The 64,783-nt window shown below is 44.3% G+C and overlaps 4 protein-coding genes across 7 annotated transcripts in view; all 4 read left to right on the forward strand.

Annotated features, from left to right (window-relative positions):
- The first annotated feature begins 7,719 nt into the window (after window positions 1-7,719).
- LOC146340581 (interleukin-1 family member 10-like) lies at window positions 7,720-22,175 on the forward strand. Of its 3 annotated transcripts, none has more exons than XM_084803883.1 (5): window positions 7,720-7,769; window positions 13,947-14,130; window positions 17,428-17,556; window positions 19,331-19,464; window positions 20,246-22,175. In XM_084803883.1, the coding sequence occupies exons 2-5, from the start codon at window positions 14,046-14,048 to the stop codon at window positions 20,459-20,461; spliced, it is 564 nt and encodes a 187-aa protein (XP_084660009.1). In that variant the 5' UTR covers window positions 7,720-7,769; window positions 13,947-14,045; the 3' UTR covers window positions 20,462-22,175. The 3 variants fall into 3 exon arrangements, with proteins under 3 accessions (XP_084660009.1, XP_084660011.1, XP_084660012.1); XM_084803885.1 differs by having other exon boundaries at window positions 13,934-14,130; window positions 20,246-21,613; XM_084803886.1 differs by lacking the exon at window positions 17,428-17,556 and having other exon boundaries at window positions 7,720-14,130; window positions 20,246-21,613.
- A 5,789-nt stretch (window positions 22,176-27,964) lies between these two features.
- On the forward strand, window positions 27,965-34,778 carry LOC146340582 (interleukin-1 family member 10-like). The gene is made up of 4 exons (XM_084807243.1): window positions 27,965-28,098; window positions 30,597-30,736; window positions 31,147-31,280; window positions 34,563-34,778. The coding sequence occupies exons 1-4, from the start codon at window positions 27,965-27,967 to the stop codon at window positions 34,776-34,778; spliced, it is 624 nt and encodes a 207-aa protein (XP_084663369.1).
- Window positions 34,779-37,346: 2,568 nt separating this feature from the next.
- Window positions 37,347-47,069, forward strand: LOC146340583 (interleukin-1 family member 10-like). Its single transcript, XM_084807244.1, has 4 exons — window positions 37,347-37,518; window positions 44,794-44,928; window positions 45,255-45,388; window positions 46,851-47,069. Exons 1-4 carry the CDS (start codon window positions 37,347-37,349, stop codon window positions 47,067-47,069), a joined length of 660 nt encoding a protein of 219 aa, XP_084663370.1.
- Window positions 47,070-59,289: 12,220 nt separating this feature from the next.
- The window catches only part of LOC146340584 (interleukin-36 alpha-like), an 8,547-nt gene continuing 3,053 nt past the window's right edge, over window positions 59,290-64,783 (forward strand). Inside the window, exons 1-3 of one of the 2 annotated variants that reach the window (XM_084803889.1) lie at window positions 59,290-59,473; window positions 59,767-59,917; window positions 63,274-63,405. In XM_084803889.1, the coding sequence (XP_084660015.1) occupies window positions 59,824-59,917; window positions 63,274-63,405 (226 nt within the window). In that variant the 5' untranslated portion in view covers window positions 59,290-59,473; window positions 59,767-59,823. Of the gene's footprint in view, window positions 59,474-59,624; window positions 59,918-63,273; window positions 63,406-64,783 lie in introns of those variants that run through there. The other variant, XM_084803888.1, reaches the window with a different exon arrangement.

The following is a 64,783-nucleotide window of genomic DNA, read 5'->3' on the forward strand; positions in this document are numbered from 1 at the left end:
GGACTGAAAGACCAAGGAAATGTGTGGGTGCATGGAGGGTAAGTTGAAAGCCAGCTCAGCTTGTGACATTGCACAACATTATCACTAATCACAGGGCGCATTGCTTAAGGCATCAGCCTTAGCTTCCAATTTCCTGGCTTTGTGGGGCTTGAGCCAACATGAGATAGCCTGAACTGTGGTCTTTTAAACTAGCAGGCGGTTTGATCATTGAGTATAATCAATTAAACAAGACAAGACAGTCTCTGCCCATAGACTTATGATAGAATCATAGTATCATATGGTTGGAAGGGACCTACAAGACCATCAAGCCCAACCCCCTGCTCAGTGCAGGAAGCCTGATTGCCAGGCGGTCTCCCATCCAAGTACTAACCAGGGCTGACCCTGCTTAGCTTCCGAGATCAGACGAGATCAGGCACATCTAGCCCTTTGCTCGTTCTTAAGAGACACGACATAGAAGGAAAAAGGAATGGGGAGGGAAGAGGGAAGTCGAGTCTGGAGCCAGCTTCACCAACCTCTTGTCATTTCTGATTGGGGCAGGTGATGCCCACTCTTTGTGTGACTCTGTGTGTGTGACAGAGAGAGAAAAAGAGAGAATGTGTATGGGAGTGAATGGGAGCGGGGGGCAAACCCATCATGGGCTGCATGTCAGTATTGGCTGTAGCCCCACCAACTTTGGGCTGTGGCCCCCTCCATGTCCAGCATGCAGCCCCTGATGCGCTTGTCCTGAGCCTATTCAACCCTCAGGCTGAAAAAACGCTCCCCACCCCTGGCATAATGGCTCAGAGGGGCAGATGTACATTAGAATTAAAGAAGGGTAAAGGGTAGCTCTAAGCATATGCTCACCCCTGGAATTTGTTTTCCTTACCAGAACTGTGCTCTCAGAACTGCGCTTGGGGCCAAAGTCCAGCCTCCCCTCCCCCACCAATTACCACCCAGGGAGCAACAGGTAATAAGGGCATCAGAAGCAAACTTTTATTCCCTGTAGTCATAACGGTGCTATGATTTAAGTAAGTTTAGAATGCCAAACTGCACATGCTCAGAGTATTTGTTTTTTTAAAATTAGGCTTGGCAAATCATTGTACTGTTGTTCTAACATATCAGGAATGTAGAAGTGGTTGTAAAGCATAGAATGAGGGTTGGTGTGTGTGGGGGAAGAGAAATGTTATTTGCGTTCCTCCAATTGAAGTAATACATGTGGCCATTTAAAGCCTGCCCCCTGCATAAGATAATTAAGTCCAAGGTGTAAAATTACCTGCCTGCACCACTATGAGCTTTTAGCTTTTTCACACAAAATTCTGCTCCTGATTCCCCTCAACTTTTCTTTGTTGAGACAGAAAGAGAGAGAGAGAGAGACAAAGAGTGAGAGTGAGGGCATCTCTACACCTGCAATTTATCGCACATGCATGATTGGCCAGTCACTGAAGTTTGTGGGTCCATTACACGATGTTGTAATCCTCCAGCGATTTCCCCACCATTGCCCCCTGCCTATCCTGTGTTATCCCCAGATGCAAAAAAATGCAGTATCTTTTCAGCGCATGCAATAGGAGCACCATGGCCGGCCCATGCGCTTCTCCCATCGCGCAAACCCCCCGCTTTGTTTGGGGTTGTTGGGGGCTTGGTCATGATGACAATGACAGTGACATCGGCGTACTGGGCGTGTCAGTATACTGATCTGCCAGCTTGCCATCATGCTGCCTAGCTGCCATGCAATTACTAAATGCAATGCGCTGCCTTTTGCTCCCGACTTCGGATGCTTACTCCACAACACAGAGTGGCCAGCATGCTGGCACGCCAGCATTCCAGCAGTTTGCTGGGAAACTGGTGCCTGCAGGAGCGGGGTTTGGGCAGCTTGGTGGAGGTTGCTGTCCACCTGCATTGCGTGTCACTCACAACCAGCCACCAGTAATCTGCGAGGGGAGGGAAAGGGGCAGGAACCGGGGAGGAGATTTTGTGATGCCCCCAGTATGTGTAATGGCTTTTCACAGAAAAGTAGCCACCCTGTGAAAAAGTGAGGAATATAATGAGATACAAACAATTGTGTAAAGGAGCCCAATCTAATCCCGTGATGAAACTGGGTGGAGAAAGCCTCGGTACTGATAAGGGTTTCTGCCCCTGTGTGATGAACCTCTGAGTGTCTTAGGGTGAAATCTTATGCATGTTTAGACAGAAAAATTCCCAGCATGCCCCAGCCAGCATGGCTGACTGGAAGGATGCTGAGAGTTTTTCTATTTAAAACATGCATAGGATTGCGCCCTTAATTGTAGCCATTGGTAAACACCTGGAAATCAGATATCTTCACTGATCTATTGCAAGTCACCCAGAGAGTCACTGGTAATTCTTGATCTACATTTTTGCCCACCTCTGCTATAGACACCAGGGCAGTGGTACCACAATAGCGAGGGTGTCACCCTGATATGCCATTTATGTTTTGGCAAACTTACCTCTTTCCATAACCCTATTTAGGTGAATCGCTGTGTGATGGGTCACTTGCCTATTTTAATTCATAATTAAAATAATGACATGCTATAATGTCATGTAGGAACTTCCAGGAATGTTTGCCAATGGGAGGCAGGACTTCCCCAAGTGGCATCATAGTGTGGAAAGACTCTAATTAAGTTGCAGGTGTAACTAGTCATTTCTGTACCTGGGGTAGGTCCCCAGTGTTTCACCCAGGCTCATTCGTATCTGGTGCCCCAGGATCCTGCTAATGTTCATGCCTGTCTCTTCCTGTGCTAGGTGTCTGGGTCCAGAAGCTACCATTTCAGTTTCCCACCACTGGAGGCTGGTGGCTCTGATGTCAGTGGGGCGGTAAATCCGCTCCGAGTTTCAGTCAGAACTCTTAAGGAGACATGAAAGAGGAAGACGGAGCTAATGCCAAGCCATGTATCCAATACATTTCAAGCATGCTCAGTCAAGATACTGGGGGTGTTCTGTGTACGTGTGAAGGATGGATCAGGAATGCCCCATTCGCAATGTCCCCCCACATTGCTGCAGGTGCTGTCCATGTCTCCTGGCATCAATGTGAATGGGATCAGGTGTGTACAGATGTACACAGGTAGATGAGTGTGAACAGGGATCAGGTGTGTACAGATGTACACAGGTAGATGAATGTGAATGGGGATCATGGGTGTACAGATGTACACAGGTAGATGAATGTGAATGGGGATCAGGGGTGTACAGATGTACACAGGTAGATGAATGTGAATGGGGATCAGGTGTGTACAGATGTACACAGGTAGATGAATGTGAACGGGGATCAGGTGTGTACAGATGTACACAGGTCGATGAATGTGAACGGGGATCAGGTGTGTACAGATGTACACAGGTCGATGAATGTGAACGGGGATCAGGTGTGTACAGAGGTACACAGGTCGATGAATGTGAACGGGGATCAGGTGTGTACAGATGTACACAAGTAGATGTCTTGTTCTGGTTTGAAGCAGGAGCCCCCAGGGCGCAGGGCAGCAAGGCAGGCTGGATGTTGCAGCACCTAAGCAAGCTCCTAGTGAGCAACTTGCTCCAACAAGGTCTGAGACTAGACTGAAGCCTTTCATGCTTCAGCCCAGTTTCTCAGACTCTGTCCCTCCCCACAAAATCTTTAAAATGGGAACTGGTGTATAAATATTCTAGATAAATCAATCAATCAGATGCAGGACGACATTCAACATGCAGAGGGGACTCGAGTGAAACCCTTAGTTGAAAAGAGATGGTAACCTTGATGTCTGAGCCTGGATGAAGCTTGGCACAACCTTGCATCCTTTCCTCCTCCAGCAAGATCTGAATGGACACAGAAAGCACTGCCCAAAGAGACACTGAGTGAAGTCTTCCGTTTAACCAGATGAAGCCATGGATAGCTAAGAAAGAAGAGCAGCAAAACTACCCAGTAAAGTGTTAGGAGAGCACTGTCCTCTAGACGCAAAATGTATCTGCACCGGATCTCAGAGTTCAGATGACCTAGACTTTGGTTCAGTTGCAGTTTGGTTGTCCAATTCAGGTCTGGATCTGGGAGCTTTAACAGGGAAATCCCATGCGTGCAGCGTACCTACTCAGAAGAAGTATGCTCCAATGAGTTCAAAGAGACTTACTTCCAAGTGTGTAAATGTACAGGATTGAAGTCTATGCATTACAGCTCTCAAACCAGGATTTTGGTTTCAACAATATTGGAACTCTCTGCATTTTCCCTGGCTCGCTGAAGAATATTCCAGAACCTTGTAATGTTCAGAATTAAAAGTAGACTGAGAGACCTGCAGTGGTTGGATATGCCTGATCTCATCTGATCTCGTAAGCTAAGTAGGGTCAGCCCTGGTTAGTACTTGGATGGGAGACCTCCTGGGAATCAGGCTTCCTGCACTGAGCAGGGGGTTGGACTCAATGGTCCTGTAGGCCCCTTCCAACCCTATGATTCAATGATTCACCACTGCCCTCTGTGGTATTCTTACCTGCCTGCATGATGTGAGTTACTTGAAGCCATGGAGGGAATTTTGAATGGGAGATCCACCAGTTTATGGACAATAAAGAGAAAATAGTGCTGTGAGATTGTGGGTTTGGACAGGAAAGTGTTTTTTTTTTTTTTTAGTGCTGGAGAGCCCTTTCAATTGCCCTGGCAAATAGCTAGGATGAAACTCAGGCCCTGGGGGAAAACAGAAGTGAGGAAGCCCAGGAGGAAAGCTTCTGAGGAGACCTTCAGCCTGCCTGAGAGAACTCTGTTCTACTTTTTGTGGGGTAACATTTGTTTTAGTATATTAAAATTGTAAACTGCCTGGGGGGCCTTGGCAGAAAAGTGGTATATAAATGCATTAAATACACACACACACGTACACACACACACACCTGTCTCAACAAAGGTATGCCTTTTTCTCTCTCCCCTTCCTCCCCACTAAGGATGAGGTATCTGTGTGTGAAAAGAACAATAGACTGAAATTTGTGCCAGAAACTAAGCAAGTCTCAGGGTACTTAGAGATGAGGCTTTTATTGGGCAACTGGGTGGTTATCCACAAACAGAGTTCATGGAGAAAAATCAAATCTAATGAAAGGTTTAACTTAACTGACTGAGTTGATTGAAACATTCAAAGTGTTTTATCTTTATCTTTACAAAACTTCCTTAAATACAATGCTTTTGGTGTAAACTCCAGGGCGGCCACTGTAACATCCTTGTTGTGGTCGATTGACAATTGGATCAGCTTTTGCTTCCAGATTTGCCAATGAGCGCACACAATTCATGGAAATGTAGATCCCTTCATGATTTGTTTACAGGCTGTACGTTACTGGCATATCATTGTACTTTGGTCTGCATGTCTGTTTATTAAGGTGTACAGAGACTTTTTGGTGTTCATATTTCATTTTTCTCCATTTATTTATTTAGCATATGGCACACATTGCAGGGAGTCTTCAATGTTTTTTTACACAGTAGATGTTCTGGCACTGGTAGTTGCTAGTCTTTGTTGCACTGATGCACCACAAGGGGGCGAACGAGCTTTGCATCAGCTGGCCAGCAGCGTTCTTTAGAGAAGTCGGTTCATCTGGGCTTTTTCTCCACCGCTCCTCCGCCGATCGCATCCAGGCAGATCCAGCGCCGGTTCCTGCATAGAGTGCTGCCAGCGTTTCCCCCCACCGAAATGGTGGTACGTATTTATCTACTCGCAGGTGTTATGCTTTTGAACTGCTAGGTGGGCAGGAGCTAGGGATGAAATGATGGGAGCTCAGTTCTGTCACACGGAGCTGGGCTCGAACCATTGGAGTGTCAACCATTTCTGGCCGGCAAACTCCAATGTCATTAAGCCACTGCGTCCCTATTTTTCTCCAATTTGCAATTAATTATGTTTGTTTAATTATACATTACATGTTTTTAATATTAAAAATAAAACTTTATAGTACATTGTTATAGAAGATAGCCTAATTCTTAAAAAAAAAGAAGAAGCTTTATGGACATAAATAAACTCCTGACTTTGAATTATAGTGAAAACTGTTGTTATTCTTGGAATCTACATGTCAAGAGCTTTCCAATGAAGCATGATTCATGAGAATCGGTCCATGGGAAGGCAGTCAAAAAGGGATGAGATTGTCCTGTCACATGCAAAGGATGTTACAGGGGGCCCAGATAATGTTGTCTTCCATTTGCGCTTTCTCTCACTGCTTCTTCCTTTTTTTTTTTTTCTTTCCACAAAAAAACCCACTAAGGCGGAAAAGATGGAATAGCTAGCTGAACAATGTCTTTTAATTGGTAGTACTAGGAGCTGTCTACCTGGAAGCACCCACAGAGAGCTGAGTTCTCTAAGCCGGGGGGGGGGGGGGGACAGCATGCGACCCATGGCCTTCTTTGTGGTCCTCACTGTTGAATTTGCTGCAGCTGCAAAAAAGCAACAATTTCACTTCTAAACAAGGTGCTTCTGGGTGAAGTGAGGTGAACACAAAATATGCTCTTTCATATTCAAGAGGCATTAAAGGATAGAAACATGTCTAAGTAAGAGCCTATTTACAGAACCAATTATTTCTTAACAACAAACAACATGTTGACTCCTGGGTGAGGAGGAGAGGATTTTGGTATGGTCAGCAACATGTGCTAAGTGCAGCTTCTCAGGTTCAGAAAAGTCTTCAAGGAGTTACCCAAACCCCCCTGAATGAAAGTCCATGGGGATGTTTCCATGGCAACAGAAGGAGAAGTGAATGGAGGAGTACCAGATTTTTTTAAAGGAATCAGCTTTGTTGCGCTTTGGTCCATGAAGGGCTCCATGAGCTAGTGCTCCGCAACAGTAAAAATAGCTTCACAGGACATACTTCTGGGTGGGGGTGAGGGTTGGAGTGAACATCATCTTATCACCAATAAGTTGAGCAGCCCCTACCAGTTGCATTTCAGGAGGAAGCCTCATTGAGCACAATGGGAGTTACTTCTGAGTAGGCACACATATGCTTGTGCTGGGAAAGACCTGGGGGGGGGACACAGGGATGGGAAACCAGCCCCCTTTCTAACCCGATGCTGTGCAGGATCTCACACCAAGGTGTGAGGTAGTTACTTCCTAAGGCAATAAACCAAACATGGAAAATCGGAGCCTTGAGATGGCGCTTTACAGCCTTTAGGGAATTTGTGCTTTAAACTGTGCCATTTCAATTGAGGGGGATCACTGTAAATTCTCATGTGGGCATCGAGGGGACAAGCCTTATTGCGCACAATGGGAGTTATTTCCGAGTAGACACTAATTGGTTTGTGTAGGGACAGGAAACACACAGGAAACACCCCTTGACTGGGGTCACGGTGAAAGGCACACCCCTGGGCAGGGCTAGCATACCCGAGGTAAATGCGGGGGTTGGGGCACACAGCAACTATACTGGGGAGAACCCAACTTAAGGAAAGGAATCGGACTTTAAGCAGTCTCAGGAAATCCAGTTTTCCTCCAATAAGCTCCGGGGTGGTTGCTGGATGGCCACGACGTCATATATCCCTAACAACCTCCAAATGCAGCCAGCTTGAAGTAAATCGCTCATGGAGATACGGGGGGTTGGCTTCCCCTCCGTAAGAAATGGCTGTATGAATTGGTCCAAAGCCCTAGTGACTTCAAAGGGTTAAGATGTGTATAAAAATACATGGAGCATTTTGTTTCAGGAAACAGTAACTCCCCACAAAGCTTACCATGTGGCTGAGCCAGGAAACTGAGCAAGCAGTAAGACCCATCAATGTCACTGGGTAGCTAGCTATAAAATGTTGTGTAAACACCAGACAAGAGCACAGACAGGGAACTTTAGCCCAAGAGACAGGACTCACCATGTCAGCGCAGGTAATGTTACTTCAGCTACCTACCACCTTTCTAGATTTTTTCCTTTCTTCTATTAGGCTGCTTTTGTTATTAGATCTCCCCACATCATCTTCTCCTTCATTTTCTATTGTGGGTTGCTTTGGTCTTGTCTGGGGTCATGGGAAACATTTCCTGGGTCCAGTCCCCTTTAAGAATGACCTTTGGGTAGCTGATGTTGTTTTGGGAATGCATTTATTTATCATGTTTATATCCTATCTTTTCTTGAAAGGAACTCAAGGTGGCATACATGGTTCTCCACCCTATCTTCATTTTATCCTCACAACAACCTTGTGAGGTAGATTAGGCTGAGAGATAGTGGCTGGCCCATGGTCACCCAGTGAGCTTCATGGACAGGTGGGGACTTGAACCTGGCATTCCACAGTCCTAACCTGACACTCTAGGACACTGGCTGTCATGCAGATGCACATACAAGGCTCTGACATATGCACGTGTTATTAAGGCACATGATTGAAAGTAGATATCAAGGCACATATCAAGGCACATATAAAGGCTCTGACATATGCATATGCATGTGTTATTAAGGCCAAATGGATGTGCTATGGTGAGTTCTATTTTCAAGTGCCAAAGATTGTTTTCTTCAGTAAAAAATGTAAATATCTGCAATGTCAGTTGTCTGTGCAATCAGAGTACTGAAGACTATTGCCAAATCCTTGGCTGATAAATACTCCTGTGCCTCTGAAGCAGGGGTGGCCAACTTGTGGCCCTCCAGACAGTGGAGGCTGGTGGCTCTGATTCCGGTAGGGCTGTAATTCCATTCTGGGTTTTGGTTGAAACCAGCCAGAACTCTAAAGGAGCTATCCAAGGTGTTCAGCCCTATCCCCAAAATAGGTTCAGCACATTGCGTAGCTCCTCTAGAGTCATCTGACTGGTAGGGGCTGCTCAACCAATAAGTGAGGCTTCCTTCCCCCTCTCCCCCCCTTTCCCCTGAAGCTCCAGATGCACCTGCATTTCAGGAGGAAGCCTCATTGAGCACAATGGGAGTTGTGAACTCTAGAGTTCTGGCTGGCTCTGACTGCAACCTAGAATGGAATCACAGCCCCACCGAAATCGGATCCATCAGCCTCCACTGCCTTCAGATGGTTTGGCCTACACCTGCCAGCATACCTCATCATTGGCTATGTTGCTTAGGGCTAATGGGAGTTGTAGGCTAAAACAGCTGTAGGGCCAAGTTGCCCATGCCTGTAAAATGGGATGGCCCATAGTGTAGTAAAAAAAGCCCTTCAAGTTTTATGAATTGTGTAAGGAATGATTGCATGCAGTTACACAATGAACACTGTGTGTGTGTAGAGGGACTGTCCATCACCTTGGTTGTTGCCAGTGTCTGTAGCAAGACCCTCCAGGATCAGCATGGTCAGGGATGATGGGATTTGTAGGCTAAAACATCTGGATGACCACAAGTTGCCCACTCCTGGTCAAAAGGCTGCACAAGAAGGAGAAATTCAACAGGAGGTGCACTCATGGGGAAAACTAACAGGCACCGTGGTTTCCATTTATTTCCTAAGCCATTCAAACTTTTGGTCGAATTCCATCCAAGTACTGTTGCCTATGTTTTTTTTCTGACCAATACACAGTGGCAGCTCCAGGTTTTGGGGGTCCTTGGGAAAGGCATCCTCAGTGGGACCCCTCCATCAATGACTCTGCCTTTTCTGCTCCTCATCCTCTTTCTCATCACTGCTACCACGCATTTGCTTGACAGGCAGAGAGCCAGTGAGCAAGTAGGCAGGGGCATCTGCTGCTCCTTCTCACCACCACAGTTGTCTAGGCCAGAGAGAAAGGAAGGTGAACAAGAAGGCTGCAATGGTGAAGAAGAGGAGCAACTCCAGGGGGCTCTTGCCAGTGGGGCCCTGCTGGGGTGTGGGCCCTTAGCAGGGGCCCAACCATGCCTACCCTTGATACTAGCCCTGTAACATACACACACACACACCACTTATACATGCTGCATAACTTGTATTTTCATTCTTTCATTACATAGTGAGCTTCTACTTAGGCTGTTTTCCTGTAGCTGTTCCATAAGCTTATCTTTGATAGACTAGGAATTATAATTAGAAAGTTTCTTTATTTCTTTAGTGATCTTCTTATATTTTATTTATTTTCCTTTTTATTGTTGCTGCCTTTATTTCTTTTTAAACTTTATTTCTAAATAAAATAATGTATCATGGAAATTAAATATTCAGAAACCTGCCAAAAGGGGAAAAAAAGAAAGAAAAGAAATTACACCGGTTACATTTCTTTAAAGCCGCGTGGTCAGGATAAGAGCCTGAAAAGAAATAGAAAGCAATGATTCAGGACAGAGAAAAAGGAAGTTCTTCACAATGCATAATGTGTCTATAGAATTTCCAGGTACAAGATGGAGTTGGTGACGTCTCCTGATTTGGGAGTTTTAAAAGGGGCTAAGGGCATAGCAATCCTATGCAAGTTTAGACAGAAAAAAGCCCTACAACTCCCCGCATACCTCAGCCAGCATAGCCCTGGTATTGATGCGGATTTCTGCCCCCATGTGATGAACCCCTGAGTGTCTTAGGGTGAAATCTTATGCATGTTTAGACAGAAAAAGCTGGCTGGGGCATGTTGGGAGTTGTAGGACTTTTTTCTGTCTAAACCTGCATAGGATTGCACCCTAAAACAAATTCATGGACAAAAGGTCTATCAGCAGCTACTGGCTAAATGGGACCCCCATTTTCAGAAGCAGCAGGGCACTGAATATCAGTTGCTGGGGGAGGGGGCAAGCAAGAGGGAGGGCAATTCTTCCTTGGCTTGTTTGTGGGCTTCCCAGAGGCGACTGGTTGGCTGCAGTGGGTAGACAAGCAGCTGATCTAATCTTCCGTAGAATGCATTGTTCAGGTGCATTCTACGGAAGATGCTAACAATAGAGGGGAGGGTCCATAGATCAAAGGTGGAGTACATGCTTTCTCAGGGCTGGCCCAGGACATTTTGCTGCCTGGGGCGGAAGAGCAAATGGCATCCCCTACAATCCCCAAAGTTAAGGCGCATAGTACCCAAGGCTATGGCGCCAAGGATAATGGTTAGCTGCACAAGGAGGGGCAGTTTTGGTTTTGATTGCACTGGGGAGGGAAGAGATAGGTCTCCCCTCCTCTCCCCTCCCCTTGCACTGAGTTCCCAGTAAGGGTTGCATCCTCCGTATGCACCTGTAATTTAGTAAGGAAAAACAAGATACGTTGCTGCATGCTATGTACTTAGAGAAGGCCTAGTTTGACCCTCTGTTATGGCTATAAGCCAACCTTTCCCAATCTGGTGCTCTCCACATGTCTTGGACTACAACACCCAGGCTTCCTGACTATTGGCCACGTGGCCTGTGACTGATGGGAGTTGAAATCCTAGTTTGGTCCTCCATTATGACTATAAACCAACCTTTCCCAATCTGGTGCTCTACACATGTCTTGGACTCCAACAACCAGGCTTCCTGACCATTGGCTGTATGGCCTGTGGCTGATGGGAGGTGAAGTCCCAAACATCTGGAGGGCACCAGGGTGGGGAAAGCTGCTGTAAACAGTTATGAGCTAGCTGTATCAATAGTCCATCTTGGGTGGAGGCTGCTTCCTATGAGCAGATACGTTCTGGGAGGGGTTCTAGAAGAGGAACCTTGTTAGTTTGTTGCAGCAAGGAAGACAAAGAGTCCCATGACACATTAAAGGTGAATTTATGTCAGCAGAATGGTTAGCATCTTCATCTGATGAACCAGAGTCAAAGGCCCACTGGAAAATGCCGAGGAGTTGGTTTTTCCGGTTCTGCAATGATCACCACACCACTCAAGGTTGCCCCCCACCCCCCGGACACTTTTCCCTGTTACTTTCTTGCCCTGCAGCTTTCCTTAATTTTCCTGAATCCTACTTCTTCATTTTATTGTAATCATTTATTTAAAACACTTTACGTCCCCCCCTGCTCCCCCTGCAAAAGCTCAAAGAGGCTTAGAAAAGATTAAAGCAAACATTACCAAATAACGACAAAACAGCGTCCAGGGTCTCACAAAAATGGCTGAGCAATTCTTAATATCTAGCTGAAATGACCCAAAGACAGCCTGAAAACAGTGCGCTTGATTGCCCTTTCTGAAGACAAGGAAGGATGTGAAGCACCTCTAGGAGCATACTGTAGGGGAGGGACCATTGCTGAGGGGGAGAGCATATACTTTCCATGCAGAAGGTCCCAGCGTAATCCCTGGAATCTCCAGTAAAAAGGATGAGATAGGAGTTGATGGGAAAGACCTTTGCCTCAGTCCCTGGAGAGCCAATGTTAGTCAGAAAAGGTAATGCTGGACTAAATGGACAAAGAGCATGAGCGGGTATAAGGCATCTTTGAAGACGATTTGCAAGCACCAGTCATTATGGGATGCAACTGCCTGGTTGCTTGTGGGGTGCCAAGCGACCTGAGTCCATAACATTGATTCTATACCGGCTGCGCTGTCTTCCAGTGCAGACTTTGTGCAAAATTCAAAGTGCTGGGAGAGTGGTCACTTCAAGCTTTTCTACACAAGGCTGTTAATCGCTGTATCTACTTGCGGTTTCATTACAGAATTGAGATCTGCACTCTACACAAAGAGCTTTTCCTTTCTTGGTTTTCCACTACATAACCTCTAGGTCGAGCTGTGCTATAGCGGAATAACACAAATACACAAGGAGATATAGCACCATTTCCCCCATTCTAAAAAAATGCCCCATTTACCCTGTTCTGAAAACCCCTAGGAAAGTGCCCTGAAAAAACAGAAGCTAAACTGGAGGATGACGTTGTCTAAAGAGCCCATAAACAACTGTGAGTAAGGAATCACAAACATACCATAAATGCCTTGTGTAGAAAAGCTCTTAGCAAAACCAAAAAAGAGGAAATGCATAACCAAAAAAGAGAACAAAAGAGGACACAGATTTACATAAACTGTGCATCTGCTAATGTATATACATAGATGCACATTTTAGAAATAAGTACCATAATTTAAATAGGAATAATACAATACATGCCACCATAGTGGGGAAGACTGTGGCTAGGTGCTAACTGTTAATGAGCAACTTTTAGGCTTCTTTCCCTTCTTAGGGTTCTTTATCTTTAAACTGGACTTGGGCTGGACAGCCCTTCTCATAGAGGACAGTCCTCTGTAAAGTAGGGCACATGGCCACCCTGGGACCAGGTTATTTGAAGGACTGCCTGCATCAATACAAACCTGCCCAGCCTTTTAGATTGACCTCTGAAGCTCTGCTCTCTGGCTTACTGCCAAGGTCCATCAGGATGGTGTGAATGGCCTTTTCAGTGGGGGCCCCACCACTGTGGAAATCCCTACCATGGGCAATTTGTTTTCCCCTCCCCTTGCCCCCTTGCCTGATGGTATGTTTTAAGTGGGTTTTCAAGACCTGTCTGTTTACATATGCTCATACTGATCAGCTTGGAACTGGATCAGGCTTTTAAAATGTAATTTTTTTAAATGGTTGCTGCTTGTCTTACTGAGGGTTTTAGATGGCATGTTTTTGTCGGTTTTATACTGATTTTGTATTTTCTTATATGCTTACATGCTCTTATTATGAACTGTGTTATTGCATAAACCGCCTTGAGAGCACTGTTCGGTTCTTCAAGGCAGTATACAAATATGTAAAATAAATAAATAAATTCCACAGCCTTGGTATCATCTGAGATCTTCCTTCCTAACTTACTGACTTCCATAGGAAGCTGCTTTATCCTGAGTCAGATCATTGGTTCATTTAGCCCAGTATTGCCAACACTGACTGGCAGCCATTGTCCAGGGTTTCAGGAAGGGGTTTTTCCAGTCCTACCTGGAGATACCAGGGATTGAACCTGGGACCTTCTGTATGGAAAGCAGGGACTTTACCACTGAGCTGCTGTCCCTCCTGCCTATGGTCTCTCCCAAATTTGCACTGTCTCTCAAATTCTCTTCCTCTCAGTTCTTCAGGGGCCTTGCACTTTGTTCAATGTTGTTCTCTTTATTGAGGCCTAAAAGCCCAACCACATAAGAGTTCCTCTGTTGATTTCTCCCTGTACAAGGTACTCCAGCCCTCTTGGTTGCTTACATTTGTCCCATCCACTATCAAAGGACCTGCTCTACAACCATCTTTCTTTAAAATGATTTGGTTTCTCTGCCTGCCAGGAATCATAGCCTATGTTGTCAGTCTCTTTTAATAGCCCTTTCCAGGATTGTAGCTGCAACTGCAGAAGCATCCAAGACCCTGAAGTTCAGCCAGTCCTAGACAAGGGCTGGTGAAAGTGGGAGAGCTTGTTGAGATGGAACCCCAGAAGAAAGAGCCCCACAAGAAGAATGTGGACCAGGAGATGGCAGATCTATTCCATGATTATAATCCAAAGCCAGGTGCAGAACAAGTCTTCACTTTTCAATTCGTCCCCCTAGAGAAATTCCCAAAATATGCACACATCTTTAAACATTTAGGGAACAATCCAATGAGGATAGTTAGCAGCCTCCGAACTTGGAGGGCACAATGCATTTCTGCTAGACAGGTGATTTTGCCTCTCTAGAAGCTGCGCCTTGGAGCGGGAGGGAAGGAGGCTGGGGCGGCCATAGGAAACAGTGTACCACAGCTGCCCCGGTCTCCTCCCCTCCCCGAGAATGCCCGCTTTCACCATCTCCACACTCCATTTTCTGAGCACAGAGAGGTAGCCAATGTGGTTCTCTCCATGCCTGCTATGAGGGGAAGTGGGATGGGGCAGGGAACGTGGTCTCCGACCTTGGAGCCAGGAAACTGAACAGATGCTGTCTAGGGGCCATAGGATCACTCTCTTAGGCAATGCAAAAATGGGCTTCATTTCCATTATCCTACCTACAGCTAAGTATGCCAGCCAAGTGAGATCATGTCTCCCATGATGTAGCAGTTTGGATGGCTTTAAAAGATAATTAGACAAATAGATGGAGGAGAAAGCTAGCAATGGCTACTATTCATGATGGCTATGCATTACCTCCAAGATTGAAGGCAGTATGCTTCTGCATGCCAGTTGCTTGGAACATGAGCAGGAGGATGCTGTTGCACTCATGTCTTGCCTGTAGGCTACCCATAGGCTTGTGGCTGGCCACTGTGCAAACAGACTGCTGGACGAGATAGGCCCTTGGTCTGATTCAGCAAGTGATCTTGGTCTGATAAACCATGTCTTCATATTCTGGTTTGTAACCAGTGCTTAAACCACACTTTCCTGGTTTGGCCATCATGCTGTTTAGCAAACCACAATATCTTTCTTGAAGTTGGGTGTGCATGTGGACGAGCGAAGGGGAGGAGCAAGGAGGTAATGCACAGGCACGAGGCTTGTTCTGTTCTGATAAACCATGGTTTAGCGGACCGAGATTATTACATCTGATCTGGGGCTGTATCTTATCGGTGATGTGAATTCCCCTGTTCTCACTCCAACGGGCTTTATACAAGACCTGACTGTTTTTCAGTGACGCAGTATAAGTGGTTGTAGTCAGGAACAGACCTCTAAGGGTGTAATCCTATGCATATTTAGACAGAAAAAATGCCTACAACTCCTGGCTGGCTGGGGAATGTTGGGAGTTGTAGGTATTTTTTTCTGTCTAAACATGCATCCTGGAGGCAACCTGGGGCTTTGTGAGGAGATGCAGAGAGGCACCCTCTTCTTATCTCCAATCTGTAAAAAAATGACAATAACACATGAAAAGTCTGTAATGATTACATATGTTATAACCAGAAAACACCGTGTTTGATGATGAGTTCTTCCCATTGCATCCCATTTCATTACTTCGTCAAAACTGAATTGGAACAGAAACATTTCTCATGGCAAAAGGCTGAAAATACCCCCTGCCCTCTTGCATATCTCTTCCAAACAACTTATTAACTGGTGCAAATCCTCCAGAATATCTAGCACAAGTATTCCTCAAGGCATTTTATTACTCTCCCAAAAGCTACAATGTAGGAGACAATTCACAACAATCTGGGAATCTCCAAAATAAATAGTGGGTCAGGGGCACTCTTCCAACTTGGTTTTGATAAAGTAATGAACAAACAACTAAAATAATTTTACTAATAACTGCAACTGTTCCACTGTAAACAACAGCTGCTACAACACTGTTTCAGTTACCACAATTGTGTCATATCTTCAGTGTTACAATCGGATATTGTACAAATCCAGTCTCATAGTGTTTTCTGGCTATAACTGTGTCATTGTTACATATGGTTTTCATGTATGATTGTCATTTTTAAACTAGTAATTCCTATAATTTATATGGGTCCTTTTGACTTTGTAGGCTTTTAAAAATATTTTAGGGACCTTCTCTATGGTGGCTTACAATATAAACACAAAATTCAATACAAAGTGGTAACAGCATCAAAAATGTAAGCTGTTCTAAAATAAGCTAATTAAAATAAAATCCATTTTCAAATATTTGGCAGCAGGAAATACCATAAAAACGTTTCAATTAAAAACCAGAGAGAACAGGTATGTTTTTAAAGCCTTCTTAAAAGCAGTCATAGTTGGAGCCAGCCAGATTGGAATTTTAGTGGGCCTTGAGGTCCCCTGGGGGCATGCAAGCTATCTGAACCCACATCTTCCATTCCTCAGGGCTAGGGAAGGGATAGCACCTTCCTCTGAGTCAGTACCTAGAATGGTAGCCAGGACCATGACTGTTATTTATGGCATACGATGTACTTCTCTGGCTTAATTGCTAAATGGATCACAGCTGAAAACATTCAGCAGCTGCAGTACGTAGCTATTCTCTCTTTAGTAGTATATTCCTGTGTTTCTTTCATTGGATGAACTCATTTAAATGATACTGAGGTTTGTATGCACAATATTTTGAAGATGGAGGACATTTTAGTCTGAAAACAGAAACTGCACAAATTGTGCCATGGAAAATGTCCTGTGCCAACTAGGGATTTTGCTACTGCATGAAAACTCTTTGCAAATTGCAACCATAACATCTGGGCCAGCCCAAGATATTTTGCTGCCTAAGGCGAGGAACAAGATGGTGCCCTCTCTCATTCCCATGTATGATAGCCAACTGGACAATTTCTTCAACAGTGGTGATGGAACAGCATCCCCCATAGCACCCAAAGGCAGCAGGTTAGCTTTAGGGGGTACAATTCAGTCCATCTGGCACACAGCCTTCTCCTTCAGTGTTTTGCTGCTGCCTCCCAGCATCTGCCACTTCACTCTGCCTAATGGTAGGGCCAGCTCTGCACAAAATGAAAGTCACATGTGACAAATGATACATTCTCAAGATAGTGTTCAGTGCCAAACAACTTACTGTTTCCTTCTTTTATAACAGTTTGTTTCCCGTGTATCTGTCTCTTTTTCTCTGACCTGGTTTGCTTCGTGGCTTCTCATGTTGTCTGAACAGGGTGAGGGTGGCTTGTTGGGGTGGTTAACAAACTACCCCACAACAAACTACAGGCCATAGTTTCTGGGTGGTTTGTTAACCACTCCAACAAGCCACCCTCACTGGGTTTGGGCATCATGACAACTTGCGCTTGGTGAGATAATTGGGGAAATGAGCTGGCATGCAACTGGCGTGTGCGGGGATGGTTAACAAGCCACTGTGACTTATTAACCATTCTCGTGTTGTGTGAATCAGGCCATTGTGTATATGTGTGTGTATATTTATAAAAGATTTATCTATCCCCTCGCCCCACCATGTCTTTTCCAGATAGGGTTGGGCACACACCTTTACGTGTAGACCATCCCCGGCTCTTCAGAATTTGGGATATTAACCAGAAGTTCCTCTTCCTGCTGAACAACTTGCTGATAGCAGCCCCACGAAATTCCACTTCATCAGGTAGCAGTGAAAGGTCTTGTGTGCTGTCTGCAGTTCTCAGCCTCTTCTCTCCCCACATGCCCTCCAGATAAAAAATATTCGTTGCACATAAACAGCAGAGAAACTTGTGGCACTTTAAAGAATAACTGATTTATTCTGGCATAAGATTTGTGGACTATAAAGCCCATTGAATCTGATGAAATGGGCTATAGTCCACAAAAGCCTATGTCAGAATAAATGTGTTGGACACACCACAGGACAATTTATTGTTTTTCTGCAATAGGCTAACATGGCAACCCTCTGAAAATGGACTGAACATGTAAAGTCTGGAGCTGCTGTCACTCTTTCCTGGGCAACCATGCAACATTTCCCCTGTTGTTGCACTATATCTTCAGCTCTGAAGGAGGCCAGCTGTATGCTCCATTCATTAGGTACCTTCTATTGAGCTCCATCTTCATCCTACCTAGTCCTTACTACAAGGGTGTTGAACCTCTTTCAGCATAATTTAGCTTAAAACTCCTACTGCCAGTAACTAAAAGTTAAGAGAGGCATGACATTTTTTTAGAATAGAGAAAAGAAAACTATACAAAAGCTGGGAAACCACAATACGATTGGTGGTCAGAGAGAAAAGGGGTGGGGTCTGGGGAATGGTGGTCAGAGAGAAAAGGGGTGGGGTCTGGGGAATGGGGTGTTATTAGCTGGGGAACCCTGGAGGGCCAAAATGGGATCCCAGGAAAGCCAGACTTGGCCTCCAGGCTTGACTTTCTGCACCCCTGACCTATTTCCATGTATAGATGGTTTAGGGTGCAATCCTATGGCTGCTAGGCAGTGGCTAGAGGGCCATAGGATTGTTTGGTTTCTGGGAACCGACCTCAGAGCCTGTGCTCCGAGGTCAGTTCCTGGAAAACTGCCTCCTCGCCCCTCCCCTGCCACCTTGTAGGCGGTGCAGATCATCCCCCGACTCTGCGGTCAGATGAACAGTGTGGGGTGGGGCAAAAGAGGGCGTTCCTGGAGGTGGGGAGTGCGAAATTGCCAGTATGATGCTTCCTACATGTTGTCTGGCCTCCGCCCTCACTCCAAAGTCCTGCGGCTAGACAGCCGAAACTGGCCGTCTAGCTGCAAATACAGGGTGGCTGGAGCACAGAGGAGATGATCCCCTCTGTGTTCCACCCACCCTGCATTGGATAGGAAGTCGCCTCCAAGTTCGGAGGCGTCTGCTTATCCCCATAGGATTGCTCCTAAGTAGTTAGTGTGTGTGTGTAAACTTGAGGGACAGTTTGAAAGAAAGTTTCAATTAGTACAGATCACTGAATATCTCAACATGCAGGTAATCCAAATAAATATAAGCACCTTTGAACCTCTGTTAAGGATTGAAGAGGAGCAGAACATGGGACAGGGTGGATGGAACTTTAGAATGTTTGCCTCTGGCTTTTGCTAGTTCCCTCACATATCTTAGTTTAATCAGGTAAACATTTGTGTCTATGTGTAAACCCTATTACAGGGAAGCACAAATAGGACACAGTATTATGTGTGGATTGTGCAAGTTACAATTGCTATGTAAGAGAACGAACAATATGAAAATTCATCACTGTGGATGTAGCTCTAGATTAATGGTTGAGCTCATGCATGCCCTAAAACCAATATTTGCTCTTACAGGCCATTTCAACAGCCTTTCATCTTACTGACAACCATCCACCAGTGGTTCCCTGCACAAAGCAGCAGTTCCAAACAAAAATACTTATCTTTCTCACTCTTGTACCATTGACCCTGTTTCTTGCCCGCTTTTCTCCTCCAGGGCAGGTAATGGCTGTGCTACCCAATAACCTCCTAGATCCCAAAGAATGCGCCATCTTTATGGGCCTCAAAGACCATGCACTTGTCTTGTCTTGTGTGAAGACAGGTAGTGGTCAGCCTCAGCTACAGTTAGCGGTTAGTTTCATTTTTTTCTAATTCCCTAAGAAATTACTTGCTTATTCATTTTTCACTCACTTGATTAGGATTGTGTATATTCTGTGTCAAAAATGGCCCCAGTATTCTATGCTAAGGTGATGTATGAAGAAAAGCTGCTAGCCTCTTTTCTCTGGAATTAGCAAGCACGTTTTACGGAGAATGCAGCCAATGCCATTGCCAAATCAGTACATTCCAAGCTTTTGGGGCTGTCCTCCCATTTTTTTCAGAGCTGGTTGGGAGCAATAACTTCGCAATTTTTATTTATTTATTTATTTATTTATTTATTTATTTATTTATTTATATTTCTATGCCACCCAACAGCCAAAGTTCAGTTGCAGCAGCAGCCTGTCCAGTATGGAAATGCAAAATGCTATTGATGGTTTTGATGGCTGATGTGCTTTTAATCAAAAGCTTCCTGTTTGTAGCTTTTGCCTCTTTTATTGCTTTTTGTTCAGCATGGCTGGGGGGAGGGGGGCAGGGAAGGAAGGGAGCTAGCAATGCATTGTCCCTTAAAGGTTAACTTCTGTTCCCCATGTTGGGGATGGACTTTAAGAACTACTTTCATTTTTCTTCCTTTTATAGTGAAAAAAGCATTATTTTGCTGTAAAGAAAAGAAAAAATGGCAAAAGGCAACCAGTGAGTTGGTCTCTGTGGGAAACATATATGAATTAATTAAGGGGCTAATACTGGAGCCATGCCATCCTATTGATACAATACAACTTTTTAATCTTGGTTTAACTGAGCCTTTGTATTTTCTTAGGAGAGAAACATCATGGATCTTTACAAAAGCAATGAGGAACACAAGAGCTTCACATTCTTGAGTAAGACGGAAGCGAACTCAGTGACTTGTGGCTTTGAATCTGCAGCATTCCGGGGTTGGTTCTTAAGCACTTCATTGGCTCCAAACAAGCCTGTTCATTTGAGTCGCCAAGGCGGGGCTGACATCACACTGTTTTATTTTCATAACATTTCATAGCTCAAAACCATTGTTCTTACAGGAAAATGAAAGATGAGGATTCATCTAGTGTATTCACTATATGTTCTCTGTGTGTGATAGAACTGGAGGTGGGGTGAATTGTTTAGAAAGCTGCATTTCTAGTTAGGAGTAAGTGTAGGTTTAGGCAGTGTCGTAGATCCAGAAAACTATGGAAGCTGTGTGTGCAGTGCTATACCCCCAGCTAATAGGTGCTTAGTAGGAAAGCCCTTTCAGTAATGCAGGGGGAGGCAATTTGGTGCCCTTTAGATGTTTTGGACTACAGCTCCCATAATTCCTGACCATTGGCTATACTGGGTGGGGCTGCTGGGAGTTGTAGTCAAAACATCTGGAGTACACTGGATTTTCAACTCCTGCAGTAAGGCATGGTGTACCCCATGGATTATAGGGGTGCTTGGCTATGGTCTTTGCTTCTCCTAGTAGAGTGATGTAGTGGTTAGACTTGGATTAGGGATACCCAGGTTCAAATTCCTGCACAATGAGGAAGCTCCCTTGGTGACTTGGGCCAATCACTGTCTTTTAGCTTAGCCTACCTCACAGGGTTGCTGAGAGGATAAAATGCTGATGGGGGAAGAACCATGTATGCTCCCTTGAACTACTTGAAAGAAGGGTGGGATAAAAATGCAACCCATCTGTCCTATGCAACCTGCCTTTGAATGACCGATACTACATACTGGAGTAGAGGAAACAGATGTCACCTGTGGAGTGTGTCTGCTGTACTGGGGCACATGAAGTGCAATGATTTGTGTGCAAAGGGCACTGGGCCACACACCTAACTCCTCTTGGATATGGTGACCATGGTCTGTACTGCCATAAAGTGTGGGGCTAGAATAGGTGTGTGCATGCCACATGACTCCTCTTCTAAGAAGAATGGCCTGTCTTCCTGCTTCAATTGAACTAGGGTGTTGAAAGATGGTGAAGACATATAGCCTTACCCAAGAAGGGCAGATTTAGCAAATTGTATAAGCAGAGTTATTTGTAATTCCCTGGGCCTCATTTGCAGGGTAGTATGGAATCCTTGACCATTTTGTTAATTATGATAATATAAAACAATAATAAAAACTAATCCGCATAGCTGTGGAGCAAAGTGTGTTGTATTCAGTGTATTGTTATTATTCTGAACTGACTGAGGCCTCTATCTATCTATCTATCTATCTATCTATCTATCTATCTATCAATATCTATCTATCTATCTATCTATCTATCTATCTATCTATCTATCTATCTATCTATCATCTATCTATTCAGCCAGCATCTTCCAGAGGCATGTGAGTAGAAGCGCTACACTTTGCCAGCACCAGCCAGTTCAGTTATCAATGCTTGTGTAGAGCCTGCAAACAGCAAGTAAGGTTCAAGTTCAGACATCATAAAAAGTGATACATCTGGTGAAGGTTGAAACCAAAAGGAGCCTAAGGTGGTGCTTTGAAGGCTGTTTTAAAACATTTATCTAGTGGGGACGATGCCTTTTGATTAGAGCACAGTGCTACACCTTCTTGTGAGATGGAGGCCCTTTGTAAGGGATTTGGTATTTGCTGAGTCTTTTCAAACTATAATTCCAGTATTTAGGAAGCCTTTGGCTGCCAGTTAACTACCTATAACTGATCAAAACACTTCACAGTGTACACCAAATATTCTTTTAAGTGGATTGAATTGTGGTTTTGTACTAACAAGAATTAGTAAAGGAAAATCTTTTTTGAACCATGTTTATTTTTATTAGAAATATACTTGTAACATCACATCAAAATATATTGTGCATATAAAACATTTTTGATATTAAACCGAGCATTGCTAAAGATCTTTAGCTTTTAATTGATAAGCAAAAACTTTAAGTACACTTTTGACCTGGAATAGTATAGTCTCACAGCTGTTCATTACTCAAATAACTTTTTGGCCCAACCTTTTTTTGGCTTTAACTCAATATTTTCTCTTTGGATACCATCCAGGTCAACTTGACCATTATTTTTTATGCCAGTGACGCATAATTTTTTGTGAACCTGCTGGTGAACCTGCATCTTTCATTTAATACAATTGCTACTTTTTACTTATTTACATTTTCAAATTCTTAATTATCATTAAACATTTGGGATTTGTATTTCATAATAAGACATCTCATATGGTTTAAAGAGAGATGGCTTAGCATTTTTCAATACTCTTCCCAGCAAGTCCAATAAGTCCAATCAGCTATTCCTTAAAATCCAGGACACGTTCCTTCTAATTTCTGTTGCATGAAGATGCTCTGAAGTTAACCCTTACATGTAGCACACATATAGTTGTCAGATATTTCAATAAATTTATATGAGCTTTTGTGGATATAAAATCCACTTCATCAGATGCTATAGGTGGAACTAGAGGATTGGAGTCTGAAAAGGCAAAAGTTGCCAAATAGTGATCTATTAAAGCAAATGGCATTATATATTGCCATTGTTCCCGCCCCTTAAATCCAGATTGAAACTGCAGAAGGGGAAAGGGTTAAAGTCCCCATAGCCCAACACTAGAACTACCCCCACAAAAGGGGCAGGGGAGGACATAGTTGCTAGCTACATCTTCAGAGTGATGTGTGCTTTAGCCCTTAAGAACACATCATAGCCAAATGCCCTATTTTTTAAAACTCTTCCTGCACGTAGCTCCTCTAGCTGGACAAACTCCTCTAATGTTACGGACCTTTCCACATCTCATGCATGTAGCTTGAAAAAGCGGGGCTTTTGCTGAAGAGTGCTTTTACAATGGTTGGACTGTTACTTCATTTTTCCTGGGCGTTCTTTCATGCTGTTTTTGCAAAGAAGCAAAGAGTGAATTTGCTCTTTTCAACATAGCTGCTCCAGCTGCTCCTGGTGCTTTGTGGAGCAGAGGTTACCCCCTCCCAATCACTCTCAAGTTGTCTTTGCTCCCTTTTCTCAGTTTTGATAAACTCTGATTGCCTTGCTATCTCTTTGGCCCTCTTCACATGTAACGTGAAGCCATGGTGGTTAGGGAATTTCCGCTAACTATGTGGCTTTGCGTGTTGGGTAGGGGGAGGGCTCCTCATGGTTAGTAAGCCAGCCCGACTAACCACCCCCCTGCAAAGGGTTAAGGGTGGCTTATTGTGTCATCTGGCAGGCTCCCCAGTGGTTAAAATGGCCTCCGGAGAACTTCCAGGCTGAGATCATAGAGTCTGCCGGCAAGAGTGTCCACTACTTCCAGTGATGCTCTAGCTGGTGTGGACTTTCTCTATGTTTGCTGGAGCATCAGAATGGCTGGAGAGGCCAATGCGTGCATTTTTGTGGCACGTGGGCCACAGGGATCACCGCTGGCAGTGGTGAGAGGATGGTTAAAGTAACTTTGGAGGGGAGTGGTTATGGGAACCACATGGCGCTGCGTGGTTCCGGGTCATGTGATGGGCACGCATGTCATGGTCACGCTAACCCCCACTCCGTAGTTACCCTGACCACCCTCCCCTTGTGCGTGTCTCAACAGGCCCTTTAGCTTTGTGGAGACTTAAGTCCTCTATTAGCTGCATTCTTTCACAAAGCTCTTGTCTAAAATTCCAAGCACTAATCTATATCTAAGATGTTCTTTTTATTATTATCATCAGCAAACTCCTTATTCAGCCTATTCATACAATTCAGCCCTAAGAACTGACTCAACCATTTCTCCAGGCTTCTGGGCTCGTTGATAGAAGCAGGCCCTTTCATATCCACTTTCATCTTGAGGATGAAATGCCATCAAATGTGGCTAGAACAGTCTCACAGTTTATAGTCCTCTTCAGTAAAGGTAAAGCATTTCTCTGCTGTAGCATAAAGCAGCCTTCTCCAGTGTGGTACCCTCCAGATGTTTTGGACTACAACTGCCATCAGCTGCAGTCAGCATGGCAAATGGTCAGGGACGATATGAGCTGTCATCCAAATAGTGGTGCAGCTTGGTAATTTTAGACGCTAGATCTAATGGTTTTATGGGGGCCCTTTTTACACGTCCATGTGTAAAAGTTGTGAAGCTCACATCTAACATTTCTCTTCCCCCTACCTCCTGCCAATCCATGCTTTCCATCTGCTTCTACATTCCTGATAAGTTAGAACAACAACAGCAAAATTGTTTGCCAGTCCTGATTAAAAAATAATAATACTCTGAGCATGTGCAGTTTTTCTTCTCAGACTCAAATCATAGTACCATCACGACTATAGGAATAAAATGGAATGGATGATCGGGGGCGGGGGTTGTTCTATGGGCTACGGGGGCCTGCCCTGCGGCCCCAAAGTCCAGGACTAGCTGCACTACTGCATCCAAATCATCTGGAGGGCACCATGTTGAGGAAGGCTGGCATAAAAGAAAAACCTCCTTTTGGAGAATTTTGGATTCCTTCCTCCTCTGGGGGAATTTTGTATCCTGGCGAATTTAGCAAACAAATCTTTCTTTCTATTCATGCCATGCTGCTGGATAATTAAAACTGAAGGCTTCTGATGCAGGAAATGGTGTGATTTATGTGTGTCTTGTTAAGAATCTGTGAGTTTTAAACTTGACTTCTGATACTGTGTCATTGAAGCCTTACACACACAATAGCAACATGTCCTACTTTGGGGCATAATTAATCTTGACTGTTTACGATGAATCCTACTTTGCACTCCAAGTGGGACCTGAGCTGACATTTGTAGGAAGAACTTGCAGCTATTTGAACGTGACAGCCATGATGCACAAATAGTTGCCATCTATTAAGTGGGGCACAAGATCATTGCAGGTTGCTTGCAGGGCTGCTAGCAGGGAATCTGGAGGAGGGGGAAGGGAGGCAGAGAAGGAGAGCAAAACAGCAAAAGAGATGGGGAGGCTTTCAGCTGAGATATTGGTGAAGCCCAATCAATGAAAGCACTCAGCTGTTGAATCTCCCTGGTTTGCTCGTGTGGCAGTGCAAATGTGAAAGTCAGTTGCACATCCAGTCCGCAACCCACTCACCCACCCACCAACCCATGCAATTGGCATTGCAGAAAGACCTCTCCCCAACCAAGAGTCAACATGTGTTAAAAAACAAATGGTTGTGTGAATTCATCCACGTTCCAAAGTGCTCCTTCTATCCCTGAATGCTTCTTGAATATGAGAGTAAAACATCAACTGGGCCTTTTCAAAGGCTATTTGAGACTCTTGGGCAGCTGAGAGAGGAAGCCCTTGTCTCCAAAAGCTTATACTGCATCAGGTAAGTCTTTAAACTTTCCCAGGACTCAGCATTTCTAGAAACAGCAGCCCGCAAGGCTTAGCCATGTTTGATCCCAAAATTACCCTTAAGCATGGGATCACACCCACCAGTGTCGCTGGCTATAAAATGTTCTGTAAATTCCAGAGGACAGCACAGAGAGGGAACCTTCAGCCCAAGGCAAAGGACTTCCCCACATCAACACAGGTACTGTCTCCTCTCTTACCTCTTTGGCCTTTCTTTCCTTGTGCTAGTTTGCCTGCTTCCAGGGTCAAATCACCTGTGAGGCAGGAGTTCTGTATTTAGCCTTTCCCCTCGCCAATTTCCTCATGTATCGTGATGGTCATTTGGGGGCCAGGCTAACACAGATATGTTTTTCCTGACATTTTAATAACAGGAAGAGCTCAGATGTCCTTTTATGTTTTGCCGGTTTAAAAAAAATTGGCACTGGTGTTTTATTTATTCTTGTTCACGTTTCTGTTTTGGCATATTTTGGTATATGAATTTTTTGTAAGCTACCTCATGCATTTTTGTAATAGAAACACAAAACATAAATGATTTAAATAACCCCATTCCCCATCCTGGATATTTGCCCTGCTGTAGGAGGTACCTGTATTTTTTCTCAAGTGGGTAAGAACAGCATTTGAGGGATGGGGGATATAGATACAGAAAATGGTATGAGCAAAAGGGTAACTGCCCTGAAGCACTGTCCCAATCAAAATAAGATGGCCCTGTGACTGATTTAACTTTTTTTTTTTTTTTTTTAAGCTAGGAGATAAAATCTAGGGATGGACAAATCGCAATTTCAGTTTTTCTCAGTTTCTCATTTCTCCAGTCTTAAGTTTGGTTTGTCCCAAACTTTGAGCCTTTAAAAAAAAAAGTTTGCATGAAAATGTGTAAATGCTTTTGTGCATATTTCTCCTAATACATACACTTTGGTACACAATTTTGCCTAATATATACACTTTTTTGCAAGCAATTTTCCTAATCCAATGCATTTTTGAACATTACTTTCAGAAATATATGCATTTTTCTATGCACTTTCCCCTAATACATGCATTTTTGTATGTCTTGTTTGATTGGCGAACTTCATTGCTAAATTTGGAGAAGCGTGAAGTTAGAGGGATAATTGACTTTTGGTTTGCATATTGGTTTGAAAGTGCAAAATTAGGTAAATTTGCATTAAAATATGAGACAAACTGATTTCTCCCCCATCCCTAAGTCCAGTTCCTTTTAACTTTGGTCTTTAAGGGAATGATGTTGATATGGAAATATTCATAGAATCATAGAATAATAGGGTTGGAAGGGGCCTACAAGGCCATCGAGTCCAACTCCCTGCTCAATGCAGGAATCCAAGTCAGAGTATCCCTGACAGATGGCTGTCCAGCCTCGCCTTGAATGCAGCTTGTTTATGCCGCGTGCGCTACTATGGCAGTCCACTACAGCAAAGAAGATAGGCAAGGCTCTCCTTCATCAGATGCACATCAAAGGCCCTTTAGAAATTCTGAATTTTTTCTTTTCATGGTCCTGCAATGAATGGCTAGAGCATTTAGTGGAATTTTTCCAGGCCTAAGTAAAACTTTACTCTGTTGTCTTGCAACTTTCATTCCCCTTCTTGCCATGTTATTTATTTAAATTTAATGCTGAGTATGCTTTTCCAAGTAGATCAAGGCAGCTTTTTTTTTTTTTTAATAAACACTGACCAATAACACTGGAATAAAATCATACCTACAGACTTTAAAAACAACAACAAATTAACAGGTAGCCAGCTAAATCTAACGCCAGCTGAAAAAGATGCACTTTATAGGCCCTGCTGAGGAGAAGAAATGTGGTGCAACACTGGACCTCAGGAGGAAGATGAGTCTATAGCTTCTGGACCACATGAGGCCTCCCATTCTCCCTTGCAGTGTCCCTCATGTTTTCTTTTTCTCACCTCTTCAAGGACCCTTCTTTGTGCTCAATCCTTGAGTAAAGCCTAGTTTTTAAAAGTCCAGCCACACAGGGCTCCTCTGCTACTGTCCTCCTTTACAAAGCCATTCTTCTGTGATAATTTAGCACTCTTGGTTGCACATATTGAGGCTGCGACAATGTGTATAGGACAATCCATGGGTCTCCATCACAACCATCTTTGTTTAGAATGCTATGGATGCTCTTGGTTCTTTGCTTGTCAGGAGTCATAGCCTATGATTGTCGATCTCTTTTAGTAGCTAACCCCAGGATTCAAGCAGTGACTTGAGAAGAGAGCCTGAAGCTCAAGCAATCCTAGAGAAAGACCAGAGAAAGTTGAAGAAGCTGAAGAGATGGAATCATGGAGGTTTATGCCTTGCAAGATGGAACCTCAGATTTATCAGCCCTACAGGGTGGAACCACAGAAGTATACACCCTACAAGATGGTAACCCAATGGAGGAGGCCCTCCAAGAAGAGCTGGGATCAGGAAATGATAGAATTATTCTGCGACTTTAAGCCAGAACCAAGTAAAAAACCAACTAGTTACTTTTCTATTGGTTGCAGTGGAGAAGTTCCCAAACTGTGCAAATATCCTTAAGTATTTAGACAACATAGAAATGGGCTTTATTTTAATTATCCCAACAAAAATAGGGATACCAGTCAAATGAGGTCATGTCCCCCCATGGCAGCTTCCCAGAAAAACAATGAGGGTTTGAAACATTTACAAAGAAAAAACCTTAATGCTAACTCTCGAAAAAAAAATCTGCCTCCTGCTAGAACTAGTGTATGTACATACACAACTGCAGATATCAAACAAATATTATGTACTTCCATTAGCTAACAGTACTGGGTATAACAAATTGATGATGTATAGCAGCCTTGCCCAACCCGATTTCCTCAGATATGTTGGACCACAAATCCCATCATCCCCAGCCAGCATGGTCAAGGGTAGATTTGGGGTGAGTTTTTTGAGTTGCCGTCCCTGCTCCAAGATTTCTTTGGTCAGTGTGCTTTTATATTTATTTATTAATTTAAAAATATTTTTAGGCCACCTTTCAGTGCAAAGACCCCTCCCAAGATGACTTATTTCAAAATATAACATGCAATTTACATAGAACACCATAATTTAGAACAGTAGTTAACAAAATTACAAACATTCACTCAAGTGATTCATAAAATTAATTAAGGGCCCAATCCTATGCATGTTTAAACAAAAAGGTCCTACAACTCCCAGCATTCCCCAGCCAGCCATGCTGGCGAGGGAATGTTGGGAGTTGTAGGACATTGTTTCTGTCTAGATATGCGTAGCATTGCAACCTAAACCACTTAAAATAGTTTAAAACCACCTGCAAAATAATGATGAATAATCTAAGACCAGCCCACATTTGTTGCTGCTATTATTATTGAAATGTATGTGTTGCTTCCACTGTAAGAAAGCAAACTTGAAGCAAATAACACACACACACAAATACAGAAATCCATAATTATTAGGACGGAGAAAACAAAAGCTACATAAACCAAATCAGCACCATAATACATGCTTGGTAATAATATTAATATACAGGCATCTTAACTACACGCAATTTAAAACAGTCTGTTTAAAAGCCAGAAGTAGTCAAGGAGATTTCCCAAATTTTGAGGCTTTTTGAGGGTTGTTTCCTTGAGCGTATTTTGTTTTGTTTTCTGACCTGCTGAATCCAGTTTTACAGCTACAGAAATCGCACCTGTTTTAGAACACCTTTAGAACAGCTTTATGACTTGCAGTTGTTTGGATATTTGCTTTTTATACTTGCCTTTATATCAGCATGTTTAATATGTCTATTGAGGATATAGTACAGGAAAATTAATAGGATTCCACATCCACTTCACAGAAGTTGAACAGCTGTTTATATGAAGTTTTGATGGATCTCAACTGGCAAACGATATATTACGGTACACAAACCTTTAAAGGGCTCTTCTAAACATTTAATTTTTTTTTTGACATTTGGCCATCTTATGACTCTCACCATGGGGATTTCATGAAATTGGAACACATAAGCCCTATTCAGGTATTCTGCCTGAATGGGGTACAAGCAACATGAATAAGAGGAATAGCGCTGTGCACAGTAGCTCCATCCCAATGCCACTCCCACCCCCTCCTTGGGTAAATCCCTGTTTGGATTCCCCTCTCTGAGGTCTTAGCTCTTCTATGGCCAGGGTCTTGACAGCTGACCAAGAAAGGGATTGGTTAAATAAATAAAGCCTGACTAAAGCTTCAGTCCTATATACACACATGCTACTGACTTTGGTGGGACTTCCTTCTGTGTAGACAGGTATAGAAGTGCAGTGTAAAGAAGAAGGAACCTTTAGCTGACAGGAAAATAAGAGAAGTGCCAGCACATGCAGTTAACTGATTTTCTGCTGGAATTATTGGAGAAACAAGCCCATTAAACTATTTAAGCAAGACTACTTGATTTTCAGCCAGGTCAATCCCGTTGGAACAATGAGAACTAAACAAGAAGGTGTCTCAGGACTTGTTCTGTATTGGCTGAGGGTGGATCCCCATGGAAGCTAACATAGAAGCAGACACAGGTGACAAATTCAGAGGTATACCATCAAAGACAAGGAGAGATATGACATGGCATTAGCCAGATAAAAGATTCGTGGGCAGCTCCAACTATCCAGTTGTGCATTTTTGAGGGAGTTTAGATCTTGCAAAGGCATCCCACTTTGGCCTGGAATCTAGCATTCCTTTGGCATCCTGTCTTCTCTTTGAAGACTGGCTGAATAGGGAAAAATGAGGTCTTGGCAAGGCAATTTTTTGAAATAAATAAGTAAACAAAGACGATTTGATATGCCAGGACATCCACCATCCCATGCTCATTCTTTACAGATTACAGCTGTGGTAACTGAAAAATTATTCAGTGGTAACTTAAAAATTATAGGTTTGTAAGATAGTGTTCAGAGCCATACGATAGTTATTTCTTCCTTAGAACATTTCCTTTGCTTATGTGTGATATGTATGTATATTTTCCTCCAGCACTTCCTTCATCGGTGATTAGCACCTTCAGTGAAAGGCAACCCCGGTTGTATAGATTTTGGGATATTAGCCAGAAGTTCCTCTTACTGATGAACAACATACTGGTAGCAGGCCCACGAACTTCCAGTTCATCAGGTAACTGCTGATGTTCTTCTGTTCTCCTTGCAGTTCTCAGTTCCCGCACTCTAGTTACTGATGGAATATATTTGTAAATTCTGGACCTAGATAATGGAGGTTTCAGGATGTGCCACTCTTTGGTGGGGTTGGTGACCATTTCCCTTGCTGCTGTACTACATTCCTGGCTCAGAAGAAGACCTGCTGAGTGCTCCATTCTCTCAGCTGCATTCTATCAAGCTCTGTCCCTCACCCCACATCCTAACTCATATAAGCTCATATTTATTCCTATGGGCCCTTTGCAGTTCTATAATTCTTACTGTTTACCTTCCATCAGTGGCTTGTCATCCAAAATTACTAGACCAATGGAAGATGCATTTTCTTCTCTTTCGCATCACTGACCTAGTTTCTTGCCTGTTGTTCTTTTCCAGAGCAGTTAATGGCTGTGCTCCCAAATACCTCCTTAGATCCGATAAGGCAGCCCATCTTTATGGGCCTCAGTGATGCAACACACACTTTGTCCTGTGTGAAATCTGATGATGGTCATCCTCATCTACAGTTAGTGGTGAGTTTCATTTGTAGTCCAAAATCTTTTTTGATTCTATGGGGGATTTTTTCTCCCAGTGCTGCCATCACCTATGGTGGAACTGCACCTTCACTGGGCAATCCCACCTACGGGGTTTCTTTCTTTCTTTCTTTCTTTCTTTCTTTCTTTCTTTCTTTCTTTTTAAGCAAATGCTTAGGCCCTATTTCAGGGCCTAAGTAACTCTTTGCCACTATAGCTCAGAGTTCCAAACCTGACCCTTTTCTACTGCCACCAATTCTCTTAGAATACTTTAAAACCTCCTAGTAGCTTGGTATGAGGGGCTTAGGTTTGAGATGGGCACCAACACCAGAGGCAAGATGAACTATTAAACAAGTTAATTCATTAAAGGGTTATTTTGTACATAAGGGAATGCTAATATTTCCTTTGGGGTTTTCAAAATAATGCTTGCTTATACTTCTTAAGAACTCAAGAGACACTATTGCTTGTCATTAAGACAAGCCTCTTAGGACACAATCCTAACTAGATAGGAGGCTGCCTCTGACCTCGGAGGCGACCGCCTATCCAAAGCAAGGCAGGAGAGGCACGGGGGGATTGTTCCCTCTCCGCCTCTCCTGCCTTGCTCTTTTTCGCTAGAAAGCCGTTTTTGGCTGTCTAGTGGGGGGGGGGCTGTCCGTGAGAGGAAGCTGCCGTATGACACATAGGATGTGTCGTACACGCAGCTCCACTCTCCCGCCCTGGAACGCCCCCGCCCTGCCGCTTTTCAGTCGCTCTGCACTCGTCTTCTGAGCATGGAGGACAAGGCTTCTCTGTGCTGCATCTGAGGCAGCGCAGACGAGGGGGGAGGTCGGTTTTCTGGGAACTGACCTCGGAGCGCGGGCTCCGGGGTTGGTTCCTGGAAAAGAGCATATCCTATGGCTCTCTAGACAGTGTCTAGTGGCCATAGGATTGCTCCCTTAATGACTTCTTTTATCTCAGGCCAAATTCCCTAAACCTCTACCCCAGTCAAATACACTCACAACCAGGTCTTGGGTACAGTCTTCTGACTCCCAAAGCGCCTCCTGTTATATTTCTGGTTTCTTGGACCATTATTCTGGGTTTTAATGCCTGTTTGTGTAACCTTCTCGCAAGTTCTCCTGGCATAACACAGCCACTTACATCTGATCTTTACCAGCCATGTATGGTTATCCCACAGAGAAGGAATAACTTAATATTCAGGCTTTAGCTATTCATTTTCTCCTCAGCTTTCTCCTAGTCCTTTTAATACACCACCCACCAACCAGCAGACATTCTCCCTCACTCTGTAACAACCAACTTGCTGAACCCTCAACTGTCAAATCTATAATTGTCAACTGTCATTCCCCAACTGCTCTTTTCCACCTAGCTAGAACCCCCCAGCCAATCAGAAATGAACTTACCTGATCCAGACCCTAACTATAAATATTCAAAGCAATAGTCTCTCTCCCTCGCATCCCCAAGTAGCTACTACTAAAACAGTCCTTCAACAAAATAACAACGCTGGGCTTCAGGCCCACATGGGTACATTATAGCCTCGCAGAGGCCACTCAGAGTATTTACAGAACATTACACCACATAAATGGTTATATACATGGCATTTCTTCACAGTTCTCTAAGAAATTATCTGCCTGTCCTTTTCTGCACCATGATTAGGACTGTATATATTCTGTACTATATATTCAGTACCAAACACACCTGGCTATTCTGTAATAAGGTGACTCACCTTCTCCATCCAGGCCCTGTTTTCACAACAACGGAAGAAGAAGAGAGAAGTGGCTCACCCGCATTTTTGTAGGAGCCGCTTTTGGTCCGGGCAGGGTTCCACGAGGGTGTATATTGCACCATTCTAAGCTGCTTCTCATTACTTTCTTCTGGGTGGGGTTGGGGGGTTTGGAGTGAGCGTCATCTGAGTGGCAGGGGCTGCTCAATCAATAAGAGAGGCTCCACCCCGCTCCAGCTTCCATAAGTAAAGTGCAAAGGAGTTACTTCCCCCATGTGCCCATTTGTAAGACCAGCCTCCCAACGAGCCCCCTTTGTAGCCTGTTGCTGCCCTTGATTGCGGTAACCGAGGGGCAAAATAAACACTCCCAATGTGCACATTTGAAAGACAAGCCTCCCAATGAGCCCCAAGCCTCATTGAACACAATGGGTGTTACTTCTGAGTAGACACTATTTGGTTTGTGCTGGGAAACACAGGGACATGAGACAGGAAACACCCCTTGTCTGGGGTCACGGTGAAAGGCACACCCCTGGGCACGGCTAGCATACCCGAGCTAAATGCAGAGGTTGGGGCATACAACAACTATACTGGGGAGAACCCAACTTAAGGAAAAGAATCGGTCTTTCAGGAAATCCAGGTTTTCCCTGATAAGCTCTGGGGTGGCTGCTGGATGGCCACGACGTCATCTATCGCTAACAACCTCAACATGCAGCCAGCTCGGAGTAAATCACTTATGGAAACACCCCCCCAGAGAAGTGGAAGATTGAGACTAGGGACTGACCATCCTTTGTTCACTCAGTTTTTACAGAGAATCTATATAACAAATTTATATGTTACCATGTTTTCTTTCTTTCTTTCCTTCCTTCCTTCCCCATTTTACTACATATTATAAAAATGCAAATACATCTTGGTAAACTTTGTAAGTTCAGTAATATTTTACAAGATTGGAAAATAATCCAATATAAACAGTAACATGATTACTGATTTTAATTAATACTTTAAAATATTATAACTAGTATTTAAACACTATCCAGCCATACATTTCATCCAAGTTTAATCACACATCATATTTTAACCATGTGTTACCATGTTTTCTATGTTTCTTTCTCTTTTTTTAAATGCCTGCCATGGTAGGGCTTTTTTTTTTTGTCAACATAATGCAATTCCAGTGTTCGGTGTGGAGAGGCAAAAGCACTATTCAGGCTTTTAAGAGCAACTGTGCATTTAATTAAAAAAATTATGTCTTTGTAGTTTCTACTTGTTTTACTGCTTTGTATTTGGCAAAGATGGGGGATTCTTTATGCATTGCTTTAATTTGTCAGCATCTCTTCCCTATGGGGCACACTGGACTTTAAATGTTACCATTTATTATTATTCTTTTCTTTTATAATGAGATAGGGTTATTTGTAGTGAAAGAGAGAAAAGAAAAATCATAGTGAAAATCAGGAATTAAAGCCCCCTTGGCAAAGAACAGAAACATTCTAAGAAGCAATTTATTGCCAATCTTGGAGCCATACTGTCCTGTTGCTGCAATATAACTTATCTTTCTTTATTTCTTTCCTTAGGAGAGAAGCATAATGGAGCTTTATAAAAAACACGAGGAATCTTTAAGCTTTACTTTCTACAGTAGGACTAATGGCAACCAAGCAACTTGTTGCTTTGAATCTGCAGCTTTCCCGGGATGGTTCATAAGCACCTCTACTGAGCCAAACAAGCCTATTGATCTGAGTCTCGAAGGAGGCACCAAGATCACGATCTTTTATTTTGAAAGAAAGCAATAAATCAGAACTGTTGTTTCTAAGGGGGAAATGAAAGAGGTGGATGTTGCAGTCTATATATCTGATATATTTGGAGTGTCTTAGAATGAAGTCTTCTGTTGCTTTATCGACAAATTGGGATGGGGTGAGATGTTGATTAAAAAGCCAAATTTATGATTAGGACTTTGGTTAGGTTTAGACAGTGGCTTGGATTCAGAAAAGTATGGGAGCAGCAGCAAGCTGCATACACAAGGCTGCACCGACAGCTAATCGGTGTCTAGCAGGAGAGTCCGTTGGCTAAGGCATGTTGTATCCCATTGATTATGGGGGTGCTGTTTGTGATCTTTGTTTCTCCTGCACATAGACCCTTGCGCACCCAATACAGCAAAGCAGTGCACAGAAGATAGTTTTCGTAGGTGTGGCGTAACTGCTGGACTGGAGCATGTGAGGGGCAATGACCTGTGTGTGAACAGACTAGTGCTACATCCCCAGCTCTCACCTGATGTTGTAAGGTGCAGTGGCGCAACAGGTCCCTCCACTGCAATCTGGTTCACATTTTAGGAGGAAGGACTCATCTTCCTGCTTCAGCTGAACCGGGAGTGTGATTACTGAAGGACAGAGGAGACACACAGCACGACACAATTGGGGTACATTTATCAAATTGTATAAGAAGAGTTATTTGTAACTACGCAGGTCTCAGGCCCAAACTAAATATGATGTTAAGCGCACCATTAGGAGCCAGTCAAACTTTTAAAGACGTTTGACCACAAATGTGCATGCGGCAGGAGGGTTCATTGGAACAGCAGCACACAGGGAGGGGAATCGCCCCCCAGCTGCAATTACACCCAGACAAAAAGCTCCCATTGGTGGTCCCATTGACTCCTCAACCTCCTTTCTTGCAGTCCCGATGAAACAGATGTATAATCCACTCTACTTTGCCTGCTCTTATTATTTTTCAATTACGGGCCTCCTAATGTATCGTTATCATCATAGGATGTTTCACCTTTGGTTGAAATAGAGATCTCAATGTGCTGCAGAGATTAATTTCCTGGCCATTTTATCTTTTGTTAACAGTAATAGTAATAATGATTATGATGTTGTTGTTGATGACGATAACAATCATAACAACTACAACAATAATAATAAAGATTTCTAATCTTCATAGTTGTGGAGAGACAGGTGTATTGTATTCAGTGTCTTTTGTTCTGAATGAACCCAGAGCTGATGCATAGTTAACCAGCACAAGTCACATCTCCCTGAGGCAACACAGCCTGAGATGCAAGTAGCTGCGTTACACACTCCATATATAGGACACATTTGAATAGAAAGACTATGATGTATCTTAATGCAAAGCATGAACAAAGACATCACCAGAAACAAACTACCCTGTTCTTGCTGGCAGAAGGTGAGTGTCCTATTCGGCACAGTGGATTCACTCTGTACTTCCCCCCTTAAGCACAACCCACCTGCCCCACTCCTTCTCTTCCCTTGGCCTTGGAGTAACCCTGCTGCAGGCTGGCATTCACAGCTCTGCCAGGAAGCAGAATAAAACCCTGTTAATACACCAGTTAAGGGCATAATCCTATGCATGTTTAGACAGAAAAAAGGCCTACAACTCCCAACATTCTCCAGCCAACATGGCTGGCTGGGGAATGCTGGGAGTTGTAGGCCTTTTTTTTTCTATCTAAACATACATAGGATTGCACCCTAAGTTATGCACCCCTGTGTAGATTTTAGGGCGACTAACCTCTGTGTTACCAAAAAAGAGGAAATGCTTCACCACAAAAGAAGAAATGGATTAGTATAAAATGCACATATGCTAATTTATATGTACAGATGCTGATTTAGAAAGAGTTACAGTAATTTAAATACAATACATCTCACCATACTAGGGAAGACTGTGACCAGGTGCCCTTTGTGCCTGCCCTGTCCAGGTGCTAACTGTGGATAGGCAGTTTCAAGGCCTCTGCGATACCGTTTTATGGTTATCTTTTAACCAGATGTGGAATTGACAGCCCTTCACATACAGCAGGGCAGCAGAACTCCCAGCCTGTATGCCTAATGCAGCTGCTGGGCCAATCGATCAGGCATGCGGAGCCTCCTGGCATCCCCCACTGGAGAAATCCCTGCTGAGCCCCACAAGCCAGTGGAACTCAAAATCTGGGAGGAATTGGGCAGAATTTGATGAGCTGCACTTGCTAAAACCCCCTGTTTGCAGGAGCTGTTCAGAGATACAGAAGCCCACTTGCTGCTTCTCCTTTATATTTGGTCGCCTTATAAAGAGAGACCTGTTACCCATGACAAGCAATAGCAAAATGCTGACTTTTTGAACAATGGTGTTGTAGTCAAAGGAATGTTAATGATATTCAAGGAGAAATTTATGATGAATCATTCTTTTCCAGTAAAAATTGTTTGGGGCTTTAATGTCTCAGGTGCTAAAATGGTTTAGCCAGCCTTGGGAATGCTGGGCAGGATCCAATATTGCCACAGTGCCAGTGCTAATGACATTGTACTAGCATTGGTATATGCTAGCACATTAGCACTTGCTAGGCAAAAAGAAAAAGCAGTGAGTTTCCACCGAATTTCAGTCGCATGGTTCACAACCAAATCTCAGCGGTGCAGTTCACCATTGCATTTTGGTGGCGAATCACCACTTTCCACTTTGGCTTAGCAAGTGCTAATTATGTTGCAGGAGTGTTGGTGTATGCCATCGGCACTAGTGCTGTGATAGAATTGGATACATACAGTATGCGCCTTGTCTTGGGTAGGTAATTTTTCTGCAATGGGCAGGAAAATGTCTCGGGCCAGCCGTACAACTTACCCAGGCAATTTGCCTTGCCAAAAGATCTGTGCCATCCCCAGTCCAGGATCAGACTGCTTTTGTTATGGTTGTATGAATTCATCCTTGCTCAGAGGTGCTTCTCAAACCTCAGAACATATCTTGGATATGAGGCAGAAAAACCAACTAAGCACTCCCCAAAGGGCTTGTGAGACTCCTGTGCAGCGGATGGAGCAGGCCTTTGCATGAAGAAGTTAGTATTGACATAAATTGGTCTTTAAAAGTGTAACAGGATCCAAACCTTCTAGAAACAGTAGCCTCCCACAAGGCTTAGTCACATATTTCATCCTAAGATTACCATTTGGTGTGTAGTCACACCCACTAGAGTCACTGAGGACAAGGTATATATTGTGTAAATTCCACAGGAGACAACACTCAGTCGAAGGCACAGGACTTAACTGCATCAGCCCAGGTACTGTCTCCTCAATTACCTCTCTGGCCTTTCTTTCCTTGTGCCAGACTGTCTGCTTCCAGGGCCAAACCACCAATGAGGCAGGGATCTGTGTTTCACTCTTCCTCAGGCCAATTTCCCTATCTATCATTACGGTCACATGGGGGCCAGGCTAAGAGAGACATTTTTTTCTGAGATGATGGTGATATCATCGTCGTCATCATCATCTATGTCTTTTTATGTTTTACTGATTTTTTAAAATTCTGCACTTGTTTTATTTATCCTTGGTCACATTATTTTTACGGTGATCTTGTTTTTTTAAATATGAATTTATTGTGGTCCAGTGTGTGCATTTTTTTAATAATGGAAAGTCAGGCTTTCACATTCTTAAAGAAATTTGCCTCTCCACCCCAGCATTAGCCCAGCAGCAGAAAAAACTGAGGCATGATATAGCAAATTGTTGTGGATAACAGCAGTGTTTAGGGTAAGTGAGATACACATTTTAAAAATGGCACGAAGGAAAATGTTAAAAACCCTCCCTGCCCGAGCTGATGCTCTGCTGAAGATTAAAGAGGACTCACGGATGCTCCAAATGTTCAAGCGCTGGGCGATCTGATCCCAGTATAACAACTTTCCCTTTTAACTTTGGCCTTTGTTTGGCTGGTGTTGGTAGGGAAATGTGCCTGTCTGTGCTACTATAGCAAAAGAGAGATGGTTTGTTTTCTTGGGTCAAAATACAGAAATGAACTGGCATTGCAGACTGTTTCAATGTGATTTTGGGCATGGAAGATGGTGTCGAACTCCTTTCCCAACAAACTCCCCTGAAAACCGTAAGGCAGAGAACAACCCAACAGAGAACAATCTAAGAGGTATAGCTCTTCCTCACAATGGAGCTGCAACAGTGGGGAAAAGTGCCCTTCTTCAATTTCTCATTGAAATCAAAGCCACAGGAGTTTTGATCAGAAAAGGAGCTGCAATTGTGTTTGGATATTCTCAGTTCCCTGCATGCCAGGAATTATAGCCTATTATGTCAAATTTCTTTTCACAGCTCCTGCCAGGATTGTTGCTGTGACTGCAGGTGGACATCCAAGACCTTGAAGCTCAACCAATCTTCAAGAAGGACACAAAAAAGTGGGAGAAGGTGGAGAGATGGAACTCCACAAGAAAACATGGGTTGAGGAAATAAGAGATTTATTCAATGAAACAGGTGAAAAAGAATAATTTCTTTAATGCCAAGTCTCTCAGAAACCTACCCAGTGCCAGAACTGATGCAAAATGTTGTGCATGCCCTATTATAGATGTCAAAATGTTATATTTCTTCAATAGTTAACAATATTGGACATAACAAATTGGTAGTCAAAACTGATGGTTTTGGGGTGGGTTTTTGAGCCACCAGCCACTATGGCCCATTTCCAAGCTTTCATTGTTCAGTGTACTTTTTCTCCTTGCTCGTCTTATTTATTTATTTATTTATTTATTTATTTATTTACAATATTTGTATACCACTACATATCTAAAACAGATTTTGAAGTAGTGAACATAAAAGGTAAAATAGTAAAACGAAAAAAAGAGATTAAAACACCATATTAAAATTATGCTTTTAAAAAACAGAATGCGAATAAGAACTGTGGCTGGTCAGTTGAGGAATGCCTCCTGGAACAGTGTTGTTTTCAGGAGGTGCCAGGAGCAACTCAGTGTTGGTGCCTGCCTGACCTCTGAGGCCAGGGAGTTCCAAAGAAAGGGGGCCACCACACTGAAGGCTCTTCTCCTGGTGGACCATAGGTCCATGTAGAACCACCAGGAGCATGCTTTCTGATGACCTCAGTGAACAGGTAGGTTGGTAAGGGAGAAGGTGCAGTCTCAGGTATATTTTGCATGAAGCCGGTTCTAGATACCATATCATATGGAGAGTGAGGGCAAGAATACAGCTAGACACAAAGTCTGAGTAAGGCTGAAGTCCTGGACACACTTATCTGGGATAATGTCCTGTTGACTTCAGAAGGACTTGCTTCTGAATAGACATCTATAAGATATAGAGTCTATATAGATAACTCTTTAAAAGGATTAGACAGATTCATAGAAGATAGGTCAATCAACACATTAATCTCTAGCAGTGGGTCTGCAGGTGGCTGTAAAGGCCGATTCTGGATCTACACAGCCTCCCACAGTGAGGACATAGGTTTCCAGGTGGAAGGCAGTCATGGTGAGGGTTTGCTTGATGTGCCTTCCACTGAGCTTGTTTCTCCCTTTCGCTCTGTACTCGTGCTTCTTCAAAGTCCATAGCGCCTTTAATATAGGCTGACCTCCAGTTGGAACGCTCATGAGTTAGAGCTTCCCAGTTCTCAATGCTTATGTTACATTTTTTAAGATTAGCTTTAAGAACATCTTTAAATCACTTTTGCTGTCCACCAATATTCCATTTTCCATTCATAAGTTGGGAACAGAGTAACTGCTTTGGAAGACGATAATCAGGCATTTGATCAACATGGCCGATCCAGCGAAGTTGATGTTGGAGAATCATTGTTTCAACGCTGGTGGTCTTTGCTTCTTCCAGTACGCTCACATTAGTCCATCTGTCTTCCCAAATAATTTGCAGAATTTTTCGGAGGCAGCGTTGGTGGAATTTTTCAAGAAGTTGGGAGTGGTGTTTATAGATGGTCCATGTTTCACAGGCATACAGTAAGGTCGGTAGTACAATGGCTTTGTAAACAAGCATTTTGGTCTCCCTGCGAATGTCCTCATCCTCGAACACTCTACGCTTCATTCGGGAGAATGCTACAGTTGCAGAGCTCAGGCGACGCTGAATTTCAGCATCGATGTCGGCTTTTGTGGAGAGATGGCTGCCAAGATAAGAAAAGTGATCGACATTTTCCAGCATCTCACCGTTAAGCTGGATTGATGGCGCGACAGAGGGATTGGTTTGTGCTTGCTGGTAAAGCACTTTGGATTTTTTGATGTTAAGCGAGAGGCCGAGCTTTTCATATGCTTCTGCGAAGATGTTTAGGATAGTTTGGAGATTTTCCTCTGAATGTGCGCAGATTACGTTATCATCAGCATATTGAAGTTCTATGACAGAGGATGTAATTACCTTAGGGATGTACGAAACTCCCCTTACCTGGCTCCGCCGGGTTCCGCTGGGGGGGGGAGGCGCCCCATCCCTCCCCCCGGAATCCTGGCTGGCTGGCTCCCCTCCATGGGGATTCCGCAGAGCTGCCAGCCAGCTCCGCCAGCAGCCAGACATCCGGCCGCTGGCTAGCAGGGACGCAAATGGCGGCGGCTGTAGCCACCGCCGTTTGCGTCCCTGTAGTCAGCCGTGATAGGCTACGTAAAGACTTACGTAGCCTATCACGTCTGGCTTAAAAAAAAAAACAAAAATGCACGTACGCAAATGGCGGTGGCTACGGCTGCCGCCATTTTGCGTTCCTTATTTTTGGCCGTCTTAGTCTACATCAATATTTAACTAAGATGGCGAAAATAAGGGGGAACGCAAATAGCGTCCGCTACGCTATTTGCGTTCCCCTTATTTTCACCATCTAAATAAGATGGCCAAAAATAAGGAACGCAAATGGCGGCGGCCGTAGCCGCCACCATTTGCATACGTGTTTTTTTTTAAGCCAGACGTGATAGGCTACGTAAGTCTTTATGTAGCCTATCATGTCTTGTAAAAAAACAAAACAAAACCCCAACAAGACTGCAAATGGCGGCAGTGGCAGCAGGTCGGAAGACCAGCTGCCACAGACGCCGCTGCCACAGACGCCGCTGGAGCCGCCGCCGCCCGGAAGATCCGCCCCAGGTAAGTCTCGTCCCAGTGGGGATCCACGGGGAGGGGGGGCGGGGAGGCGGCAGGCCGTTCCGCCACAGATTTCGGGGGGCCGAATGCACTGGCATTCGGCCTCACCGAGATCTGTGGCGGAATTCTCTGCCATCCCTAAATTACCTTACTTTTTGCTTTCAGCCTACTGAAATTAAAAAGTTTTCCATCTGTTCACTATATGATTTCTGCACCAGTGGGAAGTTTCTCTTCAACAAGGTGTAGAATCATAGCGATGAAGATGGCGAATAAGGTTGGAGCAATGACGCATCCCTGTTTAACGCCTGATCCCACTGTGAATGGATCACTTTGAGAGCCACTGTTATCCAAGATTGTTGCCGTCATGTCATCATGGAGGAGCCGCAAGATATTCACAAATTTATTAGGGCATCCGGTTTTCAGAAGGATGGTCCAGGGAGCAGTACGATTTACAGTGTCAAAGGCCTTAGTCAGATCAATAAATGCCATGTACAGGGGTTGGTTTTGCTCCCTACATTTTTCTTGGAGCTGTCGTGCAGTGAAGATCATATCCACTGTCCCCCTGGAAGGGCAGAAGCCATTTTGGGTTTTTGTACCATGGTTTGTTGGTCCGTAGATGGCCTCTGTGGCATTAAAAAAGCCCCGTGTGTCATGGGCATCTGCAAAATGCTGGATTTCTTGAGCTTTCTTTATCCACCAGGTGTTCTTAAGTTCTCTAGTTCTTCTTTGGACCTCAGCCTTTGCACTGGCGTAGATTTTTTTCTTAGCGGCACAGTTGATGTCTTTTTGCCATATTTGGAAAGCTTTCCTTTTCTTATCAATAATATGTTCAATCTCCCTATCATTCTCATCAAACCAGTCCTGATGTTTCTTAGTTTGGTATCCGATAGTTTGTTCACAGGCTGCGGTAGTGGAAGTCTTCAGTTTATTCCAGTATTCCTCGACATTTTCAGAGGTTTCCATAGGTGGCTGTTCCTTGAGGGTTGTTTGAAAGCAGGCTCACTTAATAGGGTCTTGAAGGGCTTGGGTGTTCATTTTACGCCTTGGTTTTCTTCCTTGGAGCCTACGTTGAGGGACAATCTTAATGGCCATCGTGGAACGAATTAATCGGTGGTCTGTCCAGCAGTCGTCAGCACTCGTCATGGCTCTAGTGAGGAGTACATCGCAGCGATCTCTGCATGGACAATTACATAATCTAGAAGATGCCAGTGCTTCGACTGAGGGTGCTTCCATGATGTTTTAAATCTATTTTTCTGATGAAAAAGTATGTTGGTAATGACAAGATTATGCTCTGCACATTTGGTCAGAAGTAGAATTCCATTCTGGTTGCTATTGCCGACTCCTTCTTTCCCAATGGTCCCTGGCCACAAATCAAAATCATGCCCAACTCTTGCATTGAAATAGCCCAGGAGGATGATTATATCCTCCTTAGGTATCTCTGATAAGATGGTGTCCAGTTGGGAATAAAATTTTTCTTCGATGTCTTCATCAAAATCTAATGTTGATGCATAGGCACTTAGAATAGTTGCCTGCTGGTTTTTGGTGAGTTTTATTTGGAGGGTTGAGAGTCGTTCGTTAATGCCAGTAGGAACTTCTGACAAGAGCTTCATAAGATCATTTTTAATAGCAAAGTCTACTCCATGTATTCGTCGTTCTTGTTCAGGCAGTCCTTTCTAGAAGAAGGTATAACCTCCTTTTTCTTCCTTCAGTTGTCCCTCTACTGCTCTTCAAGTTTCTTGGAGTGCTGCTATGTCAATGTTAAAACGTCTCAGCTCCCTTGCAATGATGGCAGTCCTGCGTTCAGGGCATTCACTATCTGTATTGTCTAGCAGTGTCCATATATTCCATGTTCCAAAGTTCATTTGTCTTTTGCAACCGCTAAATGGTGACCCCACTGGATGTGGTAATCCAGTCAGGGAGAAGATGAGGCAGACTATGTTTAGGGCACCTTTTCTAGCTCCCTCCCCATACGGGGTGAGCAGAGTGGATCCTGAATAGGACTGCTCAGTCATGGATACAGCTGCTGAACTACTCAACTGCCTTGAGTCAGGACGACTGAATCTGTATCCACTGCCCATGTGCCGGTCCATGACTACGGGCTTCCGGATTTCACAGTCCTGCCCCTGTTGCCATTCGCCGATCGCCATGGGACTTTTGGTTGGTTGGGTTTAGATTGGAAGATGCTTGTGCGTGAATTTGTTTTATGTGTGGAGATCAGTGCACAATGATCAACACACAGTCTTTGCAGAAAAGGCTGTAATCCAATGGCATGAATATCATGACAATTGGTGGTCCTTTATTTGCTGCAGCCTTCATCTGCCTTCTCAGCCGTTGTAACATACATCTTGTTATCTTCTGCCTGTTCTGCTGTTGAGGACTTCCTTGGATGTTCTTTGTCTGGTTCCTCCCCCTTGACCTTGCCGCCATGGGTGACCCTGCTGGGAGTACATAACTCCCGAGGGCTTCGCTCACAGGGTTCATTGGAACACACAAGCCCACTCACCACAGCAAGACGATGATCCAGCGAGTAGGCCCTCTCTCATGTGGTTCCCCACCTAACTGCTCTGACAGGTGGGCAAATGAGGAGGGCCTGCCTTGCTGATCTTAAAGTGCTGGCAGGCTGATACTGGCGTAGGTGGTCTTCTGTTTGAAGACTGGTTGGTTTCTTAGGCAGGGGAGAATAGGTAAACTTGAAAACTTGGTTGGGCTTTTAATAAATAAAGGCAATAAATAAAGAAATAAATAAGAAAAAAATTGTCATGCCAAGTCACCATTTCATGTTTTTGACATTCCATGCAGTCATTCCAGCCCGCCATTCACCATTTGTTCATACATTACACCTGGAACACAAAAATGGAATATGGTAACTGCCAAATAATATATTTGCAAAGTGAAATACAGAGCCAAACAGGTTGATTGTACCATCCTGAGAACATTTTCTTTGCTTGGAGATATATATATGTGTGTGTGTGTGTGTGAGTGTGTGTAGTATGTGCGTTAATCTATATTTTCCCCCTAGTGGTTCCCTCTTATGAGATTGTGCCCATGGTAGCAGAGGAACCCCGGTTGTACAGTTTTTGGGATATTAACCAGAAGTTCCTCTACCTGATGAACAACATGCTGGTAGCAACCCCACGAAATTCCAATATGCCAGGTAATCACTGAAGCTCTTCTTTTCCGTTTGTCCAAAGTCATTGATGGAACACATTTGTTAATTCCGGAGCTGGGTAATGGAGATGTGAGGACTTGCCACCTTTAAATGGGATAGTGGGATTGGTGATAGGGATGTATGAGAAATTCAGTTTGTTTTTGACCAGAATCTACCCAGTTCGCACCTCCCAGAACCTAACACATATTCATTCGCAATCTGCGGTCAGAATTCATACATTTCTGAGTTTGCAATGCAATTCACGGAACAAAAGATTATATGTTTGAAAAATGCATTCCACAAATGCATTCTTGGTTCTTGTTCTCCTCCAGTGCAGTTCATGACTGTGCTCCCCAATAGGGCCCTAGATCCAAAAAAGTTACCCATCTTTATGGGCTTTGAAAACGGGTGGCCCACTCTCTCCTGTGTGAAATCTGGTGAGGGCCAACCACAGCGAAAGTTAGAGGTGAGTTTCATTTGCAGTTCAAAATCTCTTCTTCTTCTTCTTCTTCTTCTTCTTCTTCTTCTTCTTCTTCTTCTTCTTCTCCTCCTCCTCCTTCCAGAAATTGTTTGTTTTGTCCTTCTTTTCTCCACTGTGATTAGGACTGCCTATATCCCGTGCTAAACACAACCTGCTATTCTATACCAATGTGGCTCATATTCTCCTCCGAAGAAAAAGAATACCAAGGCCTAGGGATGCTTCTGGACTAGTCATTTTCCCTGGAATGACCATCATTCATTCACTTTTTAAAGCTGGGTCCCTACTCATTTTGGGCCTGTGGGCACATTTGGAGCTTTGAAAAAGAGGCAGGGCCACTGTCACAACATGGCCATTGATTTGAGGCACCAGGTCCTCATGGATCCTCATGATTTGCATATGGGATGCCAATAAAGCCACCAACAAAACCACCATCCAGTCACAGAATCTTCTCTTCACAGAAATTACTTATGATTTGATTGTGGTTTGGGAGAATCCTTGTAAAAAATAATGAGGATCTGTAAGGATACTAGCCTCGGATCCACATTTTTGTCCCATGGAGATAGTGGCAAGTGTCGGGTCTGTGATTTTGGCTATGTGGCAGAGTCAGGGGGAACCCTATGTAAAAATTATGCAAATTCAAGAGGATCCATTTTAATTCTGTTGGATCTGACTTTAGCTCTTTCTGCACCTCTCTCTCTGTCTCTTTGCCGGCCTCTCTGTCTGTCTGTCTGTCTGTCTGTCTGTCTCTCTGGCATCCCATTATCTCTCTTTCTACCCCCGCCCCCAGTTGCTGCCACAGGTTGCTCGGCTCACCTGAGTAACTCCTGACTAACTGCTCTGTTCCTACTCTGCCCCCTGAGTCACTCTACTCCCTTGCCCCCCTTAAGCTTACCAGGCAGCGGGAAGGGGCTCCGTTTCCTTTTTTTTTTTTAAAGTATCTTTACAGGGCAACTGGATGCCCTATGAAGTCTATGCTCCTTGTCCCAGTCCCCACCCCCGTCCTGCCCCCAGGCCTGATGCTCCAAGCAGCACCACATCGCTGGCTCTAGCCGCCCTTTTAATTTCCCACAATGCTTCCAACCTAGCGAGACTCTGCAGCAGGGTGGGGCAACTTGTGTCCTTCCAGATGTTTTGGCCTACAAATCCTAGCATACCTCACCATTGTCTGTGCTGATGAGGGATGACAGCTGTAGGCCGAAATGTCTGGAAGGCCAGAGGCTGCCTACCCTACTCTAGGGCATTGTGGAAATTAAAGGGGTGGCTATACTCAGTTGTCCAGCTCCGCTTGGAGTCCTGTCATCACAGCCAGGTAAGCCCACCAAAAGCCCACTGACGTAAGAGGGCATCCACTAGAGGACACTTTGTCTAGGACCCTCTAATGTGGAGCTGGCTGTTAATGTCCTGTTGTTACAATATTCCTTCTAACTGAGCCTTCACATTTTCTTAGGAGAGAGACATCATGGACCTTTACAACAAAAAGGAGGAATTATTGAGCTTCTCATTCTACAGCAAAAGTGAAGGCAGCAAAGAGACTTGCAGCTTTGAATCTGCAGAGTTCCCGGGTTGGTTCCTAAGCACTTCACCTGAACCAAACAAGCCAATTGGCCTCAGTCGTCCAGGACTCGCTGAGAACATTCTCTTTTATTTTGAAACAAAGCAGCAATAGATCAGAACCATTGTGTTTAAGGGTAAATGAAAGAAGATCTCTCTCTCTCTCTCTCTCTCTCTCTCTCTCTCATCATCATCATCATCATCTATATCTGTCTATCTATGAATGATATATTTGGCATGTAGCAGAATGAAGGCCTTTACAGCTTTATGTGGGCACACTGGGTTTGTTTACAAAGCAGAATTGGTGATTTGGACTGAGTGTAGATGGAGACAGTGGCATAGCTGGACCCAGAAAAGTATGGGAACAGCAACAAGTTGCTTACACACTGCTAATTGGTGCCTAAGAGGAGATTAAATAAGGCATGGAGTATCCCATAGGTCATGGGATGTGTGGCTTGTGGTCTTTGCTTCTCCTGAAAAATAGACCTTTGCACAGCCAGTAGAGCAAAGGAGTGCACAGAAAACAATGTTCATATGTGGGGTTTGTCTGCTGGACCAGAGCAACCAGAGCACAATGATCTGTGCATGAACAGAACAGTGCCACATACTTAGCCCTCACCTGTTGTGGCTTTAGCACAGTACACTGTAGTATTCTAAGATGCACTGCATCTCAGATGTCTCCACTGTCATCTGGCTCATGTTTTAAGAGGAATGACTCATCTGCCCACTTCAACTGAAGTGGGAGTGCACCTTTTTCAGGATGAAGTCTAGAGGCCATGTGTCCTGCTTTACAGAAGATAGTCCTTTATTTGAAAGGCTGTCCAGTCCAAGTCCAGTTTAAAGACCAAGACCCCTAACAAGGGAGAGCAGGAGCCAGGAAGTTGCCCATCAGAAGTTAGCAGCTGGATAGCAGTCTGCACAGGCACAAAGAACTCCTGGGCTAGATCTACCCCAGTGCTTTTTATCAGTATTGAAGTGCACTGATAACTGTTGGGGCACATTATGTGTTCCGTATACTGATTTTCTAGTGTTATTTCCCACTTTGTATTCTATATTATTCAGAATGCAGCAGCAGATGTCATTGTGTGTGCAAAATGTGCAAGATGGATATAGCATCACCATGATGGGGTTGTATCAATATAACGCAAGGTGTAGATCTGGGCCTGGTCACAGTATTCTCCACTGTGGAGAGGTGTATTGTATTATTCCTGTTTAAATTATAGAAATTATTTTTTATCTGTGCATCTGTACGTATACATTAGCATATGTAAATTTTATGCAAATCTGTGCTGTCTTCTGTCCTCTTTTTGGCTGATGCATTTTCCCTGAGCTACTGTGAGGATTGCTGTGAGTAGCTCAGTGGGAACAGGGAAATCTGGGAGTGGTGAAAGTGGCAGATGTTGTCTTTGCTAATAAAAGCAAAGTCTTTTGCAAAGTCTTTTGCAAATAAAAGCAAAGTCAAAAAAACAGTCTTTGCTGTTGTCCTTGCTAATAAAAACAGTCCAGCCCTTCGACCCTGTGAGAGTTGGCTCCACTACACTACTGAAAGGTGAAGCAAACAAAGGCAATTTTGTGGTATTTAGGGAGTGGTTTATGAGGAATCATTCTCAACTAGAACCTGAACTGACATTTCCAGGAAGAACATTCAGGGAGGTCAGATTTTATTTCAGTTCCAATGAGGAAGATGCAGTGATATGCACATGAGAGGTGTAATGCCCAAATTGTTGCCCTCTGTTTAGTGGACACAAGTTGGTTGTCAGGCTGCTAGCAGTGAACACTCAAAGGAGGGGGATGTCAAAGCAGCAATAGGAAACAGTGACCTTTAGGTGAGGTCTGCTTTGATATATTTTCTTTCTAACTGAGCATTTGTGTGTGTGTGTTTTAGGAGAGACATGTTTTGAAGCTTTATGAAAAAAAAGGAGGAGCTCAAGAGCTTCACTTTCTACACCAAGACAGACGTCAACCCAGAGACTTGCTCTTTTGAATCTGCAGAGTTCCCGGGTTGGTTCCTCAAAACTTCATCTGAGCCAAACAGGCCTATTGGTCTCAGTCGTCAAGAAGCCTCTGAGAACATTCTGTTTTACTTTCAAAGACAGCACCGTTCCGAAGCAGAAGCATTGCTTTTAGGCGAAGTGAAAGAAGGGCAAACCTCTCTCATTATGATATATTTCGTGTGTGGTAGAATGAAACCCTTTATAACTTTATGTGGACAATTGGGGTAGGCATTTGCTTACAATGCAGAATTCATGATATGTACTGCGTGTTGATTTAGACAGTGGTTTGGATCCAGAAAAGTATGGAAGCCGCAACAAGCTGCATATTCCCTGCTGCAGCCACAGCTAATCAGTGCCCAGCGGGAGAGTCCTTTGCTAAGCCATGGAGCATCCCACGGATTATGAGGGGTGTTGCTTGTGTTCTTTGTTTCTCCTACACAATAGACCTTTGCACGGCCAGTACAGGCAATCTGTGCACAGAAAGCAGTTTACACACGTGGGGTATATCTGCTGGATCAGAGCAAGTGGAGCGCAATGATCTGTGGGTGAACAGAATAGTACCACATACCTAACTCTCCTATGATGTGGTGTCAGCACAGTACACTGTAATGTTCTAAGGCACAATGCTAGAATAGGTGCCTCCACTGCCATTCCGGCTCATGTTTTAAGAGAAGGACTCATCTGTCTGCTTCACCTGAATTGGGAGTACAGCTTTTGCAAGGTAGTGAAGACACAGCCCTACAAAATAGGGCAACATTCAGCAAATCATACAATCAGAGTTATATGCAAGTGTACCTGTCACATTGCTTCATCCCCCCCCCCCCGCCCTGCAATCAACACGCTCCAGGAAACGAGGCTTCAGGAAACGAGGCTTCAGGCTCATTACTTTATTAGTTAACGACTAGCCTCTTTACAAATGCAGATTTTAGGAAACTCTCAGACTGTAATGAAACAGCTAATCGAATATCAATTGAAGAGCCAAAGTGAATGTTAGAGAAGTTGCTAGCCGCCTGGGCAAGAACTTCCTGGCCAGACTAGCCTTGCAGGGATGCCCCTCCCTTAGGGTGGCTCCCTCCTACTTGGCTTTCACGAGTGGCCAACCTGGCAGAGCATCTGAGCTCTGCCTGTAACCTTTCTCTCTTCGCTCTGCGATGGACCCTAGCATCCCTCAAGACAAGCCCCTCACTCTCCTCCTCCCCCGAAACCTGGGTTCTCATGGTGGAGGAAAGGCAGGTGTGTGTGTGCTCAGGCTGAGCCATCTGTGTGTCAAGGTCTTGGGAAGAAAGCCTTCCCGTATCTGAGCTCACTAGGGAGGGTGCCTCCCCCTGTTCTGGCTGTTCCCATTCTGAATCTGAGCTGCTAGACATCTCCACATGCTGAGATTCATTCCTCATGCTACTGGTCTCCCGGCCCTAGATATGATGCTAAATGTGTCCTTAGGAAGCCAGTCAAGTTTTAAAACAAATTATTAGCAAATGTTGCGGAGGGGAAGGGAAGAACAACTGCAGCACACAATTAGGGGAGGTTTAACTCTTTCCTCTTTTTTGGTGTTGGTGAAAATCAGTCCTACCACTTTGCTGCTGTTAGACCCAGGAAAAAAAAAATCCCATTGGTTCCCCTCCTGTCTTGCTGCAGTCCCAAGGGAATAAATCCTCACACCTTTCTAACAACTTCCTAGTTACTTGTTCAGCATCATGTGAAGTTTGGCCCTTTCTTGCAATGTAGTATGGTATCTGGTACTTTAACTGGTTCCTTGACAAGTGCATCTTTTGCTACTATAACAATTACAATAACAACATTCATAAATATATATTTAATTTTCATAGTTGTGGTGTGAAAAGTGTACTGTTTTCAGTGTGTTTTATGGAGTACTGAATGATGTGTGTCTTCATACTCAGACTGCACAAGCAACATCTCCCTGAGGCAATGCAGCCATGGATGTACATTTCAGTAGATGGGGTATGATATATGTATTGATGCAAAGCATGAGCAGAAATATCCCAAACACCAGCATACCCTTTTCCTGTTTGCAGAGGAGATGTGCTCTTCTATTAGGCATGGTGGATTATTTATGCACTGTGCCCTTAAGGACAACCCAAGCCTTTCCCTCTTCTTCTCTTCCCTTGTCCCCAGACTAGTAACCCTGCTGCAGGCTTCTATGAAGAGCCCCACCAGAAACTGCATAAAACCCTGTTAATATACCAGTTCAGTTACTAAAGCCTGTGTGGGTCCTGAACAGCATACACAAAGTTCAAAATGTTATCAGTCTTTATCTGGTAAAGCCTCAGACAGTGGATTGTAGGCTGTTCTTTAAATATCCTGAGGTGATGCCTTTCAATTTGAGCACAATCCTATACTTTGCTCTGATCTGTCTGCCCTTCCTTTAATTTTTCTTGGTGAAGACTCCCTGCAGCTAGTCAGTGGTGAAGGAAAAGCCTTCACTAGGGATGGAGGAGAAATTAATTTGGCTGAAAGTTTAATGTGAACTTACCAAATTTCACACATTTGAACCAATCCATGATCTGAAACTTAGTTATCCTTCAAAGTTTGCACTTCTCTGAATTTTGCAATAGAATTCTCCAGTCAAAAAATGTGAACAAAAATGTGCATGTTAGGGAAATGTGCACACAGAAACATATATATGAGTGAAAATAATGCTAGAACAAAGTGGGTGGAGGATACAAGACCAGCCTTCACAAACCTGGTGCCTTCAGATGTTTGGGAACAAAGCTCCCAGCATTCCTGACCACTGGCTATGGTAGCTGGGGGCTGATGGGAGTCCAAGTCCAAAAAATCTGGAGCATGCCAGGTTGGGAAAGGCTGGATTAGATCTTGTGTGATTAGTAGGAGGATCTTAGTACATTGCAGGTCTTGATGGATGCAAAGGTGAATTGGGTGGAGGTGCTTTAACCTTGATGGTTGCTAACAAATGCACATGGTCTTTCCAGAGGTAGGTAGGGATGCTGAAAGAGTGGAGGTTATTTCCCGCCAAGGCTTTAGATTGGCCAAATTAGGTTACTCAGTTGGGAGGCTTAACTAGGGTGGTGTCTTGGCAGCAGGAAGTTGCCTGCATATATCTGGAGATCCCATGCTTTGCATACTTGCATGGGAGTGACTCCTATTAATTCAATTACAATAGAGGACACACATAAGTTATAAACATTGATTACATTCGATGGTATTTGCTTGCACACTACCAGCTGGAACTTTCTGCTCCTCATTGCCCACAAGCCTTTTGCTTAAACAGTCTCCTGGAACACACAGACACTTGAGATAAGGAGCTTTTCTACATGAACTGTAAATCCACTGTTAATCCTTTGTATCTACTTTTGGTTTTGTCGCAGAATTGAGATTCGAGCACTAGACGAGGAACTCTTCCTTTCCTGCTTTTCTGCTACATAAACTATAGGTGGCACTGTGGTACAGCAGAATTACACAAATACACAAGTGGAAACCATGGTTTCTTTCACTTTCACAATTTAATGCTGCATTTTCCCTGCTCTAAAAAAACTTGCCCAAAGTGCTCGTTAGACACAGAAGCAAAACTGGAGAGTCAAGATGTCATCTAAAGAACTGTAAACAACCATGAGTTGTTTACATGAAGATGAGTGCATGATAAATGCTTCATCTAGAAAAACCTAAGGTCTAGAGTGCCTTTAAATACTGCATGGAAGCCAGCATGGCTCAGCTTCCCAGTAACACTACAAATGAATTATCATTGTTATCTTTTTGGCATCAGGTTAGAACTGCCCTCCTCTCTCAGGCATTTGGCAGCACATAATTAGTTTTTAATTAGGTCCTGGATTGTCTTTGGCTGGTTGTTTAAAATTGTTTTTAGATATATGTTGTCTCTGTGTGTGCTGTCTATGTATATGTTTTTACATAAATGCTTTTTTGTACTTTGTAAAATGAATTTTAATGTTTTTTTTTTAATTGTGAACTGCCCAGTGAGCTTCAGCTATGGGGTGGTATAGAAATATAATAAATGAAATGAGTCAGGAGATGGTTAGTGGGCTGTGCAAATATACAAAAGCATTAGGATCCCTTCCATTACAGTCTCTGGTGTTGGCAAGTAAAGAAAATAAATAGCTACCTAACAGCCACATGAACAGGCTGGAGTTCTCCATGGTGGACACTGCTACTTCGAGTGGCCATTATTAATCAGGGAGTTATCCCTCAGTATTCCCTGAGCTCTGTTTTAGATTTGGATTCTGGACATTATGATCACTTTAATATTGTTTCCCCTCTCCTGCAGGTTTGCAGTTGTGCTTCTGGAATCCAGTTTCTTAACATTTTCTTTCGATTTTTAAAAAAACTTTGCAAAAAAAAATTGAGAAAAAACAAGTTGCATGTGCCAAAATTCCCTATTTCCTAAAGCTAGTAAAAGGCACAGGATCAGGACCTCGGGTGGCTTTTAAGATCAAGATCTGGGACCCTGCATGTGCTTTAGTGTAAAAACGAAAAAAGACATAGCTGCTAGACACAGATTTAAAGTCACGTCTGTTTTGGCCCTTGGAAGTTTTGAGTTGGAAGGGGTGTTTGAGGTCATCTAGACCAACTTCCTGCTCAATGCAGGGATCTCTTCTCCTTTGCATGTGCTGTCTGTAAAGAGAGAAAGACCAGTCAGCCATGATAGCTAAATGGAACCCCATGTCCAGAGACATTATGCCACTGAGTATCAGCTGCTGGGAGGAAAGGGCTATTGGCCTCATAGCCTGCTGGTGGGCTTCCCAGGGACATCTGGTTGGCCACTGGAGGAAAGAGGATGCTGGATAAGATGGACCTTTGAAAGTCTGAGCCTGCAAGATGTCAGGAATGAATCTGAGCGTGTGGAGATGTCTGGCAGCTCAGATTCGGAATCAGAATGGGAACAGCAAGAACAGAGGGAGGCACCCTCCCTAGTGAGCCCAGATATGGTGAGACTTTCTTTCCAAGACCGTGACACACAGATATGGTGAAACTTTCTTTCCAAGACCGTGACACACAGATGGCCCAGGCTGAACTGCTCCATTCCTCCACCATGAGAACTCAACTTTCGGATTGAGGAGGAGGGCGAGGGGTGTGACTTGAGGGATGCTAGGGTCCATTGCAGAGTGACGTGGGAAAAGTTAGGGGCAGGGCTCAGACAGTCTGCCAGGGTGGCCACTCGTGGAAGCCAACATATGAGGGAGCCACCCTAAGGGAGGGGCATCCCTGCGAAGCAAGTTTGGCCATAAAGTTCATGCCCAGACTGCTGGCAACTTCTCTAACTTCCACTTTGTATCCTCTATTGATATTCATAGATGTGTGGATTAGCTGGTTCTATGCACTGAGAGTTTCCTAAAATCTGCATTTGTAAAGAAGCTAGTCATTAACTAATGAAGAAGTGTAGCTTGAAGCCTTGTTTCCTGGAGTGTGTTGATTGCAAAGGGAGAGGATGAAGGAACACAAGCCTCTTCTGGTGCAGCTGGGGTGGATTTTTGAGAAGTCCAGGGCACCACAGCGCAATGGGGCCCCAAATGACCATCTAGAGAATAGCAGTTGATGGGGCCAATGGAGAACAGGGCCCACATCAGAACCTGAGCTGGCATGGGCATGCTAGGGCCCACTGCGACTGGACACCGCAGCATCCTTTCTTTTTTCTTATTTTTAAAAATGCCCCTCCTCACTGTCATCACTGGAAGGCCCTCCCCACACACACCCAAAACTTGCAGGGATTTGTGGTCTGGTAGGGAGAGATAAAGAGAGGAGAGAGGGAGAGACCCCAGCTCCCAAAATACATGGCACTCTCCAACCTAATCTCTCAACCCATAGAGATAGAGAACTTTTCTAGATGAGGTTGTTTAATCCACTATTTTTACTTCTGGTTTCATTGCAGAATTAAGACTGGAGTGCCACATGAAGTTATTTTCCTTTCCTTCCTTTCTGTACTTTCCACTACATAACCTCTACATGGTGCGGTGGTATAGTAGAATAACTCAAGTACACTGGCGGGGACTTGTGCTTTGTTTCATGATGCCAAAAAATGTCAGATATTGCCCGCTCCACTCCCCCCCCCCCGCAAGTGCTCTTAAACTGGAGGGTCACAGCATCATCTAAAGCATCTGGTATATAGGAAAGCTCTAGAAGAACTGAGGGAATCTTTTTTTATGGGGATCTCTTCTCAGTAAAAGCCAGCCCCTTTGCAGAGACTGGTGGTTGGTTGTCCAATAACATGATAGCCTCCATTTCTGATGTCAGTGGTTTAGCCAGCAAATCAGAAAATTACTTGGGAAGAGTTGTAGTTTTTTTCTCTCACTTTGATGAGCAGCTCACTGCCCAATCACCATAACCCATGATGGGTGGGCTGTCCCAGGTTTGGATGACATGCCAACCCATCATGTGTAAAAGAACCCCAAGAACAAACCATGGGTTGTCAGCATGGCTTGTTGCCCACAAACAAGCCACCCTGTGGGAAGCAGTCCGGGTTCAGACAACACAACAACCCACTGTGGCTTGTTACCCACAATGGATTGTCATGTCATGCGAACCCAGTCAGTGTGTGTGTGAAAGCAGCAACAGGGATGAGGAAATAGTGGCTTTCAGGTGAGGTGAAGGCTGAGACTTATTGGTGAAGCCCAATCAATGAAAACATTCAGCTGCTGAGTCTTCCTACTGAGCTCTCTGGCTCCAGCGCTAACGTGAAGGTCAGTTGCACATCCAATCTGAAATCAACCCACCCGAACAATCAGCATTGCAGGAAGATCTGTCTCCTCCCCAACAAGACTCAACATGTTTTAAAAGCCAAATGGTTGTGTGAATGCATCCATCTTCAAAGGCATTTCTATCCCTAAACACCTTTTGAATACAAGAGGGAAAAGCCAATCAGGCATTTCCGGAACAGGCCTGTGAAACTCTTATATAACTGATGACAGAGGCTCTAGCCTGCAAAAGCTGCCTGAAGTTACTCTTTAATTTGTCACAGATGACACACTTTCTAGAACAGCATCCTGCCATGTGTTTCATATGGGGATTACCCTTAAGCATGTAAATCACACCCATATGTTGCTGAGTAGCTATAAAATGTGTACAGCTCTGAGGACAGCAGAGATCGGCCCTGCAACTGAAGGAACAGGACTTCTCATTAGAACAGGTACGGTCTCCTCAACTTACCTCTTACTTGGCATTCCTTTCCTCATGCTTTATTCAGTGGGCTGGACCTCAGGGCTGAACTGCAGGGACCCACAGGCAGCCCCCCCCAACACCCAGATAGCAGCAGGTGATAGGAGCAAACAGTCTCAGCATCAGCACCTCGGCCATGGCTGACTTTAGTCTCCGTAGCATCCTTCCTTCTTCTTCTTCTTTTTTTTTTTTAATATTGTCAGGGTCCGGCTGGCTGCTATTAGCTCTTCAGCAGAAAAAAAAGAGACATAGTAGTGGTACCTGACATAAGAAGTATTGGGGGACAGGGGATTTCTGACATCACCACCACCACCTTTGAAGATCTGGTCACGGTTGTCCTATTTCACATCATTTTATTCTTCTTCTTTCTCCCCATGAAGGCTAACATACAGATTTTATTTTATTTATTTTTATTTATTAAATTTATTAATCACCCATCTGGCTGGTCACCCAGCCACTCTGGGCGATGTACAACATATAATAAAACAGTTTAAAACAATAAAATTCTACAATTTTTTTTTTCTAAAATACCCTAACCCACCCCAAATGCCTGCCTGAACAACCACATTTTTAATGCACGGCGGAAGCTCATTAAAGAGGGGGCATGATGGAGTTCCTTAGGGAGGGAGTTCCACGGAGTGGGGGCCACCACAGAAAAGGCCCTCTCCCTTGTCCCCACCAGTCTAGCTGTCCTGGCTGATGGGACAGAGAGAAGGCCATCCGAGGCTGATCTTGTTAAGCGGCCTGTCTGGTGTTGCTGGAGGCGCTCCTTAAGATAGGCTGGGTTGGAACCATATAGGGTTTTAAAGGTCAAAACCAACACCTTGAATTTGGCCCGGAAAACAACTGGTAAGCAGTGCAACTCCTTCAGCACTGGAGTGATGTGATCTCGCTGGCGGCTGCCTTTAATCAGGCGAGCCGCCGCGTTCTGCACCAGCTGCAGCTTCTGAACCGTCTTCAAGGGTAACCCCACGTAGAGCGCATTTCAGTAGTCTAAACAAGAGGAGACCAGGGCATGTACTACCGATGGGAACAGATGGTCGGGAAGGAAGGGGTGCAGCCGTTGTATCAGATGGAGTTGATACAGCGCTGTCTGGCTCACAGCTGACACCTGAGCCTCCATGGATAGCTGGGAGTCCAAAATGACCCCCAGGCTGCGGACCTGGTCTTTCAAGGGTAGCTGTACCCCATTCAACACCAGGTCAACATCCCCCAGCCTCCTCTTGTCTCCCACCAAAAGTACCTCAGTCTTGTCAGGGTTCAGCTTCAGCTTATTCCTCCCCATCCAGCCACTCACCATCTCCAGACATTTGGACAGGGATTCTACGGCCAACCTTGGTGAAGATTTAAACGAGAGGTAGAGCTGTGTGCCATCCGCATACTGATGACACCGCATCTACCTCAAATCTCCTGATGATAGCCCCCAGCAGCTTCACATAGATGTTAAATAGCATCGGGGAGTGGATGGAACCCTGTAGCACCCCACAAGTGAGTGGCCACGGGTCCGAAACCTCCACTCCCAGTGCTACCCTCTGGTACCTACCAGAGAGGAAGGACCGGAACCACCGCAATATGGTGTCTCCAATGCCCAACTCCTCCAGGCGGTCCAGGAGGATACCATGGTCAATGGTATCAAAAGCCGCTGAGAGGTCGAGGAGAACAAGGAAGGAGCATTCACCCCTATCCAGAGCCCTCCTCATACCAGATATCTTGACCGCCCCTCCACGCTCCCCCACAACTTCTCTAGCACTGCAGCCTGATCTCCAAACACTGAGGAAGCCATTGGTTATATGATGGATTTGCTTCAGTTTTCTTAGCCGGTGTTCCCAGGAAGATTATTTCTCAGAACAATTCCTAGGTCCGGTCCCTTCTAAATTTTGCCTTCAGATAGGCTGGTGTTGCTATGGAAATGCATATATTGATTTACTTAAAGCACACTGAAAGCAATCCTATGGCCCCTCCCTAGGAGGGCAGAACAGGGACCATAGGATGGTGTGGATTTCCCACTGAGGTCATAGAGGGAGCTATGACCTCAATGTGGCCTGAGTGGGATCCAAGACAGGATTTACCACCCACCCCTTCCAGCCGCCATAGAAAGCTCTGTGGTGGCTCTTCTTCTGAGGATGCAAGAGTGACCTCACAAGAGGGGTGGGAAGGGCAAAAAAAGGGCATGATGGTGGGTGAGGAGAGGAAGGGGAAGGAGAGGCATGGATCCACTGGATCCATGAACCTCTCCAGTTCCACCCCCACCCACTAACAGGTAATCTAGCTAGATGGGCTCAGAGATCCGTCTAGCTAAAAATGCTAAAAAGCAGGAATGGGAGTCGAAATGCCTTGTCTGTCCTCACACACTGGCTTCTAGGATAGACAGGGGGCTCCAATCTCATTTTGTTGTTTTTGTACCACTCTTCATCCTGTCAGATTTCAGGGCAGAGCTATATGTGCTACAAAAGCTAAAGAAGATGCACTATGTCCCCTGGATTGTTTTTTTGGGTCTCAAAGCAAAGAACAGGCACTGCATTTTCCCATTCCTAGGTAAAATCCCTCCTAACTTTGGCCTTTGGATGGGTCGGAATTGAAATGAAAATACATACATTTATTATAATTTTGTTAATATCATCCACCATCATGTCAGATTTCAGAGGGGGTGCAACCTCTGCTTCCAAAGCTGAGGAGAGTCTAGGGGATTGATTTCTTGGGTCAAAAAACAAAGACCTGCTTATTTCAGTCAAATGGTGGCCAGGTCCTTTCCTGACAAACATCTCTTAATGGCTGCATAACAGGGAGCAATCCAACAGTCATAGCTTTCACCCAAAAGGGAGGTGAAAAAAATAGAGAAAACTGGACCTGTTGAATTTCTGGAAGAAATGAAAGGCACAGGTATTTCCATTGGAGTCAGACGATACTGGAGGACATCCAAAATAACCCTATGGAAAAGAGAGAACCAGTCACAAGCTGTGAGAATGAAAGGAACCAGTGTTTTCATCAGGAAAGAAGCTGTAACTCTTCTAGGTGTGAAGCTGATGACACAGACTCTGACATGAAGTATGGAGAGGACTGACATGACCGGGATAGAGCTGATTGTTGAGTGCCCAGCTCCTGGCTTCCTTTCCAGGAAGGAAAGTGTCCAAGAGTCGTATTTCCAGTCAAACACGTTTATTACATAGACTATAGACAGATCAGCATTACCTCAGGTTAGACATAGTCCACATGCAGAAATTAGGACCAGACTTCCCTAGCTGGCTTTGCATAATACAGTCCTACATACGCTGCTGTTCGCTGTCTCAGGTTACAGCACTATGAAAGACAGTTGCGAGGAAAATGGTGGTGGCTCCCATGGCCATCCCTTCACAACCTGAGGGGTCTATCAAGTCGTGCCCTCAAGGTGGGCCTTTCTAGGGAGTCACCTCCCTCGCTGCAAGCCTCTTGCAGCGCCTCGTGACTTGGTGTTGCTCCTCCCTTCTCCTTGGATGCCTCCCCTTGGATCTCTTACACCCAGCCCCTCCTCCTCATTAGCATTCCCATGGGTTCAAAGTGCCCTGGCTGGCTATTACCCAAATGATTAGACTGCAGCTGGGCATCCTCCCCTCTGTCACTCTGAGTCTCACGGATGTTTTGCATGCTCCTTTGTCTGCTTGTCACTCAACAGCTGTTGATGGTGTCTCTCTCTTTTAGCAGCTGTGACTGCAGAAGAATCAAGCAATACCTGGAACTTCAATCCACTGTGGAAAAGAAATGGAGAAAGTGGGAGAAGCTGTAATGATGAAGGTGCCCAAGAAGACCGTACAGCAGGAAATGAAAGACCTGTTCCATCACTTTAGGAAGCCAGGTGAAAAATAATTTGTTTCTATTTGTTTGCAAACAGTGCAGGTATCTTACACCAGGGGTGCAGAGCTTCAGGGCTGGGGGCCAAATCCATCCTGACTGGGGTCCCAAACTGGCCCTCCAGGGTTCCCCAGAAGGCCACACTGTCTTTCCCTGGACCCACTCTCTTCCCTCAACCCCCAGTTGTTTGGCAGTTTCCTAGACTTTGTGCAACTTCTCCCCACTCTAAAAGGTTGAAATGCCTCTCTGAAGGCTTTGTTATTGGCGGTAGGAGCTTTAAGCTTCAATATTCTGGTATTTTTTTGTACTGTGGGCTCCACCCCTTTTGCCCCACCCACCACTGGAATGTGGCCCCTGAGAGCTTCTCTGAAATGGAATTTGGCCCTTGGGATGGAAGAGGTTTTGCATCCCTGTCTTACACAAAATGATTGAGACATATTTTTTTTTTAAAAGATGAAAAGCTATAAAGCTCAAACTCTCAGAATCCCAGTAGCAGGATTTGTGCAAAATATTGTACAAGCAAAATTGTGGAAGACACACACAAGCCATTTCGCTCCACTAGCTAACCTTATTTATTTATTTATTTATTTATGGGATTTTACCCCCCCCCCCTTTAATGGCCAGTCATGAGCATTCTGACGGGGGCTTTCAAGAGAGTAAAATAAATAATAAAAAAAGAAATACAAATATGTTTAGGGCACAATCTTATGCATGCTTAGACAGCAGAGACAAAAGTCCTACAACTCCCAGCATTCCCCAGCCAGCAGAGCTGGGAGTTGCAGGACTATGCAGGACATGCATAGGGTTGCGCCGTTAATAATCTAAAACAATTCAGGGGCTTACAATCATTGAGGGCACAACCGATAGGATTGTTCCCTAAATCAATAATGAAACAGCAGTGTGCAGTATAAATCTCAAGCCAATAAAAAGCAACAGCATCTTTAAAAAATCAAAAACTTTAAACCATAGCAATGTGAATACAACTTTTGTCCAGAAGATGTCTCTCTTGAAATTGTTAGCAGGGAACTGAAGGATTACTCCAACCCACAAGTCTGTCATTGTGCCAACCCACAAGTCTGTCATTGCTCCCAAAGATATGACAGCATTATTCTTTCAGTATAAATCTACTTGAGTTTTCCATGATCATTTGATTGTGTTCCCTTCTTCCTCCATGCATGCATTGGGTCTCTGCGAGTGCAGCTGAAGTGACCGGAGAGTTGTAGTGAAGGCTTTCTGCACTACTTTTCACTTGCCCGCATATAGTCCAGCTTTTGGATGTAGCCCAGCTCTGCTAATCTAGAGCACAGAGGTTAAGGTTTTGGGGGGCCAAGTCAACTGAGATGATGGCCAGAGCCATATTACCATACTGGGCATAAAGAATTAATGTGTCATAGGATGTTTTTGTTCAGGATTTTTTTTTAAGACACCCACCGCTCTTGCCCTTTTCCAAGGTTTCGTGGGCAAGCTTGCTCTTTCTCCTCTCCTGTCTGATGTTGCACTGAGCCAGTCCTAGACATACCATGTCAGGGTAGAGGAGGGCAAGAGCATAGCCAGTAGCAAAGCTTCACTAAGAAGCAGGAGCCTGTCACCAAAAGGAAGTGGCAAACATATTTTCAAGGGGAGGTAACAGATCTCCTGTGAAGAAACCAGTTACAACAGTGTGCTTGGTTTTCAGCCAGGTCAATCCCATTGAAATGAACAGGACTAAACAAGCTTAAATCTCAGTAACTGTGTAATCTTGGCTGATTGCTGCTCATAGGACAGGGGATGTGGCAGCCAAATGAATCTAAACATGGAAGCAGAAGGAGGTGATTCAAAGCCAGAGGTCCAATAGCAAAGACAAGAGGCAATGCAGGGAGTGTATAATGGTGCAGGCCCTAAAAAGACCCACAAGTCTGGCCTTTCTCAGTGAGGTCTCAATCCCTGAAAGGCTCTGCACTGAGATCCACATATACCTCTGGTTTTAACACTGGATGAACAAGATGAAAGAGAGCCTATGTGGTATGGTGCTTAGAGTGTTGGACTGGGACTTGGCTTCCTGTCACTACTCAGCCATGAAGCTCACTGGGGGACTTTGGGTCAGTCTCTGGCTCTCAGCCTAACCTACCTCACAGGGTTGTTGTGAGCTTTAAATGGAGGGGAGGAGGAACATGTAAGCCACTTTGGGTTTCTTGTAAGAGGAAAAAAAGTGGGATATAAGCGAAACAACGAATGAATGAATGAATGAATGAACGAATGAAACTAGGAACCATTTAACTGATTGTGTGCACAATATCTTAAGAATGGAGAGCAATCTGGACTCACATCAGAAACTTTGTAAATCGTGCCACCGTGGCAAATGTATCATGCCAACCAGGATGGTGACATTTCATGCAAACTGGATTATAGCTATGATACAGAAATACAACACAATGAAACTTGTTTACTGTTGTCAGGGTTCCCCTTATGACTTGGACGCCCTGAGCAACTCCTTAAGGATCTCTTGCCTCCTTAAGAATCCCACCTTCCTTCTTTTAAACTTCCTCTTCCCACTAATGTGGGGTTTATGCTGTAGACTTGGGGTGACTGACATTCTATGCACAGGGTTTAACCACAACGCTTTACTTGTAAATTAAAGCAAGCAAATCACAACTAAAGGTATTTACACAATAGATCTGAGTGATACAAAAGGCATTAAAAGAAAATAAAATTTGCAAAACACAAGTTCTTTTACATTAGCTGTTCTTAGACTTTTCTAGGCTGCTTCTTCCTGCTCACTCTTCAGACTCTGCTCTCACCTCAGGCTCTGGCTGTCTCTCTGCTCTTACTGGCTCTCTTGCTCACTTTATATACCCTCCTCCCTCAAAAACAAAAGGACTGCTTCAAACCTGAAGAAATGAAACTTACCAGAAGAATTGAAACAGAAACTTAAAGGGGGGAAATGAAACTACTCCTCTCAGGGTTACCCCTTCCCAACAGAAAACTCCGGGCTATTAAAATTTTTATTATTGCATTTATATCCCGCCTTTTTTCCTCTTGCAAGGAACCCAAGGCGGCTTACATTATCCTCCTCCTCTCCGTTGTATCCTCACAACAACAACCCTGTGAGGTAGGCTGGGCTGAGAGTCTGTGACTGGCCCAAAGTCACCCTGTGAGCTTCCATGGCCAAGTGGGGACTAGAACCCGGATCTCCCGGCTCCCAGTCCATCACTCTCACCCCTACACTACACTGGCTCTCTAATCTGACCATTTTTTTCTCTTTGCCTCTGCAGGTCTCAAACCTTCATAACTGCTAAACAAATTGCTTGTTTCTTCTTCATTGTACTGTCCAGTTTTCTTGTCTATGGATGTGTAAATGTATTTTATATATTTTCATCCTAGAAGATCCCCAAACCCCACACATTGTCCGGTTAGAGAATCCCTGGCTCTACTGCATTTGGGATATTAACCAGAAGTTCCTATTCTTCCAGAACAACACTCTGATAGCAGCCCCACGAAATGCCAACACACCAGGTAACACGTCTTATGTTCACTCTGCATTTCTCAGCCCTCTGCCCCAGGTACTGATTGAACGCATGTAAATACTGGAGCTGGGTAACTAGGAAGGTTCTGATTCAGCCACATGTTCTTCAGGAAGCACCAGAAATGCTGCTCTTTCACTTTTCCATTGGATAATAAGTAACATCAGGTAACAGGTGTAGCAGTTTTGGTAGATCTGGTGCCTGAGTGGCTGACGTACCTGCTCTACCAAGCTGGGTAGACCTGTCCTCTGTGAAACTTGTACTCCCGGCCTTTCCCTCCATTGTTCTCAATAGATAGTCCTATTGTCTATAGGCCATTTCCACTGCAGTTGAAACTCTCAGTTCCTTCCCTGGCTCTCTGCATCCTCTTGGGTCCTGATTTAATCACACTGCTACTGCAGTCAACATAATTCCCCTACCATGCATTTTCCTTAGAAAAGAAAAGAAAAAAAAATGCTGGAAGGCTGGATAACAACCATATCCTACACAGCTGGGTTGTCATACACTACTCCTAACCCCCAGCAAAATGAGCATAACAATACTTTGCAGGGATGATGTAATCCACAGTCCCTGAGGACTGGAAACAAAGCCCTATGATGAGAGACTGAAAGAACTGGGCATGTTTAGCCTTGAGAAGAGAAGACTGAGGGGAGATATGATAGCGCTCTTCAAGTAGTTGAAAGGTTGTAACAGAGAGGAAGGCCAGGATCTCTTCTCGATCACGCCAGAGTGCAGGACACGGAATAATGGGCTCAAGTTACAGGAAGCCAGATTCCGGCTGAACATCAGGAGAAACTTCCTGACCGTTAGAGCAATACAACAATGGAACCAATTACCTAGGGAGGTGGTGGGCTCTCCCACACTGGAGGCATTCAAGACGAGGCCGGACAGCCATCTGTCAGGGATGCTCTGACTTGGATTCCTTCACTGAGCAGGGGGTTGGACTCGATGGCCTTGTAGGCCCCTTCCAACCCTACTGTTCTATGATTCTATGAGCCATAGCCCCACCTCTGGCAACATGAGCTTCATAGTTATGGAGTAATGTGTACATTAAAAAAATAACATTTGGGGGACAAAATAAGACTTGAGTTAGAAATATCAGGAAGCCTTGTCTTTGCTGCTACTATTTGTTTTGGGGTAGAGCCCAATCACACTTCAGCTGAATCACAGCTAGACTGAAATCCTGGATTTCTGAATTGGTTTCTATGTGGCAACAATCACTTCTCCACCAGGGAAGGCAAAATGGGGGTTAAAAATGAACCATGAGGTTCCTTCTCAAGACAATAGGTGTGCCACCATTGTAGACTTCTTTTTGCCTGATTGGCTAGCTCTGCTTTTCTAAATGTCAGTGATTGCCATGACTTCATTCA

This window comes from Heloderma suspectum, chromosome 6 (genome assembly GCF_057233095.1).
Source record: "Heloderma suspectum isolate Gila_16-S chromosome 6, 16-S_ref, whole genome shotgun sequence".
Taxonomy (NCBI): Eukaryota; Metazoa; Chordata; class Lepidosauria; order Squamata; family Helodermatidae; genus Heloderma; species Heloderma suspectum.

Excerpts from the sequence above, each read along its gene's own strand:
- LOC146340581 (XM_084803883.1), top strand. The coding sequence starts at position 14,046 with ATGGAACCCCAGAAGAAAGAGCCCCACAAGAAGAATGTGGACCAGGAG. Across the intron at positions 14,131-17,427 it reads TGATTATAATCCAAAGCCAG|ATAGGGTTGGGCACACACCT; the intron begins GTGCAGAACAAG and ends TGTCTTTTCCAG. Across the intron at positions 19,465-20,245 it reads AGCCTCAGCTACAGTTAGCG|GAGAGAAACATCATGGATCT; the intron begins GTTAGTTTCATT and ends GTATTTTCTTAG.
- LOC146340582 (XM_084807243.1), top strand. The coding sequence starts at position 27,965 with ATGGAACCTCAGATTTATCAGCCCTACAGGGTGGAACCACAGAAGTAT. Across the intron at positions 30,737-31,146 it reads ACGAACTTCCAGTTCATCAG|AGCAGTTAATGGCTGTGCTC; the intron begins GTAACTGCTGAT and ends GTTCTTTTCCAG. Across the intron at positions 31,281-34,562 it reads ATCCTCATCTACAGTTAGTG|GAGAGAAGCATAATGGAGCT; the intron begins GTGAGTTTCATT and ends TTCTTTCCTTAG.
- LOC146340583 (XM_084807244.1), top strand. The coding sequence starts at position 37,347 with ATGGTTCACAACCAAATCTCAGCGGTGCAGTTCACCATTGCATTTTGG. Across the intron at positions 37,519-44,793 it reads CAGTATGCGCCTTGTCTTGG|TGGTTCCCTCTTATGAGATT; the intron begins GTAGGTAATTTT and ends TTTTCCCCCTAG. Across the intron at positions 45,389-46,850 it reads AACCACAGCGAAAGTTAGAG|GAGAGAGACATCATGGACCT; the intron begins GTGAGTTTCATT and ends ACATTTTCTTAG.